Source organism: Oncorhynchus nerka, linkage group LG28 (genome assembly GCF_034236695.1).
Source record: "Oncorhynchus nerka isolate Pitt River linkage group LG28, Oner_Uvic_2.0, whole genome shotgun sequence".
Taxonomy (NCBI): domain Eukaryota; kingdom Metazoa; phylum Chordata; class Actinopteri; order Salmoniformes; family Salmonidae; genus Oncorhynchus; species Oncorhynchus nerka.
The window spans coordinates 19584372-19642855 of NC_088423.1; the positions used below are offsets into that span (position 1 = coordinate 19584372).

General features: G+C 42.7%; 2 protein-coding genes across 4 annotated transcripts in view; both read left to right on the forward strand.

Annotated features, from left to right (window-relative positions):
• The first annotated feature begins 1114 nt into the window (after window positions 1-1114).
• Window positions 1115-38380, forward strand: LOC115112967 (pre-mRNA splicing regulator USH1G-like). Of its 3 annotated transcripts, none has more exons than XM_029640085.2 (6): window positions 1115-1568; window positions 14070-14295; window positions 33875-34105; window positions 34341-34502; window positions 34736-35460; window positions 37210-38380. In XM_029640085.2, exons 1-5 carry the CDS (start codon window positions 1405-1407, stop codon window positions 35456-35458), a joined length of 1506 nt encoding a protein of 501 aa, XP_029495945.2. In that variant the 5' UTR covers window positions 1115-1404; the 3' UTR covers window positions 35459-35460; window positions 37210-38380. The 3 variants fall into 3 exon arrangements, with proteins under 3 accessions (XP_029495945.2, XP_029495946.2, XP_029495947.2); XM_029640087.2 differs by lacking the exon at window positions 1115-1568 and adding an exon at window positions 4820-5150; XM_029640086.2 differs by lacking the exon at window positions 37210-38380 and having other exon boundaries at window positions 34736-36532.
• Window positions 38381-40632: 2252 nt separating this feature from the next.
• Window positions 40633-58484, forward strand: part of LOC115112969 (fatty acid desaturase 6-like) — a 26567-nt gene continuing 8715 nt past the window's right edge. Inside the window, exons 1-5 of the mRNA XM_065012675.1 lie at window positions 40633-41197; window positions 46201-46367; window positions 47020-47200; window positions 55966-56153; window positions 56316-56495. Coding sequence (XP_064868747.1) covers window positions 40876-41197; window positions 46201-46367; window positions 47020-47200; window positions 55966-56153; window positions 56316-56495 — 1038 coding nt within the window. The 5' untranslated portion in view covers window positions 40633-40875. The remainder of the gene's footprint in view (window positions 41198-46200; window positions 46368-47019; window positions 47201-55965; window positions 56154-56315; window positions 56496-58484) is intronic.

Sequence of the window (58484 nt, forward strand, 5' to 3'; positions counted from 1 at the left end):
GTGGTACCTTCAGGCGTTTGGAAATTGCTCCCAAGGATGAACCAGACTTGTGGAGGTCTACAATTATTTTCTTGGCTGATTTCTTTTAATTTTCCCATGATGTCAAGCAAAGAGGCACTGAGTTTGAAGGTAGGCCTTGAAATACATACACAAGTACACCTCCAAATGACTCAAATTATGTCAATTAGCCTAACATAAGCTTCTAAAGGCATGCCATCATTTTCTGGAATTTTCCAAGCTGTTTAAAGGCACAGTCAACTTAGTGTATGTAAACTTCTGACCCACTGGAATTGCGATACAGTGAAAATTACTTGTGCCATGCACAAAGTAGATGTCCTAACTGACTTGCCAAAACTATAGTTTGTTAACAAGAAATTTGTGGAGTGGTTGAAAACTAGTTTTAATGACTCCAACCTAAGTGTATGTAAACTTCAGACTTCAACTGCACATCAAAATATATGTTGTTACAAATATAACATACCTTGAAGACCAATTTATCCTTAACTACAACAACATTCTCAGTAATGGGTACAGAAACGTTTTACTTGTAGCAAACGTTGTGGAAATTCATATTTGTGTCATTCTCAAAACTTTGGCCACGACTGTATGTGGTGGTTCTGGCTTGTATAGCGCACTGAGTGAACCCCCCCTTAAACACACTCATTCGCCCCGCCCGCACCAGGGGGCGCCCGTGCCGCCCCCGGCAAGATGCCGCCCTGTGCGGATGCATTTGTCGCCGTACCTAAAAATCTACCGATTTGTATTAGTCTATAAATAAATGTCTTATCCAAAATTCGTCATCTCTCCCATGTCTTATTCGACGAGTGTTTTTGAAAGTGTAGGGATAATAATTAAGGCATAGTTGTTCTGAAATGTTTATTGCTTTAATATAACACACATACATTAATGATTAATTTCGGTTGCCTATCCTGAAGTTAAGTTTGTTCAATAGAAAGTATTTGACCAGCCACAAAATTAAAAAAAGGTTGGGGGGGATTTTTGCCATAACATAGGCTCAGGGATTCGAACCTGCAATCTTTTGGATACTTGCCAAACTCAGACTGAGTTGAATATGTTTAATGAATAAATGCATTCACAATTAATTGTGCTCAGTAGGTTCAAACAAAAACAAATGGTTACAGTGAGATCTCGAGGATCTGCACAGGTCTAGGAGGCGACAACCCCTCCCTGTTTGACAACTGCTTAGTGTGTCCCTGGCAACCGCTCCGGCTTCTTTCTCTCCACAGTCCCCGGTAGTCACTACCTCCTTCCGGAGGGAAGCAACAACCGAAGACCCAATGACACCCCGCGCCTTTAGGTCAAACCTGCCCCTTCGGAGGGCAAGCTCTTCGCCTTGATGCCAAATAAGCGACCGTGAGCCAGGCTACCGGAGCCATAGGCACCATGAACGACAAGTACCACCGGGCGGCCCGGGATGGCTACCTGGACCTACTCAGAGAGGCCACTCGGAAGGAGCTGAATGCGCCTGATGAAGATGGAATGACACCGACTTTATGGGCTGCGTACCACGGCAACCTTGACGCGCTCCGGCTTATTGTGGGAAGAGGGTAAGTGTCGTTAAGTTTCCTAAGAAGCCTATAGCACAGACAATAGCTTCAATCGCAACTCAGCACCAAGGCAACTAACTTAACATTTTGCTCAGCTTTCCCCTTTGCAAATCGGGTCTACCTGTTGAACTATCAACAAACAGGTGTGGAGGTGTCACTGTCACATGGCAATCTGCATATCTCACTTCCTTCCATCTGAAAAGTCAGTAGACAGAGCCATATATAGTCTAGAGAGGTGACTAGTATGTATATATAAGATCTTATCTCTGATATACAGCTAATTTTACCTATAGGTGGTCATTGGAATCGAAACCACTATCCTGAAGTTGAGCTACAAAAGACTACTAAAACCTCCAGTCAGCTGGTTGAAGCCCTGATTACTGTCTAGGAACAAAATGTACATTCAAATGACTGTTCGTGCCAGCTCAGGATTTATGTAGGCTGGTTTCGCCTTCCTCACCCCATCCAACAGTGCTGTTGATGTAATGGACAGCTCTTTGCCTCCATTTTAACAGCCTAATTAAAGGCAAAGGTCACTGGCAGGAGGATGGCCTACCCAACATTCTCTCACATACCCATTCACAACCATGTGGCGTGAAGACTTATACATGCATGCACGCACACACGCAAGCACCTTCACAGACACACACTTGAAAAAAATATGTTGCTTCAATTTACAATTGTAAGGCAACTAGCTGCAATAAGATTGTGAGTTTGTTCAACATTTGGGCATATCTGATCCAACATACATTCTCAAGTGTAATTGTATGTTAACTCAGCTTAGAAGTTTAGCTTGACTGAATGTGCAATTCAACTTGAGATTGTATTCTACATTATTTCTGCCAGTGTTGATTTTTCGCTCTGTAAGAGTGGCATTAACACTTAGTGGAGTAAAATAACTAGTGATGCACCAATATTACATTTTTGGCCGATACCGATAACCAATGTTTTCCTTGCCCAAAAAATATTAGCGGCCTTTTAAGCATTCTAGTACAGTTAAATAGTTAACACACACACATGGATGCAGCGGTCTAAGGCACTGCATCTCAGCACAAGAGGCGTCACTACAGTCCCTGGTTCGAATCCAGGCTGTATCACATCCGGCCGTGATTGGGACTCCCATAGGGCGGCGCACAACTGGCCCAACGTGTTCCGGGTTTGGCCGGGGTAGGCCGTCATTGTAAATAAGAATTGTTTTTTAACTGACCTGCCTAGTTAAATAAAGGTTACACACACACCACACGGACCAAAAAGTTATTTTGTTGGCCTTTACGGATGTCCCCATTACCAGTAAAACATCATCAAAACATATTTCTTTCACTTACTTGCTGTACTGTTTCGATGTTCATTTGTTCAGTCGTTTCAGTCTCAACCAGGATTTCATCATACATGTCAAGCAGTGAAGTTTCAGCTCTGTCTGTCTGTGGCCTCTCTTCCTCAGTGCGCGCTGTCACTGTGTCCGTTTCCATCTTGTCCAGCTGCATATGTAACATTTCACGTAAACTGTTTCTTGTCTGGATTGAAGTAGTGGTCCTTGTACATAGCATCGGGCATGATGGAGACACAGTAAAGAGAGAATGCCACTGAATCGCTGGTTCACAGCCTGTGTCGGCAGTTTTGTTGAGCAAGTGTTTCAATGCATGACAGAGGGTATCACGTCTGCTGCAGGCGCAGTTGATGAGCTAATTTCTCGAGTCGGTTGTTCGAATGGAGATAGCTAGTGTTTCCAAGTTCCAAATGTGTTCTCTAATGCCATTGAAATGGCAGCAGCGGTATGAGAACCAGCACATTCATGTGCATGAAGTACGATTTTCCTCAGTACGAAATCCTTGACAACCCACTGTGCTGTCAGACTCAGCATGTTTATGGGGCTGATATCGCTTGTCCAAATGTCAGTTGTAAAGCTAATAGCAGTGACGCTATTACTGTGTAACACCGGTAGTGCAACATCTGAAAAATAGCTTACTTGGTAGTGTGTACTGGTGCTCGACCAGTCGGCGAAAGTCAACATCACCCAGGACAGAGAACAGTTGATTGTCAAGGGCAATGAATTCCATTATCTTGGTGTTAATGGATTTTGCCATTGAGTTGTCTAATATCGTCCGATTCCGATATCTTCACAGATATATTGTGCATCCCTAAAAATAACTCCCATTTGTTGGTGTTAATAACCAGAGTTATTGTTTTACACGGTTGAGGGTAAAACAGTCCCATCGAAACCACACTCATTATTATCATATTTCCCAGCGTACTCTACTGCAGGTTGATAAAAAAAGTTGTTAATATCTGTGTTTGTACATTGATTGATTGATTGATTAATCTTATGCTTCAAAGATCAAACATGCATTTTTCTGAACTAAGCCAATCAGTTAGTTAGATTTATTGCACCCGTTAACACTTTAAAAAAATATATATTTTATTTATTTAATTTCAATATATCAGGGGGTGCTGCAGCACCCTCGGTACCCCTAGTTCCCGCGGCTATAAGTAGTAGTAGTGAAGGGGTGGAGTGGAATCATATTCATTGATGGTAGCTTTGATTATGAGTTGAATTAATGTATCATGTTCTGTATCACAGGGCCTTCCTCCCTATGTAATACATCCAGTTGAATTACATATGAAAATCCTGTTTTCAATCAGATCAACTTTTGAAAGGGCCCACTCCTTTTACCATATTGTTCGCTAGCAGGCTACCATGGACTGTACTTGTGAGCTACAGTAGCAGAGTACTACAGCCAGATAACAGCTATACTCTTTGTTGCCCACAAAAAAAACACTAAGCATACATCACCTAATTAGGACCTACTGTATGTCACTGTACACCCTCAGTGGTCTATCAATTGTGCTTTCTGACTTTCAATGGGAAACAAGAGAGACTCAGGATTTAGGAGTAAGGCTAGATTATCATTCGATAAATCAGCTACTCTTTCAGCTACTGAAGCACCTTTGTGTACAGTATAGGTAAAAAGCCCTCTCTTTTGTTGAAGGTTTAAGTGCTGGACAAAGCAGGTTTGGATGGAAAGGGTATAGTATTTACTCCCTATTTAAGAGAGCCCTGTCCTATGACAACCCACTATGGTTGACACAGCACCCAGGAGAGCAGAAGAGATTAGGAGGAAGAGGATAGGGAGAGAGGGCAGAGGAGGAGGGTAGGGAGAGAGGGCAGAGGAGGAGGGTAGGTAGAGAGGGCAGAGGAGGAGGGTAGGGTCGAGACTCAAGGAATAGAGACGTGGAGGAGAGACAGTAGAGGAGGAGAGGGGGATGGTAGGGTCGAGACTTGAGGGATATGTCAAGACCTTAGTGACAGGTTTATAAGACATGGTGGTAATTAAGTGTGGAGAGAGCAGTAGAGGCTGATGTCTGAGAGAAGCTACAGTGGCAGAGGTGTAGCGTAGATATTAACAGCATAGATATTAGCTGAAGAGGAAAGGTCAGGGTGACAGATAGGACTAATTGGGCAGACTGGTCCTCTAACAACACTTCCAGGGGACTGATGCTACACCACAGGGCCAGGCTGGAGGTGGATGAGCTAAGGATGGACAGGACCAGAGCTGTGGTGAAGGTCAGAGGGCCTGCTAGAAGGTAAAAGCAGTTTGCTCTAATTGAACTATGCTGATCTGGTCCTACCTCTTTTCTGCATTTTACAGGCCTCTTTGTTTTCTTATCTAGAAGGTAAAAAGAAAAGAATGGGGCTGTACATGTAGGTCTGGGTGGTTTCCCAGATCCATATTGCTTAATCTTGGACTAATAAGCACTGAATGGAGATGCTCTGACTGTGTAACATATTTCATACAAGTTATGCTTTTTCTATTTGTGTATTATTATTTTTCGTTATACAATGGGTGGTCTAATCCTGAATGCTGATTGGTTAAAACTGCATTCCAGCCATGTCTATTCCACAGAGATTAGAGATTGAGCAAACAGATTTGGATATCAGAAGCTGTAGCCTATTTTCTAAACAATTATACATAAAACAAAAAAGTGACGAGGTTGTGTTTTAATTACGTAACAACCACCATTGTTTTGGTCTGTAACTGGGCCATAGGGTAGGGTTGGCTGACTGTTGGGTCAGATCCCTTGGTTGTCTTGTTGATAGTCAAGCACAATTGACCATGAGACGTAATCTGTAGGTGGAGAGTCAAAACATGACGATGCACATCGAATTTATAAATGCATGAAGGATCAAATGTGTTAGTAGGAGGTATCAGAATATTCACAATTAGTACAACAGATCAAATCAAATTTGATTTGATCTGTCTTACTAATTGTTTTACTAATTGATACTGTATTACATGACTGCCCAACCCTCTTCCTGGAGATCTACTGTCCTGTGGGTTTTCAGTCCAACCCTAATTTAACACACCTGATTCTACTAATTAGCTGCTTAACTAGCTGAATCAGAACTGCTAAATTAGTGTTGGGCTGAAAACCTACAGGACAGTAGATCTCCAGGAAGAGGGTTGGGCAGCCCTGCTGTATTGACTACCTTATGCCAGGATATGGGCCCATATGTAGATTTTCAGAGTAGTAATTCAGGAACAGTTTGGCCTTTCAGATCAGAATGAATACGATTATATGGACAGAGGGGGACCTGATCCAAGATCAGTTTTTACAGACATGTAGAGATTAGCAGCCAGAGGGGGCACATTTTGCAACATTCTGATAGAAATACAGGGCCTTTGGAAAGTATTCAGACCCCTTCACTTTTTCCACATTTTGTTACGTTACAGCCTTATTCTAAAAAGGATTAAAAAAAACATTTTGTTCAGCAATCTACACACAATACCCCATAATGACAAAGTGAAACAGGTTTTAAGAAATTTTTGGAAATGTATTTTTAAAACCCCCCAGAAATAACTTATTTACATGAGTATTCAAAGCCTTTGCTATGAGACTCGAAATTGAGCTCAGGTGCATCCTGTTTCCATTGACCATGCTTGAGATGTTTCTACAACTTGATTGGAGTCCACCTGTGGTAAATTCAATTGATTGGACATGATTTGGAAAGGCACACACCTGTCTATTTAAGGTCCCACAGTTGACAGTGCATGTCAGAGCAAAAACCGAGCCACGAGGTTGAAGGAATTGTCTGTAGAACTGAGACTGGATTGTGTCAAGGCACAGATCTGGGGAAGGGTACCAAAAAATGTCTGCGGAACTGAAGGTCCCCAAGAACACAGTGGCCTCCATCATTCTTAAATGGAAGAAGAACCAACAAGACTCTTCCTAGAGCTGTCCGCAGGGCCAAACTGAGCAATTGAGAAGGTCCTTGGTCAAGGAGGTGACTAAAAACTTGATGGTCATTCTGACAGAGCTCTATAGTTCCTCTGTGGAGATGGGAGAATCTTACAGAAGGACAACCATCTCTGCAGCTCTGCACCAATCAGGGCTTTATGGTAGAGTGGCCACTCCTCAGTAAAAGGCACATGACAGCCAGTTTGGAGTTTATCTCAGCTACTGCCTGTCACCAAGGGAGTACCCCAAGGCTCGATCCTAGGACCCATGCTCTTCTCAATTTACATCAACAACATCGCTCTCTCATCCATTTATATGCAGATGATCGAGTATTATACACAGCTGGCCCCTCCCTGGTTTTTGTGTTAAATGCTCTACAACAAAGCTTTCTTAGTGTCCAACAAGCTTTATCTACCCTTAACCTTGTCCTGAACACCTCCAAAGGTCATGTAGTTTGGTAAGAAGAATGCCCCTATCCCCACAGGTGTGATTACTAGGTGTAATTACTACAATTTCTTCAACAAATGATCAGGTCTTATCAAACATACATTAGTAATGGGAAGAAAACACACTCTTTGTTTAAGTATTAAAATACTCATTTTAGTAATACAATTGTAGGCAGAAGATGGTACAGAGTACAGTATAACAGTATATGATAGTTTCCCAAGTTCTACAAAATGTCTAAGACATCCTGTAACTCATATAGCCTCTCTCAGTCCTCCTTGTGTGAGTTTCCCTGGCAACAACATTTTAATAAATCTAACCTCCCTTGACAGCAGTAACCATCTTATCAGCAATTAAAGCTCAGAAGTGGGATCGACTGAAACTTGACCTTTCATCACAAGTATAGTCATAAAAATGTGAACGGGTATAAGCATCTTCTGACAGGTGGCTGGTTTCATCAAGTCTGTGGCAGCTTTGTGTTCTCAGAAAACCAGATAACCAAAGTGGGATCCAGACAGGAGGAGTTTGAACGTTAAACGCCTTCTGAGAGTGTCTGAAGGTCACAACACTCAAAAACAGTTTTTAACACACACACACACACACACACACACTCTCCTGAAGAGGAGACCTTACAGTTTATCATAACATCATTTATTAACCCTCTTCAACTACTTTGAGGGTTTAGAGCTTTTACATTTTTTAAATTTTATTTAAACTTTATTTAACTATGCAAGTCAATTAAACCAGTTATGCATTGGGGGCGCTATAAAAATTTTTGAATGAAAAACGTTCCCGTTTTAAACAAGATATTTTGTCACAAAAAGATGCTCGACTATGCATATAATTGACAGCTTTGGAAAGAAAACACTCTGACGTTTCCAAAACTGCAAAGATATTGTCTGTGAGTACCACAGAACTGATGTTACAGGCGAAACCCAGATAAAAATCCAACCAGGAGGTGCCGCATTTTTTGAAACCGCCTCATGCCAATGACTCCTTATATGGCTGTGAATGAGCTACGAATGAGCTTACGTTTTCCACATATTCCCCAAGGTGTCTACAGCATTGTGGCGTCTTTTTAGGCATTTCCATTGAAGAATGGCTGTAAGGGACCATATATAGCATGTGGTCACATGGTGACTCCCGCAGAAAATCTCGCGTAAAATACTGAGGTAGCCATTTTTCCAATCGCTTCTTATGAGAATGCAATTGCCTCGACGGATATATTATCGAATATATATGTTAAAAACACCTTGAGGATGGATCCTAAACAACGTTTGCCGTGTTTCTGTCGATATTATGGAGCAAATTTTGAAAAGGTTTGGCGTTATAGTTGCAGCATTTTCCGGTCGAATTCTCAGCCAAGCATGATGAAGAAACGGGAGCTATTTTGCCAACAAAAATAATCTTTTTGGAAAAAAGAAACATTTGCTATCTAACTTGGAGTCTCCTGAGTGAAAGCAACCGAAGTTCTTCAAAGGTAAATGATTTAATTTGGTTGCTTTTCTTATTTTCGTGAAATTGTTGCCTGCTGCCAGCAGAGCTAGCATAGCATTATGCCATGATAAACTTACACAAATGCTTGTCTAGCGTTGGCTGTAACGCATATTTTGAAAATCTGAGATGACAGTGTTGTTAACAAAAGGCTAAGCTTGTGTTTGAATATATTTATTTCATTTCATTTGCGATTTTCATGAATAGGAAAGGTTTCTAGGGGTATTTATGTCCGTTGCGTTATGCTAATGCATTTGAGGCTATGATTACGCTCCCGGATACGGGTTTGCTCGTCGCAAGAGGTTATTAAGAACAAATTCTTATTTGCAATGATGGCCTACACCGGCCAAACCCGGACGACACTGGGAAAATTGTGCGCCGCCCTATGGGACTCCCAATCACAGGCGGTTGTGATACAGCCTGGAGCTTGAGGTTGTCACCTCGTACAAGTACTTGGGAGTATGGCTAGACGGTACACTGCCCGTCTCTCAGCATATATCACAGCTGCAGGCTAAAGTTAAATCTAGACTTGGTTTCCTCTATCGTAATCGCTCCTCTTTCACCCCAGCTGCCAAACTAACCCTTGTTCAGATGACCATGCTAGAATACGGAGACATCATTTATAGATCGGCAGGTAATGGTGCTCTCGAGCGGTTAGATGTTCTTCACTATTCGGCCATCAGATTTGCCACCAATGCTCCTTATAGGACGCATCACTGCACTCTATACTCCTCTGTAAACTGGTCATCTTTATATCCGTTGCAAGACCCACTGGATGATGCTTATTTATAAAACCCTCTTAGCCCTCACTCCCCCCTATCTGAGATATCTACTGCAGCCCTCATCCTCCACATACAACATCCGTTCTGCCAGTCACTTTCTGTTAAAGGTCCCCAAAGCACACACATCCCTGGGTCGCTCCTCTTTTCAGTTCGCTGCAGCTAGCGACTGGAACGAGCTGCAACAAACACTCAAACTGGACAGTTTTATACCAATCTCTTCATTCAAAGACTCAATCATGGACACTTACTGACAGTTGTGGCTGCTTTGCATGATGTATTGTTGTCTCTACCTTCTTGCCCTTCGTGCTGTTGTCTGTGCCCAATAATGTTTGTACCATGTTTTGTGCTGCTACCATGTTGTTGTCATGTTGTGCTGCTACAGTACCATGCTGTGTTATCATGTGTTGCTGCCTTGCTAGATTGTTGTCTTAGGTCTCTCTTTATGTAGTGTTGTCTCTCTTGTCGTGATGTGTGTTTTGTCCTCTATTTACAGTTGAAGTCGGAAGTTTACATACACTTAGGTTAGAGTCATTAAAACTAGTTTTTCAACCTCTCCAAAATGTCTTGTTAACTAACTATAGTTTTGGCATGTCGGTTAGGGCATCTACTTTTTGCATGACACAAGTCATTTTCCAACAATTGTTTGCAGACTGATAATTTCACTTATTATTCACTGTATCACAGTTCCAGTGGGTCAGAAGTGTACATGCACTAAGTTGACTGTGCCTTTAAACAGCTAACAGCTAGGCTAATTGACATTATTTGAGTCAATTGGAGGTGTACCTGTGGATGTATTTCAAGGCCTACCTTCAAACTCAGTGTCTCTTTGCTTGACATTAAGGGAAAATCTAAAGAAATCGGCCAAGACCTCAGAATTGTTTTTGTAGACCTCCACAAGTCAGGTTCATCCTTGGGAGCAATTTCCAAATGCCTGAAGGTACCATGTTCATCTGTACAAACAATAGTCCGCAAGTATAAACACCATGGGACCACACAGTCGTCATACTGCTCAGGAAGGAGACGTGTTCTGTCTCCTAGAGATGAACGTACTTTGGTGCGAAAGGTGCAAATCAATCCCAGAACAACAGCAAGATGCTGGAGGAAAGGGGTACAAATGTATCTATATCCACAGTGAAACAAGTCCAATATCGACATAACCTGTTAGGCCGCTCAGCAAGGAAGAAGCTACTGCTCCAAAACCGCCATAAAAAACCCAGACTACGGTTTGCAATTGCACATGGGGACAAAGATTGTACTTTTTGGAGAAATGTCCTCTGGTCTGATGAAACAAAAACAGAACTGTTTGGCCATAATGACCATCGCCAGGAGGAAAAAAGGGGATGCTTGCAAGCCGAAGAACACCATCCCAACCGTGAAGCATGGGGGTGGCAGCATCATGTTGTGTGGCTGCTTTGCTGCAGGAGGGACTGGTGCACTTCACAAAATAGATGGCTTAATGAGGAAGGAAAATTATGGGGATATATTGTAGCAACATCTCAAGACATGTCAGGAAGTTAAAGCTTGGTCGCAAATGGGTCTTCCAAATGGAGAATGACCCCAAGCATACTTCCAAAGTTGTGGCAAAATGGCTTAAGGACAACAAAGTCAAGGTATTGGAGTGGCCATCACAAAGCCCTGACCTCAATCCTATAGGAAATTGGTGGGCAGAACTGAAAAAGTGTGTGCAAGCAAGGAGGCCTACAAACCTGACTTAGTTACACCAGCTCTGTCAGGAGAGGAGGAATGGGCCAAAATTCACCCAACTTATTGTTGGGAAGGTTGTGGCGGGCTACCTGAAATGTTTGACCCAAGTTAAACAATTTAAAGGCAATGCTACCGAATACTAATTGAGTGCATGTAAACTTCTGACCCACTGGGAATGTGATGAAATAAATAAAAGCTGAAAGCAATCATTCTCTCTACTATTATTCTGACATTTCACATTCTTAAAATAAAATGGTGATCCTAAGACGGAATTTTTACGAGGATTAAATGTCAGGAATTCTGAAAAACAGAGTTTAAATGTATTTGGTGTATGTAAACTTCAGACTTCAACTGTATATATATATACACATACACACACACACACACACACACACACACACACACACAACTCAGCAAATAAATAAACATCCTTTCACTGTCAACTGTGTTTATTTTTAGCAAACTTAACATAATTTGTAAGTCGCTCTGGATAAGAGCGTCTGCTAAATGACTTAAATGTAAATGTAAATATTTGTATGAACTTAACAAGATTCAACAACTGAGACAGACATAAACTGAACAAGTTCCACAGACATGTGACTAACATACATGGAATAATATGTCCCTGAAAAAAGGGGGGTCAAAATCAAAAGTAACAGTCAGTATCTGGTGTGGCCACCAGCTTTATTAAGTACTGCAGTGCATCTCCTCCTCATGGACTGCACCAGATTTGCCAGTTCTTGCTGTGAGTTGTTACCCCACTCTTCCACCAAGGCACCTTCAAGTTCACTGACATTTCTGGGGGGAATGGCCCTAGCCCTCCCCCTCCAATCCAACAGGTCCCAGATATGCTCAATGGGATTGAGATTTGGGATCTTCGCTGGACATGGCAGAACACCGACATTCCTGTCTTGCAGGAAATCAAGCAGTATGGCTGGTGGCATTGTCATGCTGGAAGGTCATGTCAGGATGAGCCTGCAGGAAGGGTACCACATGAGGGAGGAGGATGTCTTCCCTGTAACGCACAGTGTTGAGATTGCCTGCAATGACAACAAGCTCAGTCTGATGATGCTGTGACTCACCGGCCCAGACCATGACGGACCCTCCACCTCCACCAAATCGATCCCGCTCCAGAGTACAGGCCTCGGTGTAACGATCATTCCTTCGACGATAACCGCAAATCCTATCACCCCTGGTGAGACAAATCCGTGACTCGTCAGTGAAGAGCACTTTTTGCCAGTCCTGTCTGGTGTCTGGTGAGGACCTGCCTTACAACAGGCCTACAAGCCCTCAGTCCAGCATCTCAGCCTATTGCGGGCAGTTGTTGTTGCCGTCCTGTACCTGTCCCGCAGGTGTGATGTTCGGATGTACCGATCTGTGCAGTTGTTGTTACACGTGATCTGCCACAACTGTCCTTGCTGTCTCCCTGTAGCTCTGTCTTATGTGTCTCACAGTACAGACCTTGCAATTTATTGCCCTGGCCACATCTGCAGTCCTCATACCTCCTTGAAGCATGCCTAAGCAGCCACGTTCACGCAGATGAGCAGGGACCCTGGGCATCTTTCTTTTGGTGTTTTTCAGTCAGTAGAAAGGCCTCTTTAGTGTCCTAAGTTTTCATAACTGTGACCTTAATTGCCTACCGTCTGTAAGCTGTTAGTGTCCACAGGTTCATGTTGATGAATTGTTTATGGTTCATTGAACATGCATAGGAAACCGTGTTTATACCCTTTACTGCCCTGCATCACGCACTCCTGCCATCTATTACGCACACCTGCCTTCTCTCGTCACGCCCATCAGCGATACTGGACTCACCTGGACTCAGTCATCACCTGTTTATTTTCTCCCCTATATTTGTCAGTTCCCTTGCTCTGTTCCCTGCTGCTGCATTAATTGTTTTTTTGTCTGTATTACTCGTTTGCTGATGCTGTTTCTTTCTCCTTCCATGTCCGTTCTATATTAAGTGTTTGACTCCCCGTACCTGCTTCATCTCTCCAGCGTCATGCATGTGACACTTTACAATGAAGATCTGTGAAGTTATTTGGAGTTTTACTAATTATCTTTGAAAGACAGGATCTTGAAGAAGTTACGTTTCTTTTTTTGCTGAGTTTATATATTACATTTTTTAAAAACTAATTATCACAGCCCCTGTCCCTGCAGGAGGCCTTTTGGTAAGCCGTCATTGTAAATAAGAATTTGTTCTTAACTGACTTGCCTAGTTAATAAAATAAAAATATTTATTTTTTTAGAGTAGGGCTGTAAATGTGGAAAAAGTCAAGGGATCTGATTACTTTCCGAAGTCACTGTATGCTATGTAAAACAAACATGCCTCGCTGGCATGTAGAATAAGGAATCACGTTCGGCAACGTTTGGCATCTGGACATGGCACAGGTGTTGACCTTGTGGCTCTGTGTAGTCACAGCTTCTCTGGGTGTCTGTGAGAAAAAAGACTCTCGGTCCATGTGTTGAATAATACATGGTAACACCACTGTAATGTTTTACCTGCACCCAGTCAATTATTGATCACACCACAACGGGGGGAACACAGGAAGGGGAGGGACCCTGACCCGCAAAGCAGGAAGTGAAATATAATTATCTGTGCAAACCCTGTGTCACACACATAAGTACATACACTATGGCCCCGTTTCCTGGAATTAGGTTACACCTATTCGTAGAATTAAATGTTCTCCATAAACATGCAATAATTTGAGTACTTATTCTGTTGACAGCTGTTATTGATGGCCGATGCTGCAGTAGGAGTAAAAGGCCTAAGTATGTTTTATTGTGTACTCTGTAACATATGCTCTTAATCCCTCTGTTCCTTTTCCCTCTCTCCCTCTCCCAGAGGTGACCAGGACAAGTGTGATATCTGGGGGAACACTCCGCTCCACCTGGCCGCCGCCAACGGCCACCACAACTGCCTATCCTTCCTGGTGTCGTTCGGAGCCAACGTGTGGTGCCTGGACAATGACTACCACACGCCCCTCGACATGGCCGCCACCAAGAGCCACATGGACTGTGTCCGGTACCTGGACTCCATCGCCGCCAAGCAGTCGGCCCTCAACCCCAAGGTGAGGTGTCAGGACCAATGACAACACAGCAAATTCTTCAGTGTCAAAAAATAACTAAATAACACAGAATGTGTTGAGTCTATGGATCCATATAGACACCGAACAATGTTAAATTAAGACACTGCTTAGTGTAAAGCACTATTCTAATATTTCCCAGAGTGCGTCGCCTTTCCAGTAAGTTGTAGCATTACCACCCTTGACTGTATTTGTTAGTGACAGAGACATAGTTGTTGCATTCATCCATTCTCGGTACTGTGGACTTCACCAAGTGAGATCCTTAAATCTCTATCTCTCTCTCTCTCTCTCTCTCTCTCTCTCTCTCTCTCTCTCTCTCTCTCTATAATAGTGAAGATGTCAAAACTATGAAATAACACATATGGAATCATGTAGTAACCAAAAACGTGTTAAACAAATCAAAATATATTTACATTTTAGATTCTTCAAAGTACATTTACATTTACATTTAAGTCATTTAGCAGACGCTCTTATCCAGAGCGACTTACAAATTGGTGCATTCACCTTATGACATCGTAACCACCCTTTGCCTTGATGACAGCTTTGCACACTCTTGGCATTCTCTCAACCAGCTTCACCTGGAATGCTTTTCCAACAGTCTTGAAGGAGTTCCCACATATGCTGAGCACTTGTTGGCTGCTTTTCCTTCACTCTGCGGTCCAACTCATCCTAAACCATCTCAATTGGGTTGAGGTTGGATGATTGTGGAGGCCAGGTCATCTGATGCAGCACTCCATCACTCTCCTTCTTGGTCAAATAGCCCTTACACAGCCTGGATGTGTGTTGGGAATTCTAAATAAATCATTGACAGTGTCACCAGCAAAGCACCTCCACACCATCATATCTCCTCCTCCATACTTCACGGTGGGAACCACACTTGTGGAGATCATCTGTTCACCTACTCTGCGTCTCAAAACCCAAAATCTCAAATTTGAACTCAGCCCAAAGGACAGATTTCCAACGGTCTAATGTCCATTGCTTGTGTTTCTTGGCCCAAGCAAGTCTCTTCTTATTGGTGTCCTTTAGTAGTGGGGTCTTTGCAGCAATTTGACCATGAATGCCTGATTCATGCATCCTCCTCTGAACAGTTGATGTTGAGATGTATCTGTTACTTGAACTCTGTGAAGCATTTATTTGGGCTGTAATTTCTGAGGCTGGTAACTTTTTAATGAACTTATCCTCTGCAGCAGAGGTAACTCTGGGTCTTGATTTCCTATGGTGGTCCTCATGATAGCCAGTTTCATCATAATGCTTGATGGTTTTTGCTACTGATCTTGAAGAAACTTTCAAAGTTTTTGACATTTTCCCCATTGACTGACCTGCATGTCTTAAAGTAATGATGGACTGTCGTTTCTCTTTGCTTATTTGAGCTGTTCTTGGTATAATATGGACTTGGTCTTTTACCAAATAGGGCTATCTTCTGTATACCACCCCTACATTGTCACAACACAACTGACTGGCTCAAACGCATTAAGAAGGAAAGAAATTCCACAAATGAACTTTAACAAGGCATAATTGTTAATTGAAATGCATTCCAGTTGACTACCTCATGAAGCTGGTGGAGAGAATGCCATAATTCCATACGTACAGCATTTCATAAGGCCTTATTTTGAAGGCCTAGTTTTACCCTAATAGAGGGACCTGAAACTCATACATCATCACTTTGAATCAAACCACACCCATCATTATCATATTTCCCAGCATGTTCTATTGCAGATAGATTTTTAGAAAAATTGTTTATTTCATTATCTATGTTTGTTCATATACATTGATTAATCTTATGCTACACAAAGATAAATAATACTTTTTTTTTTAACTAATTCAATGTTAGTTAGATTTTTGGCTCTAGTTTAAATGTTTTGGTTGTCTCATCATAACCCTACCCTTGGTCGTCATTCTGAATGAAGGTTGAAGGTCAATAAAAAATTCCAACTGTTGGACATCAATTTCTTCTGTCTTATTCCAATAGAAATTACACTTTGAAAACCAACATAATGTGATTTACAGGCAAGGTTGCACATTTTTGGGGGGGCTTTTTCTGGAAATGGAAGCAGGAAATCTGAAATCCTTTTTCGGTTTTGGGAAACTTACTTCCAGGCCCGGTGTATGAACTGGGGTACAAGTATGCACTTATAACGGAAGGTAAACAGGATGACCTTACAGGGTACCACTTTTTTTTCTTTTTTTTTACCACTTTAGGAACAAATGTAAATGTTTTTTTCTGTGTATAATACAATGGCCTGAAACTCATGGTTTACATCTGGCCTGCAAGGTCATGTGTAATTCCTATTGGAATACAGCCAATGTGGGTATATTTCAAAAACTTTTATCTGCTGCTGCCACCACATCTATTTTCTGTGATTTACGTTCCATCTCTGCGGTACAGTTGATAACCATTGCTATGAACGCTAAGAAGCCAACCTTACTGAAGCATAAAGCACTCATAGGCCTCGGCCTACTCACAGGGATTCTCTCAGAACTCTTGAACCATCCTCTACTTTTGCCTCAGCATACGTCACCTTATGCACTACTCTGACTGTGGCCATTTCAACCTGCATTCTTGCACCAGACACTTCCGATTGCCAGCAACATGAGCACCCCTACAGGTAACACACACAACGGTATCCACCAAAACTACACAATTCTCTGTCCTTGTCCTCCTACACACTTCCCACATCTAGGAATCTCCCTCCTACACACTGCTTCTACCCCCAAGCCATAAGACTCCTGAACAGCTAATCAAATGGCTACCCAGACTATTTGCATTGCTCCCCCCTCTCTCTTTTTACGCTGCTGCTACTCTGTTTATTATCTATGCATAGTCACTTTAACTCTACTTACATGCACATATTACCTCAACTATCCTGTGCCCCCGCACATTGACTCTGTACCGGTGCCCTCTGTATATAGCCTTGCTACTGTTATTTTACTGCTGCTCATTAATTATTTTTTATTTTTATTTTTTACTTATCTATTTTTTACTTAGCACTTATTTTTCTTAAAACTGCATTGTTGGTTAAGGGCTTATAAGTAAGCATTTCACTGTAAGGTTGTATTCGGCACATCTGACTAATACAATTTGATTTGATGCAACATGACCATGAAGGACCAAACAAGCTTCAATGCCATACAACACTCCTTCCGTGGCCTCCAACTGCTCTTAAACGCTAGTAAAACCAAATGCATGCTTTTCAACCGTTCGCTGCCTGCACCCGCACGCCCGACTAGCATCACCACCCTGGATGGTTCCGACCTAGAATATGTGGACATCTATAAGTACCTAGGTGTCTAGACTGTAAACTCTCCTTCCAGACTCGTATCAAACATTTCCAATCCAAAATCAAATCTAGAATCGGCTTTCTATTTCGCAACAAAGCCTCCTTCACTCATGCCGCCAAACTTACCTTAGTAAAACTGACTATCCTACCGATCCTCGACTTCGGCGATGTCATCTACAAAATGGCTTCCAATACTCTACTCAGCAAACTGGATGCAGTTTATCACAGTGCCATCCGCTTTGTTACTAAAGCACCTTATACCACCCACCACCGAGACCTGTATGCTCTAGTCGGCTGGCCCTCGCTACATATTCGTCGCCAGACCCACTGGCTCCAGGTCATCTACAAGTCCATGCTAGGTAAAGCTCCGCCTTATCTCAGTTCACTGGTCACGATGGCAACACCCACCCGTAGCAAGCGCTCCAGCAGGTGTATCTCACTGATCATCCCTAAAGCCTACACCTCATTTGGCCGCCTTGCCTTTCAGTTCTCTGCTGCCTGTGACTGGAACGAATTGCAAAAATCGTTGAAGTTGGAGACTGTTATCTCCTTCACCAACTTTAAACATCTGCTATCTGAGCAGCTAACTGATCACTGCAGCTGTACATAGTCCATCGGTAAATAGCCCACCCAATTTACCTGCCTCATCCCCATACTGTTTTTATTTATTTACTTTTCTGCTCTTTTGCACACCAGTATCTCTACCTGCACATGACCATCTGATCATGTATCACTCCAGTGTTAACCTGCTAAATTGTAATTATTCGCCTACCTCCTCATGCCTTTTGCTCACAATGTATATAGACAATTTTTTATTTTGTTTCTTTTTTCTACTGTGTTATTGACTTGTTTATTGTTTACTCCATGTGTAACTCTGTGTTGCTGTCTGTTCACACTACTTTGCTTTATCTTGGCCAGGTCGCAGTTGTAAATGAGAACTTGTTCTCAACTAGCCTACCTGGTTAAATAAAGGTGAAAAAAAAAAAATAAATGTTGCACGTGAAACAACGCAGTAGATTTAGCACAAAAGCTCTAACAGGATAACTGATATATCCTTACATGACTTTGTAGGGTGGAGATTCTGACTCAAAAGGAATAACAGTAGGGAGCACATGATGCCGCGGAGCTGAGCAGACGTTGACAAACCGAGCTCTTCAAAGTTATTCTATTATTACCTAAATAACACCATTGAAACAATATTCTAACATCGGCTGATAAATGGTCAAGTACTTACCTTCCCAAAGAGCCATGGACCTCCGACCGAGAGGCAAGAAGGACGACCAAAACGTTGTTGATTCCCAAGATAACGATAACGCTACAGCTAGCAAGATTAGCATTAGCCCTCATAACTCAGACGACTGTTGCTCTCAGCCTCTTGCGAGACTGCCGACATGCTGGCTGCTCTCCCCCGGGAAATTCAGGATGGTAACAAAGGTCTTTCTATGAAAATTGACAAGAAATCAACTGAACTCCATTTTTCCATTGACGACCTGAAATCCTCCATGAATGATCTCATTGAGAACGACTGAGGCTGAGTTGCACATTAGCACAATTGAAGATACCATCGCTCGACATGACCAGGTTCTGATACAACTGCAGAAGGACAATGCCTACTTCAAAAACAAGGTAGATCAGATGGAGAACCAGAGCAGACGTAGTAATATCCGTGTGGTGGGATTGAAAGAGGACAGCGAGGGCCGTGACCCGGTCCGTTTCTTCACTCATTGGATCCCGGGATGTCCTAGGCATAATCAACCTCACCAAGCCGCTGGTAATCGAACACGCCCACAGAACATCAGCGCCGAAACCCCGGCCAGATGAGCCCCCTCGGGCCATTCTGATCAGGTTCCTCCGTTTCCAAGACCGAGAGAAGATACTGAAACTCGCAAGAGCCAAAGGGTACATCCCCATCGATGGCAAGAGGGTCAGCCTTTTCCCGGATATGAGCGCGGATCTCGCCAGACATCACAAGCAGTTCAGACCTGCCGCCAAAGCACTGAAGAAGAAGAACATCACCGGCTACCTCATCCACCCTGCGCGAATGAAAGTTCAGTACAAAGGCCGAAGCCATCTCTTCAACACACCGGGAGAAGTGTTCACTTTTCTCAAATAACTGAACCGCGTCTGAACCAGGGCGGTCTCTCTGGGGGATAAGATGCAACGTCTGAACCAGGGCGGTCTCTCTGGGGGATAAGATGCAACGTCTGAACCAGGACGGTCTCTCTGGGGGATAAGATTCAAAGTCTGAGCCAGGACGGTCTCTCTGGGGGATAAGATGCAACGTCTGAACCAGGACGGTCTCTCTGGGGGATAAGATGCAACGTCTGAACCAGGGCGGTCTCTCTGGGGGATAAGATGCAACGTCTGAACCAGGACGGTCTCTCTGGGGGATAAGATGCAACGTCTGAACCAGGACGGTCTCTCTGGGGGATAAGATGCAACGTCTGAACCAGGACGGTCTCTCTGGGGGATAAGATGCAACGTCTGAACCAGGGTGGTCTCTCTGGGGGATAAGATGCAGTTTGTTTGTTTTCTCTTATCCGGACTGAACTGCTGATATCTTCTTGGAATTTGGATCCTTTTCCCTGCTATCCGGTCGATATAATTGATTTGTACATTTTCAACTAACCATTTTTTCCCCGGGGGGAGTTCTATTACATTTACAGGAGAGTATATTTTGGTTTAGTCAAAATCCACTGGGCGAAGCAAATAAGTGGGCTTAGGCCCACTGCTTTCCCCCCCATTTATGTTTCTCTTCAGAAAAGAGACTCAAGCAGCCCTTACCGAGGGCAGTAAATATTCAGCCATAAATGTCTATTCACAACGTTTGTTTTCAACTTAGAGAGCTCGCAGGTTTAAGTTTACACCAAGGTTTAGCTAGTAAGAGCAAGATGGAAACCGAGCAGCAACGTATCTCTAAAAGTGTATTCGTGTTTGATTGTTGGGATTGTTGTTTTAGTCTGACAATCGGGGTGGGTGGGATTATTATAATTTTTTCTATGTTTATTGTTGTTTCCTTCCTAAAGAGACACAAAGGTCACTTCTGTTTTCAAACCAAAGTTGAAACATTTCCTGACTATTTACATGAGAGAGATTTCCATTCGGTTACATTTGAAACCCAACCTGTTTAATCCACTTAAATATGTTACACTCAACGTAAAAGGTCTTAACAGCCCGGTTAAAAGGAAAATAGTCTATACATACAACATTAAGAAATTAAAGGCTGACATTGTGTTTTTACAAGAAACACATCTACAGCCAGTGAACACAAGAAATTGAAGAGGGAATGGGCAGGACAAGTTTTTGCGTCCTCTTAACGCCAAAGCAAAAGGAACTGCAATTTTGATAAGTAGACACATCCCCTTTTGCGTCAAACAACACCATCTCTGATCCCTCAGGCAGGTTTGTTTTGGTGCAGGGGCATATGTTTTCAAAGTCCTGGACCTTATTGAATATTTATGCTCCTAACTTCGATGACCATATGTTTATTCAGAATGTCTTCCTTCAGGTCGCTCAAGCACCACCAGGATGGCTACTGGTTGGAGGAGATTTTAGATACAGTTCTTGATAGGTCCTCTAATAAACCCTCACTTCTTACCAAAGCCGGCAAGCTCACCATGTCATTCATGAAAGATCTCAATTTACTAGACATCTGGAGACAGTTGCACCCACAGGATAAGGACTTCTCTTTTTATTCACACCCACACAAGACACACACACGCATAGATACATTTTTTACTATCGACCCAACTGTTTCGTAGTGTGTTAGATATTGAGTATCTCCTCAGATTGCTTAGTGACCATTCTCCTCTGATATTATCAATCTCCATTCCTACCAAGGTAAATGGAGCATATAGTTGGAGACTAAATTCTACACTCCTAAAGCAACCTGAATTTTGTGCATTCATCAAAGAGCAGATCAATATTTTTTACTTTGACAAACAAACCCTCCGCTCCTGACAATTTCATTCTTTGGGACACATTGAAAGCCTATCTTTGGGGACAGATAATTTCCTATACTAAAGGGTTGAAGAGAAAACACGGTGCGGTACTGGGTGCCCTTGAATCTGAAATCTCAGAGCTAGAGAAAACCTACCAAAGAGGCCCGACTAAAGATCTATACAGGCGTATGGTAAATAAAAAACTGAAATATAATATTCTGAACACATATCAAGCTGAAAGGGCCATCACTAAATCAAAACAGTGTTATTACGAGCTTGGAGAGAAAGCTCACAAAGTATTGGCATGACAACTGAAAGCAGAGGAAAGTAAGAGGACAATTAAGGCTATAGAAACTCTTACTAATGACCCTACTGAAATACTTGTAAGAAATCCTATGAAGACCTCTACACTTCCCATTCAAGCGATGATTTATCAGAGATCGACTCCTTTCTCTCCTCTCTCAACCTCCCATGCCTGTCAGAGGAAGACAGAGAGCGCCTGAGTGAACGCTTCTCAGTTCCTGAATTGTTGGAGGCTATTAAATCCTTACCTTCTAATAAATCTCCTGGGGAGGATGGCTTCCCTCCAGAGTTCTATAAAGAATTTAGGGAGCTGTTGCTCCCCTGCCTTATGGAGGTACTTAAAAAAGCCAGGGAAGACAACTGCTTTCCAGAGTCTTTCTCTCAAGCAATGATTACTGTAATCCACAAGAAAGGGAAAAACCCGCTAAAGTGCGCCTCATATAGACCAATATCTATCCTTAACCTCTTGCCTCTACTTGGGACGCTTGCGTCCCAACTAGAGCTCTGGAAATGCAAATGCGCTACGCTAAATGCTAATAGTATTAGTTAAAACTCAAAAGTTCATTAAAATACACATGCAGGGTATCAAATTAAAGCTACACTCGTTGTGAATCCAGGCAACAAGTCAGATTTTTAAAATGCTTTTCGGCGACAGCATGAGAAGCTATTATCTGATAGCATGCACCAATACACTACAACAGAAAAGCACAGCAGGGGACGTAAACAAAATAATTAGCATTTCGGCGTTACACAAACCGCACAATAAAATAGAAAACAGTCATTACCTTTCACCATCTTCTTTGTTGGCACTCCTAGATGTCCCATAAACACTATTGGGTCTTTATTTAGATTAAATCGGGCCATATAAAGCCAAGATATCGTTATATGTAGACTGTGTGATAAACGAAAAAAACAGCGATTTCACAACGTAACGTCATTTTTAAAATTCAAAAAGTAGACGATAAACTTTCACAAAACACTTCGAAATACGTTTGTAATGCTACTTTAGGTATTAGTAAACGTTAATAAGCGATAAAAATCATCCGTAGGCGATGTAAATATCATTAGCTGTCGTCTTGGAAAAAATTTCAGGAGAGAGCTCTTCCGGAATGATCTGGGCGGAGACCGGAGGTAAGTCGTGCCCCTCTTTCGGTTCAACCAAGAATCAAAGATGATTCAATTCACAAGACTCTAGACAACATGGGGATGCTGTGGGAGTTGAATGCTCGGTCTTATCTAATTCGGCTCACTGTTAACAATTGCTGGAAGTGGCGCAAGGATATTTATTTCCATTTTCTGTGATCAGGTTTTCCTGCGCTTTCCGATGTAACGCACGTTATGTAATAGCCACAGTCGTGATTTAACCAGTTTTAAAAACGTCCGAGGGTTTCCTATCCACACATTCTAACCATATGAACGTACTATATTCCTGGCATGAGTAGCAGGGCGCTGAAATGTTGCGCGATTTTTAACAAAATGTTCAAAAAAGTAGAGGGTCGACTGAAGAGGTTAACACAGATTGTAAACTGGTCACCAAGATGCTATTTAAGAGACTGGAGTCATGTCTTCCCCTGTTGGTCAACCCAGATCAGACTGGCTTCATAATTAATAGATTGTCCTCCAATAATCTCAGAAGGTTCTTTGATATAATTCATCTTGCTAACAAAAACAAAATACCTAGTGTCTCAGTCTCCCTCTACGCTGAAAAGGCCTTTGATAGGGTTGAATGGCCGTACCTCTTTCGTGTCTTGGAAAAGTTTGGTTTAGGTATCGTGTTTGTACATTTGATAAAATCACTCTACAAATCTCCTAAAGCTAGGATTGCTACCAATGGGGTACTTCCTCCTCTTTCCCTTTCTATAGGGGGACCAGACAAGGTTGCCCAATTAGCCCCCACCTCTTTGCCCTTGCCATCGAACCGTTGGCCGAGGCTATTAGAATGTGCCCTGACATACATGGCTTTGAGGTGGGCCCCCATACCCATAAATTATCACTCTTTGCGGACGATCTTATCTTATTTCTAACAAACCCGGAACACTCCCTCTCTCACTTGCATGTCCTACTACAGTGTTATAGTTCTTTCTCTGGATATAAGGTCAATTTTGATAAAAGCGAAATCTTACCGTTGTCTGTCTTTGACCATCATACCATCAAGCACAAGTTTCCTTTTAGATGGTCGCCTATGGGCTTCACATATTTGGGCATAATGGTGGATGGTAATCTGAACAACCTCTATAAACTCAATCTTGCCAGTTTGTTGCAAAAGGTGGAGGGTGACCTTTGTAAATGGATGGACTCACCTCTCACTACTGGGTAGAATCAATGTAATTAAAATTAATGTCCTGCCCAGATTTCTATATTTGTTTCAATCTCTCCCAATCCCTGTTCCCGCAGCATTCTTATCCTCTCTCGACAAGCTGACCAGGCGGTTTATCTGGCACGGCAAAACCCCTAGGGTTGGCCTGGATAAACTGACCCTTCATTACGGTCAAGGGGCTTAAACCTCCCCAATTTTAGAATGTACTACTGGGCTGCACAGACTAGGTTTCTGGCTCAGAGGTTTGACAATGGTCCCTCTCCCTCATGGTTGAACATTGAAAAGCTTGAGGTAAATGATGACACTGGGGCAGAATTGTTTTACAAATGGGACAGAAAATCTATAAAAACCATCACAGACAACCCTTTAATTATACATTCTGTCCTGTCATGGTGCAAAATGCATGAGCTGTTCTGACGAGGGGGATTCCTTTCCCCTAAAAACCCTCTATGGAACAATAGATTGATCCCTATGTTTTTCCAGTAGTAACTTTAGACCATGGTCTGATAAGGGTACCACTCTTCTGGAACATTGTTATGAGGAGGGAGTTCTTATGTCTTTTGATCAGCTGAAACAGAAATACCACTTGCCTAATAGGGACTTCTTTAGCTACCTACAACTACGAAATGTTATTAGGGTGACTGTCAAGGGACAATGGAACCTACCTAAGATGTCACCTATTGAACAACTCTACCACTCAGACCAACCACTGTTCAAGACCATTTCCTGTGTTTACGATGCTCTTATGTCAGGACTAACACTGCCTGGGCTAGATAATCCCGACTTACATTTACATTTAAGTCATTTAGCAGACGCTCTTATCCAGAGCGACTTCCGACTTAGATGGAAAAAAGATCTGGGTATTGATCTTGATGAGGATCTATGGAGTGACCTATGCAGGGATGGTGTTACATCCACATTGAACTCCAGATACAGACTGATCCAGTTTAATTTCCTCCATCAGCTCTATATCACCCCATCTAGACTGCACAAGTTCAACCCAGATATCTCCTCCCTATGTTTTAGATGTGGCTCAGATGAAGGAACATTCTTCCATTCCACTTGGCAGTGTTCAAAACTACACGGTTTCTAGCAGGAGGTATGCAATACCATATCCTCAATTCACGGGGTTGCATTCCCTTTAGATCCGGAGGTCTGTCTACTGGGTAACTTTACTAACACTTTACTAACACCAATCTTAGGCAAAGCCATACTATAAAGCTAACATAAATATTGCTAGTGATTGCCAACCGTCAACTCCTTTCTCACCCACCCTGAAACCACAAATGGATCCACCAAAAGGCAAGGGTCCACTTTCTCCAAAATATCACTCCTACTGGACCAGATGTTTCATTATCATGTCCAAACTCGCCAGTCCTCACTCTCGTCGGGTTCAATCTCTGAGCTACTGGAGCGCGTAACTCTTTTTGCACTTGAAGCCAACCTTCCTCACCACACCGCCTACCTCTACATTCAGGTCCTTCTCGGCGGTCATCACTGTACCTGCCACCGCATTTAATTCAACCTCACTCTTGTCACATTCAATTTTCTTCTGTAGCTCTTCCAAAAGTTCTGTGTTATACTCCATTCCATATTCACTCACAACATATTCCACTTCCCTCCTTTTCTTTCATGTCCGCCATCCTCTCCTTCATCAGATTTTCCAGAAGCCTTATGCAATCCCCCACTCCATATACAGTGGGGCAAAAAAGTATTTAGTCAGCCATAAATTGTGCAAGTTCTCCCACTTAAAAGATGAGAGAGGCCTGTAATTTTCATCATAGGTACACTTCAACTATGACAGACAAAATTAGAAAAAAAGAATCCAGAAAATCACATTGTAGGATTTTTAATGAATTTATTTGCACAATTTTAAGTGGGATAACTTGCACAATTGGTGGCTGACTAAATACTTTTTTTGTCCCACTGTATATATATATATATTTTTTTTTGTCCACCTTTATTTAACCAAGTAGGTCAGTTGAGAACAAGTTCCCATTTACAACGGCGACCTGGCCAAGATAAAGCAAAGAAGTGTGAATAACAACAACAACACAGCAAGCTGAGATAAGGCGGAGCTTTACCTGGCACAGACTTATAGATGACCTGGAGCCAGTGGTTCTGGCGACAAATGTGAAGCGAGGACCAGCCGACGAGAGCATACAGGTCGCAGTGGTGGGTAGTATATGGGGCTTTGGTGACAAAATGGATGGCACTGTGATAGACTGCATCCAATTTGCTGAGTAGAGTGTTGGAGGCTATTTTGTAAATGACATCGCCGAAGTCAAGGATCAGTAGGATAGTCAGTTTTACGAGGATATGTTTGGCGGCATGAGTGAAGGATGCTTTGTTGTGAAATAGGAAGCCGATTCTACATTTAATTTTGGATTGGAGATGCTTAATATGAGTCTGGAAGGAGAGTTTACAATCTAGCCAGACACCTAGGTATTTGTAGTTGTCCGCATATTCTAAGTCAGAATCGTCCAGAGTAGTGATGCTAGTCGGGCGGGCGGGTGCGGGCAGTAATCGGTTGAAGAGCATGCATTTAGTTTTACTAGCGTTTAAGAGCAGTTGGAGGCCACGGAAGAAGTGTTGTATGGCATTGAAGCTCGTTTGGAGGTTTGTTAACACGGTGTCCAAAGACGGGCAAGATGTGTACAGAATGGTGTCGTCTGCATAGAGGTGGATCAAGGAATCACCCGCAGCAAGAGCGACATCATTTATATATACGGAGAAAAGGGTCTGCCCGAGAATTTAACCCTGTGGTACCCCATAGAGACTGCCAGAGGTCCAGACCACAGGCCCTCCGATTTCACACACTGAACTTTATCTGAGAAGTAGTTGGTGAACCAGTCATTTGAGAAACCAAGACTGTTGAGTCTGCCGATAAGAATGTGGTGATTGACATAGTCGAAAGCCTTGGCCAGGTCGATGAAGACGGCTGCACAGTACTGTCTTTTATTGTTTGCGGTTATGATATCGTTTAGTACCTTGAGCGTGGCTAAGGTGCACCCGTACTATACCCTGATGAAGACAGCTTGGCTGTCGAAACGTTGGTAATTACATTTTTGCATCTGAGCTCTTAGAGTGTGCGGCTCTCTTTTATTTTTAAGGTGCACCCGTGACCAGCTCGGAAACCGGATTGCACAGCAGAGAAGGTACGGTGGGATTCAAACTGGTCAGTGATCTGCTTGTTAACTTGTCTTTCAAAGACTTTGGTAAGGCAGGGCAGGATGGATATAGGTCTGTAACAGATTGGGTCTAGAGTGTCACCTCATTTGAAGAGACGGATGACCACGGCAGCTTTCCAATCTTTAGGAATCTCGCACGTTATGAAAGAGGTTGAACAGACTAGTAATAGGTTTTGCAACAATGGCAGCAGATAATTTGAGAAAGAGAGGGTCCAGATTGTCTAGCCCAGCTGAATAGTACGGGTCCAGGTTTGGCAGCTCTTTCAGAACTTCAGCTATTTGGATTTGGGTGAAGGAGAAGCTGGGGAGACTTGGGCAAGTAGCTGCGGGGGGTGCAGAGCTGTTGGCCGCGGTTGGGGTAGCCAGGAGGAAAGCATGGCCAGCCGTAGAGAAATGCTTATTGAAATTCTTGATTATTGTGGATTTATCGGTGGTGACAGTATTAACTAGCCTCAGTGCAGTGGGCAGGTGGGAGGAGGTGCTCTTCTTCTCCATCTAATTTACAGTGTACCAGAACTTTTTGGAGTTAGAGCTGCAGGATGTAAATTTCTGTTTGAAAAAGCTAGCCTTTGCTTTCCTAACTGACTGTGTATATTGGTGCTTGACTTCCCTGAAAGGTTGCATATCGCGGGGACTATTTGATGCTAGTGCAGTACGCCACAGGATGTTTTTGTGCTGGTCGAGGGCAGTCAGGTCTGAAGTGAACCAAGAGCTATATCTGTTCTTAGTTCTACATTTTTGAAAGGGGCATGCTTATTTAAGATGGTGAGGAAATTACTTTTAAAGAACAATCAGGCATCCTCTACTGACAGGATGAGGTGATATCCTTCCAGGATACCCAGGCCAGGTCGATTAGAAAGGCCTGTTCGCAGAAGTGTTTTAAGGAGCATTTGAGGGGTGGTCATTTGACCGCGGACCCATAATGGATGCAGGCAATGAGGCAGTGATCGCTGAGATCCTGATTGAAACCAGCAGAGGTGTATTTGGAGGGCAAGTTGGTCAGGATAATATCTATGAGGGTGTCCATGTTTACGGATTTAGGGTTGTACCTGGTGGGTTCCTTGATAATGTGTGAGATTGAGGGCATCTAGCTTAGATTGTAGGATGGCCGGGGTGTTAAGCATATCCCAGTTTTGGTCATCTAGCAGAAGGAACTCTGAAGATAGATGGCGGGCAATCATTTCACATATGGTGTCCAGGGCACAGGTGGGAGCTGAGGGCGGTCTTTAACAGGCGGCAACATTGAGAGACTTGTTTCTGGAGAGATACATTTTTTTAATTAGAAGCTTGAACTGTTTGGGCATAGACCTGGAAAGTATGACAGAACTTTGCATGCTATCTTCTGCAGTAGATTGCAACTCCTTCCCCTTTGGCAGTTCTATTTTGACAGAAAATTATGTAGTTAGGATGGATATCTCAGAGTTTTTGGTCGTCTTCCTAAGCCAGGATTCAGACACGGCAAGGACATCAGGGTTGGAGGAGTGTGCTAAAGCATTGAGTAAAACAAACTTAGGGAGGAGGCTTCTGATGTTAACTTCTTGCGTCGAGCCATCCCGGATCCGGGATCGTGACTACAGCCTCAAGCCCATTACCATAACGCAACGTTAACTATTCATGAAAATCGCAAATGAAATGAAATCAATATGCTAGCTCTCAAGCTTAGCCTTTTGTTAACAACACTGTCATCTCAGATTTTCAAAATATGCTTCTCAACCATAGCAAAACAAGCATTTGTGTAACAGTATTGATAGCTAGCGTAGCATTTAGCGTAGCATTTAGTGTTAGCATTCAGCAGGCAACATTTTCACAAAAACCAGAAAAGCATTCAAATAAAATCATTTACCTTTGAAGAACTTCGGATGTTTTCAGTGAGGAGACTCTCAGTTAGATAGCAAATGTTCAGTGTTTCCTGAAAGATTATTTGTTTAGGACAAACAGCTCCGTTTTCTGCGTCACGTTTAGCTACGAAAAAAACCTGTATCCAGGATTGTGTAAATCTATCCGCAAGCTCATTAGCATAACACAACGTTAACTATTCATGAAAATCGCAAATGAAATTAAATCAAAATGCTAGCTCTCAAGCTTAGCCTTTTGTTAACAACACTGTCATCTCAGATTTTCAAAAATATGCTTCTCAACCATAGCAAAACAAGCATTTGTGTAACAGTATTGATAGCTATTGATAGCTAGCGTAGCATTTAGCGTTAGCATTCAGCAGGCAACATTTTCACAAAAACCAGAAAAGCATTCAAATAAAATCATTTACCTTTGAAGAACTTCAGATGTTTTCAATGATGAGACTCTCAGTTAGATAGCAAATGTTCAGTTTTTCCTGAAAGATTATTTGTTTAGGACAAATCGCTCCATTTTCTGCGTCACGTTTAGCTACGAAAAAACCTGTATCCAGGATTGTGTAAATCTATCCGCAAGCTCATTAGCATAACGCAACGTTAACTATTCATGAAAATCGCAAATGAAATTAAATAAATCTATTTGCTCTCAAGCTTAGCCTTTTGTTAACAACACTGTCATCTCAGATTTTCAAAATATGCTTCTCAACCATAGCTAAACAAGCATTTGTGTAACAGTATTGATAGCCTAGCATAGGATTATGCCTGGCATTCAGCATGCAACATTTTCACAAAAACAAGAAAAGCATTCAAATAAAATCATTTACCTTTGAAGAACTTCAGATGTTTTCAATGAGGAGACTCTCAGTTAGATAGCAAATGTTCAGTTTTTACAAAAAGATTATTTGTGTTGACAAATCGCTCCATTTTCTTCATCACGTTTGGGTAAGAAAACCCCCGAAAATTAAGTCATTAAAACGCAAACTTTTTTCCAAATTAACTCCATAATATCGACAGAAACATGTCAAACGATGTTTAGAATCAATCCTCAAGGTGTTTTTTCACATATCTATCGATGATAAATCCTTCGTGGCAGTTGACTTTCTCTTCTGAAGAAATGGAACGCGCACGGACCTAGAGATTACGCAATAATTTCGACACAGGACACCGGGCGGACACCTGGTAAATGTAGTCTCTTATGGTCAATCTTCCAATGATATGCCTACAAATACGTCACAATGCTGCAGACACCTTGGAGAAACGACAGAAAGGGCAGGCTCATTCCTGGCGCATTCACAGCCATATAAGGAGACATTGGAACACAGCGCCTTCAGAATCTGGGGCATTTCCTGTATGAAACTTCATCTTGGTTTCGCCTGTAGCAATAGTTCTGGAGCACTCACAGATAATATCTGTTTTGGAAACGTCAGAGTTTTTTCTTTCCAAAGCTGTCAATTACATGCATAGTCGAGCATCTTTTCGTGACAAAATATCTTGTTTAAAACGGGAACGTTTTTTATCCAAAAATGAAAAGAGTGCCCCCTTATCTCGAAGAAGTTAACATGCATGAAACCAAGGCTTTTACGGTTACAGAAGTCAACAAATGAGAGCGCCTGGGGACACACAGGGCCTGGGTTAACCTCTACATCACCCAAGGAACAGAGGAGGAGTAGGATGAGGGTATGGCTAAAGGTTATCAAAACTGGTTGTCTAGTGCGTTGGGAACAGAGAATTAAAGGAGCAGATTTCTGGGCATGGTAGAATAGATTCAGGGAATACTATACAGACGGGTAGGGTGCGGGTACAGTGGAGGTAAACGCAGGCATTGAGTGACGATGAGAGAGGTTGCATCTCTGGAGGCACTAGTTATGCTAGGTGAGGTCATTGCATGTGTGGGAGGTGGGACAAAAGAGGTATCTGAGGCATGTTGAGTGGGGATAGGGGCTCCTCAGTAAAATAAAACAATGATAACTACCCTAAACAACAGTATACAAGGCATATTGACATTTGAGAGAGACATAAAGAGAGGCATAAAGCAATCACAGGTGTTGATTGGGAGAGCTAGCTAAGACAACAACGGGTAAGACAACAACAGCTAATCAGCTAAGACAACAACAGGTAAAATGGCGATGAATGGGCAGAGAGGGTCAGTTAACAGGGTCTGAGTTCGAGGCTGGGGCCGACAGATAAACTAAATAAACTAAATGGAGTACCGTGATTTAATGAACAGTCCAGCAGGCATCAGCTCTGTAGCCAGGTGATCATAGGGTCCAGTGAACAGCAATAGATGAAACAGGGAAGCCGTTAGGTAGTCGTCGTTACTACGCTAGCAAGCGGGAGACACGGCATACATAAAGATAGCAGGCCGGGGCTAGCAGAAGCGTCTTCACCGACGTCCGGCAAAGGCCGGATGAGGGCACAACGGCGGGACTCCGTGTCGACAAAGGGTCCAGGCCAATTGGCAAAATATATATTGTAGCTGGAGTAATTTTGTTTGCTAGCCGAGGGATGCACCTGGCTCGAGGCTAACTGGTGCTTGCTTTGGGACAAGGGTGTTAGCCACTATAGCCACTTGGTAGCAGCTAGCTAGCTGCGATGATCCGATGCAAAGGTCCAGAGCTTACGGCAGGAATCTGTTGGTGTAGTGTTTTCCAGTCGTGTTAGTGATGAGTCAGGGAGGCATCAGCTGTGTATCCGAGTGACCATAGGGTCAACTGAGCAGGCCGGGAGATGGGCCTGGCTCAAGGCTAGCTTTGGGGCTGGGCCACTCGGTAGCAGCTAGCTCGCTGCGATGATATGGAGTAATGGTCCAGAGCTACGGCAGGAATCTGGTGATGTAGTGGAGAAAAGCAGTCCAGTATGCTCAGGGTTGACATCGCGCTGTGCAGACTGGCGGGTAGTATCCAGGCTAAATGAGGCTGGTGTCTGAGCTAAAGGTAAAGGCCGCTAGCAGTGGCTAACAATGACTAAATAGCTAGTAGCTAATTAGCTGGTTAGCATCTGATGGCTAGCTTCCAATGGAGGTTATATCTATAAGGTCTAAAAAATCAATTTCACATTGGGTGAGTCGGGTTGCTGGATGGTATATTTCATTTCATAATGGAAAAAGAGATTTGAAATATATAAGTAACACACACAAACAAAAATACATTTACACGGGACAATTACAAACATGTCTGCACTGCTACGCCATCTTTGATTGCCATATATACACATAATACAGTTGAAGTCGGAAGTTTACATACACTTAGGTTGGAGTCATTAAAACTAGTTTTTCAACCACTCCACACATTTCTTGTTAATTTGTTGTTGGTGTCGAGAGAGTGCAAAAAATCCCAGAACAACAGCAAAGCACCTTGTGAAGATGCTGGAGGAAACAGGTACAAAAGTATCTATATCCACAGTAAAACGAGTCCTATATCAACATAACCTGAAAGGCCGTACAGCAAGGAAGAAGCCACAGCTCCAAAACCGCTATAAAAAAGCCAGACTACATTTTGCAACTGCACATGGGGACAAAGATCATACTCTTTGGAGAAATGTCCTCTGGTCTATTGAAACAAAAATAGAACTGTTTGTCATAATGACCATTGTTATGTTTGGAGAAAAAAGGGGAGGCTTGCAAGCCAAAGGACACCATCCCAACCATGAAGCATGGGGGTGGCAGCCTCATGTTGTGTGGGTGCTTTGCTGCAGGAGGGACTGGTGCACTTCACAAAATAGATGGCATCATGAGAGGAACATTATGTGGATATATTGAAGGTAAAGGTGTATGTAAACTTCTGACTTCAACTGTATGTTATTCCCTTCTTGTCACGCACTCTATTTTATAGACTAAGTTATGAGACTACCTAAACCATATAAACTGGAACAACTGTTTCAGTAATGGGTAAAATAAATCCACGTAACATATTGGATTAGTTTAGATTATTTTCTGGGTAATTTATATTTGAGTAGCATACGATCAATGAATTAATTAGCCAATCAATCAATGTACATGCAAAAACATAGACATTCAAAAAACAATTCTAAAAATATACCTGCAAAGGAGAATGCTGGGAAATATGATATTAAAGGGCGTGGTTTTTGTTGAAAGTGATGCTATGAGTTTCATTCCCCTGTATTAGGCAAAAACTAGGTCCTCAAAATAATGCCTTATGAAACACTTATGGTATTGTGTTCTAGATTTTTTATTTTATTACATTAACATATTAGCTTAGGATCTCACCTGGTGATGTCCATAAGACTAAAGGTAGATGAATGCAACAGTCATATCTCTGTCACTAACAAATACAGTCATGGGTGGTAACTTTACAATTTACTTGAAAGGCAATGCGCTCTGGGAAGTATTTGAATAAGGCTTTACACTAAGCAGTGTTAAACACTCTTACGGGGTCTATATGGATCCACAGACTCAACACTTTCAGTGTTGATTTAACATTGTTCATTTTGTTTATTTTTAACACTGGAGAATTAGCTGTGAAGGAACATATGCAGGAAGAGTCGTATTCCATCTTTAATTGAGACTACAAAATGCATATTTTGAATCAGTAGGTTGTTAAAAAACATATTATATTTAAATAGTTTTTAAAATTGTAGTCAATTCCACTGCCGCATGCAAACTGCTATGGTGGTATTTGTGGAATTTTAAATTGTGAATAAATAAATCTACCTTTCCTATAAGCTGGTGAGCAAGCTGAAAGACAGAGCATTCCGCATGGCGGAGAGGAGGATAAAGGACTGTGTGAAGATGCAGCAGAAACACCACCAGCGGATGGAGAGGAAGTTCCTGAAGGAGAGTGTAGCGTCGGATAATTCAGATGCCATGAGCTTCACTAGTTATAACAGCAGCAGCACGCTAAACCGCAAACTTCCTCAGTTCAACACCCTCACTTCCAATATGCCATACTCACAGGTCAAAAGCATTTCTTCCTTGTTACTTCACTGTCAATTTCTCATGAATGCATTTCCTATTATTTTGATAGTCAACGTCAGTTTGAGTAAATCATTTGATATTGTTTTTTGTTCCTGAGTACGCTCTGGAAATGTCAGCATTATTCAAATGTCTTGCTTTACATTTTGTAAATGATCTGTGTTAATGTCCTCTTCTGAGTCCACATTTCGATCTGTGCAATCCTCTCTCTCTATAGGCCACTCTTCACTCCACAGCCAAGGGTAGGACCAAGATTAAGAAGAAGCTAGAGAAGAAGAAACAGGTGGATGGCACCTTCAAGATCTACGAGGATGGGAGGAAGAGTGTACGCTCGCTGTCTGGCCTTCAGCTTGGCCAGGACGTCATGTTCCTCAAGCAGGTAAAATAAGTAGCTAGGTAGAGACACAACACCCAAAACAAAATACAATTTAGAAAAATAAACACTCTATGCTCCCAAACATTAAATGGGAGAAACCATTACATTTTCCACAGGCTTAGAGAGGAAACCTGGGTTCGCGCCATTAAAATTGTTCTCAACTAGCTTACCTGGTTAAATAAAGGTGAAATAGAAAAAATAAAATGGGTTCCTATTCATTAATGTTCCTTCAACAGGGCACCTATGCCAACTCCAAGGATCGCTCGCGTCTCAACATCCGGGACATGTTCCCTCACCACGGCAACAACCACGATTACCATGACGATGATCATGACGATTATGATGATGACCATGCGGACACCATCTCCCACATTTCCCATGCCATAAGCGACCCGGGCCTTCACGAGACAGCCTACTCTGAGATCAGCGCCGACTCAGGCCGCGACTCTTTGTTCACCCGGCCAGGTCTCAGAACCATGGTGTTCCGACGGAACTACGTATCCGGCGGTCTCTTCGGGATCGGAGCCCGGGACAAGGTTTTTGTGGCTGGCAGTGAACCCGTAGGCCGGGCCCCTAACGTTCGTCTTAGTGGCCACCTCCCACGTCGCCAGCCCAGCCTGGATGATGCAATAGAGATAGGCAGCATCGGCAGTGCCCTGAGCCTCCAGGAGAGGCACCTACAGGAGCTGCCCTGGGAGGAGGCTGATGTGGGTCTGGACGAGGAGCTGGAGCCTGAAAACGGCCCACTGGAGACGTTCCTGGCATCCCAGGGCCTGGGGGAGTTCATGCCCATCTTCAGGAAGGAGAAAATCGACCTGGAGGCCCTACTGCTCTGCTCGGACCAGGATCTGACCTCCATACACATCCCCCTGGGACCCAGGAAGAAGCTACTAGAGGTATGTAAGAGACGGTTGGACACCCTGGAGGAACCAGAGGGCATCGAGGACACTGATCTCTGAAGGTCAGTATTACTTCATGAATTCTATGACAGGCAAAGCACCTTACTTTGATAGCCTACACATGCATCAAACAATAGAGGGAATCAAGAACACTGAGCTTTGAAGGTCTGTACAGTAGATTCTTTAAAGGCCTAATGCCTTTTTTAAAATCTCAATATAAAATAATTTCTGGTTAAAAATGAAGTACCTTACTGTGATTGTTTTCAATCAAATGGTCAAAAAGAAAACAAATAGGTTCTTAGCAAGAGCAATTTCTCAAGCAAGAATTTTGTTGGGACTGTCTGTGAGTGGGAAGAGTAAGTCTGAAAACTAGCTAATTGGCAGAGAGGTTTAGAACTCTCTTTCTTATTGGTCTATTAGCGATGCCACCAGGCAAGCCTAAACTACATCCCACCAAAACAGGCTGACATTTCAAACAGCTCTTAAGGCGTCCCCATGCTTCCCAGCTGAAACCGTTCATGCATATATTATGACAACATTTTGTGACGATTTTGTTGGTTTTGTTCTACGGCAAGGTTTTTTGGGCTGTTTGTGCACACAAAACATTTTCAAGGCAAGCTGAAGTTTTGTAGCCGAAGTTTACACCCCTTCATCGGGATTGGTCAACAGTAGGGATTCTTCAATTAAGTGTTTGTTGTCATTCAATGAGAGACGACTCGTTTCCCTGCACATTTTTTCACTTGATGTATACTCAAACAGCTTAGTTAGATGGAACATTTAAAAAATCTCCTCTGCAAAAATGTCAAAATTAATGACAGATTTCTTGAGTTATCTTAGATTAATTCAGACTATTTTGAGGAAGTGTATACTGGTTATGGCATGTCAAGATAGACAAATAGTACTATTACTGCAATTTTCTCGTTTTTCAAGATATGGTATTTTAACTTCGCCTAGCCGAGTTCTGTGAAGAGCAAAACAAACCTAGTATGCGGACACCTTTACACCAAAAGGACATTTTCACAATTTCACAGTATTATTCCAACCTCATAGTGTGGATATATATATATATACAGTATATCACAAAAGTGAGTACAACCCTCACATTTTAGTAAATATTTGAGTATATCTTTTCATGGTGACAACATTGAAGAAATGACACTTAGCTACAATGTAAAGTAGTGAGTGTACAGCTTGTATAACAGCGTAAATTTGCTGTCCCCTCAAAATAACTCTTGGACATTTTCACTTAGGGGTGTACTCACTTTTGTTGCCAGCGGTTTAGACATTAATGGCTGTGTGTTGAGTTATTTTGAGGGGACAGCAAATGTACACGGTTATACAAGCTGTACACTCACTACTTTACATTGTAGCATAGTGTCATTTCTTCAGTGTTGTCACATGAAAAGATATACTCAAATATTTACTAAAATGTTAGGGATGTACTCACTTTTGTGATATACAACACATTATAATAATATAATATAGGCCACTTAGCAGACACTACAGACTGACAGTACAGCAAGTGAATTTATTTGATTCTATTTTTTACTCTTGGGTCAGTACTAGTAGAATTCCTACCTACGTGTGTGGATGTAGATGATGTAGATGAATGGGGCCATCTAGTGGAGAGCAGTAAAACTACACCACAGCATGGCAAAATTATATCATTTAGGACTTCAGCTCAAATCAAATTTTATTTGTCACATGCGCCGAATACTTACTATTGAAATAGGCATAAGCTATTATAGTAGAAATCTTCTATGATTTCTACTACGATTATATAATACTGTACATGTTTTCTTTTGTTTCAGTCACAGAGCAAAGATCCTTTACTGTCATTCAAGATGACACAGGAGACCTAGACTTGGCAGTGAATGTGGTCCTGCTCTGTCTGGATCAGTTCTAGTTATGAGATGGTGTTATGATCCACAGAGCCTGGTTCTGATGCCTGTATACCCAGGGACGTTGCTCCCTGCCTGGGGACATAGAGAAGATTACACTGGGTCTGATAGAGTCCCCAGTGTTCTGGTGCTGTGCATGAGAGGACATCTTTAGTCACATGGCCAAATGGTCTGGTAGGGCCACAGATGCCATGGGACTGTGCCCACACACATGCTATCACTGGCACACAACCTTGTGATTAGGAATTATTCTCTCCACTCACTGATGCTCTCACGTTGCCCATATGTAATGTTGTATTCCATTTGCAAGTGAACATTTCATAATGTTTTGTCTGTATATTTGTGCAAACGTGTAATGTTATTTATTATTTATAGAACATGTTTAATTTATTGTTTATTACAGACGTTAATGTACAGTTTTGTTACTTTACTGTGTATAATAATGGTACTACAGTTAGCTAAGACGCTAGGATGCCCATGCCCAGACTACAATGTCTTAAAAGGCACCCTATTCCCAATACAGTGTCCTTAAAAACAGAAACGTGTGTATTTCCCAAATGGCACCCTATTACCTACATAGTGCACTACTTTTGACCAGGGTCCATATGGTTCTGGTCAAAAGTAGTGCACTATGTAGGGAATAGGGTGCCATTTGAGACATTGCCACATTTCTGTTTTTAAGGAGAGTTTGTGTTTTTAATGAATATACTGGAACATGGTTCCGTGAGATTATCCGTCAGTCAGTCTGTCTGTGTCTTCATCCCAAAAGTACCCTATCCCTTATGTTGTGCACTTATTTTGACCAGTGCCCTTAGGGTTCCCTATGCACTATATAGTGAACAGGGTGCTATTTGGAATGCATTCTGTCTGTGCTAAGGTAACTGTTATCTGGGGTTTGCTGAGGGGCTCCAACCCCGGGGTATAGTGTTTCACAAGAGGACTGCCTGTGGACTGATGTGTATGACTGTGCATGAATGTGTTTGAATGTAACTTCAATGATTATGTATGAATACAAACTTTGGGAAACAAAATAAGTCATGTTTGGATGTACTCTCACACATAAGTTATAATAAAACCTTTATTACAATTAATGAAAGTTACTTTTTTGACACTGATTGTTAATATCTTGGTAATTGCAACTACAACTGCAACGATGGTTCAGCTGGATAGGTCTTCCCTGCTGTTTCTGTCACTAGAGTTACATTGTGATAACATGACTGACAGCTCCTGTTAGGAATAGAACAACACAGAGTTGATGTAGACTAGAGGGACGAATGAAGGTCTGTCTTCAAGGAGAGCGGTTCAATTGTTGTGAAGAAGGCTTCAGGGCGCCCAAGAAAGTCCAGCAAGCGCCAGGACCGTCTCCTAAAGTTGATTCAGCTGAGGGATTGGGGTACCACCAGTGCAGAGCTTGCTCAGGAATGCCAGCAGGCAGGTGCGAGTGCATCTGCATGCACAGTGAGGCGAAGACTTTTGGAGGATGGCCTGGTGTCAAGAAGGGCAGCAAGGAAGCTACTTCTACAGGAAAAACAACAGGGACAGTCTGACAGGCTGATATTCTGCAAAAGGTACAGGGATTGGACTGCTGAGGACTGGGGTAAAGTCATTTTCTCTGATGAATCCCCTTTCCGATTGTTTGAAGAAGACAAGGTGAGCCCTACCATCAGTCCTGTGTCATGCTAACAGAGACCATTCATGTGTGGGGTTGCTTCTCAGCCAAGGGAGTGGGCTCTCTCACAATTTTGCCTAAGAACACAGCCATGAATAAAGAATGGTACCAACACATCCTCCGAGAGCAACTTCTCCACAGTTTGGTGACGAACAATGCCTTTTCCAGCATGATGGAGCACCTTGCCATAAGGCAAAAGTGATAACTAAGTGGCTCGGGGAACAAAACATCAATATTTTGGGTTCAATATTTTGGGTCAGGAAACTCTCCAGACCTTAATCACATTGAAAACTTGTGGTCAATCCTCAAGAGGAGGGTGGACAAACAAAACTCCACAAATTCTGACAAACTCCAAGCATTGATTATGCAAGAATGGGCTGCCATCAGTCAGGATGTGGCCCAGAAGTTAATTGACAGCATGCCAGGGCGGATTGCAGAGGTCTTGAAAAAGAAGGGTCAACACTGCAAATATTAACTCTGCATCTACTTCATGAAATTGTCAATAAAAGCCTTTGACACTTATGAAATGCTTGTAATTATACTTCAGTACTCCATAGTAACATCTGACAAAAATATCTAAAGACACTGAAGCAGCAAACTTTGTGGAAATTAATATTTGTGTCATTCTCAAAACCTTTGGCCACGACTGTAGTCTAGAGGGACGTATTAAGGTCTGTCTGATAGACCGCTGCACCACTCGGGAGCACTAGGCTAAGACACTGCTTGAGTGTCTTAGACCAGTCAGTGCTTGAGGTGTCACTACAGACACCCTGGTTCGAATCCAAGCTGTATCACAACTGGCTGTGATTGGGAGTCCCATAGGGCAGCGCACAATTGGTCCAGTGTCATCTGGGTTTGGCTGGTGTAGGCCGTCATTGTAAATAAGAATTAGTTTTTAACTGACTTGCCTAGTTAAATAAATAAAAATGTCCCCTGGGTAGACAAATGAAGGTCTGTCTGATAGCCTTGTGCTCCTATGTCCCCTAGGTCATGTTTTATTAGAGTGAAAACATTTTAAAATGGGGAGGTCATACCTGTCCAATTAGAAAACCGATAATTTACTTTTCCGTTACAAAAAGTTTTGCTGGTGGGCCCAATTGAACACTACCCTGCAACACTGCTGAACAGTTGTAGTGGTAGTCCAGTCCACACAAGATACCTCCAGTCCTCCTATTTCGCCTACATCATTAAGAGCACTGCAGCCAACATGGCACCTGGCCCGCTCAAAACTCTGGCCAACAGCCCATTAAAACACTTGTCTACTCCTTTCTTTCTTTCTTTCTTTCTTTCTTTCTTTCTTTCTTTCTTTCTTTCTTTCTTTCTTTCTTTCTTTCTTTCTTTCTTTCTTTCTTTCTTTCTTTCTTTCTTTCTTTCTTTCTTTCTTTCTTTCTTTCTTTCTTTCTTTCTTTCTTTCTTAACTTACCCACAAACTTCTATTTAGTGTGTATCTCTCCCTTAGCAACAAGAAATAACTGACACAGTGAGTACTAAGCTGTTGCTGCAAATCCTCTCCTGACTTAGACCCCCTTTCCCCGCACTCCTCCTTCCCCCACTCCTCCTTTCCCAGGACCTCTGCCAAGGTTACAACAGCGATGGGAGAAGTGAGGGGAAACAAGGACAGCAGGGGAGGGACATGAGGTATGCATGAGAGGCTCCGTTGAGAGAGAGACAGATCAGCAGAATTGCTTCTCCAGCTGAGCAACTGGATAAAACTGCCAATAAAACTTTGCACCCTGCCATGCTAACATCAGTCCAGACCCTTTGTGTTCAGGGTACAATGTGCAGGCTGATTTCCTCAGAGTCTGGACGCTGCCTATGAGTCTGTCCGTACAGCCGCTGGACACACCGAGCAGTCACTTTTATTTTAGTTTGTTGTCGGTCAGGAGGGAGGCACAAAAGGAGCTGACATGCAGAATGTACCAAAGGAGTGGAGGGAAGAACAGAGCGTGGGAAGAGGAAGAGACAAAGATGTTAAACCGTGGGAGGGTAGAGAGGCCTTGTTCCAAAAGAACACCGGTAACTCCAAACAGGACATGTCCACAGGGAAAGAGAAGAAGAATGGAGAGATGATGAATGGAGGGGGAAAGGGGATGGAGGGGACGGATAAAGAGTCGCTGATGATGGAGCTGACCCGTCTGGTTCAGAAGACAGTGAAGGAGAGTAGTTGGTGGGAGCGGAGAGGCATCGACATCACTATCCTGGCCCTCTCCTTTCTCCTGCTACCCCCAGGTAATCTATACACCCGTCTTACACACTTCATACACCCATATCACACACTTCATAAACCCACCTCACACACTTCATACACCCATATCATACACTTCATAAACCCGCATCACACACTTCATAAACTCGTCTCACACACACACTTCATAAACTCGTCTCACACACTTCATACACCCGTCTCACACACTTCATACACGTTTCACACACCTTATAGTCCTTATCAAGGCCAACATATGGTATTCTATTACATGTTTATATAGTGTAGGTTTACCACATTCAGTTCATCCTACCTCCAGGTAAGAGATCTACCTGCACACCACAATACATACACCTGTCTCACACTTTATAGTGGTCCTCTGTAGCTCAGATGGTAGAGCTTGGCGCTGGCAACGCCAGAATCATGGGTTTCAATTGTCGCTGAGGCCGCCCATTTGAAAAATATATGCATGACTAAGTCGCTTTTGATAAAAGTGTCTGCTAAATGGCATAATAGTATTATATTATGTTGTTTTAAAGGTAGGTAATACAGTATATGTTATTATATGTTTATAAAATGAGGTTAACACATTCAGTTCACCCTACCCCCAGGTAAGACACCTGTCTAACAACGGCAAAATTGGTTGAAATTAAGTATTTTCAACCAGTTTCTCTCACTGGGTATTAGCCTGGTTAAACCAGTCTTTCTCACTGGTATTAGCCTGGTTAAACCAGTATTTCTCACTGGGTATTAGCCTGGTTAAACCAGTATTTCTCACTGGGTATTAGCCTGGTTAAACCAGTTTTTCTCACTGGGTATTAGCCTGGTTAAACCAGTTTTTCTCACTGGGTATTAGCCTGGTTAAACCAGTTTTTCTCACTTGGTATTAGCCTGGTTAAACCAGTTTTTCTCACTGGCTATTAGCCTGGTTAAACCAGTTTTTCTCACTGGCTATTAGCCTGGTTAAACCAGTTTTTCTCACTGGCTATTAGCCTGGTTAAACCAGTTTTTCTCACTGGCTATTAGCCTGGTTAAACCAGTTTTTCTCACTGGCTATTAGCCTGGTTAAACCAGTTTTTCTCACTGGCTATTAGCCTGGTTAAACCAGTTTTTCTCACTGGCTATTAGCCTGGTTAAACCAGTTTTCTCACTGGCTATTAGCCTGGTTAAACCAGTTTTTCTCACTGGCTATTAGCCTGGTTAAACCAGTTTTTCTCACTGGCTATTAGCCTGGTTAAACCAGTTTTTCTCACTGGCTATTAGCCTGGTTAAACCAGTTTTTCTCACTGGCTATTAGCCTGGTTAAACCAGTTTTTCTCACTGGCTATTAGCCTGATTAAACCAGTTTTTCTCACTGGCTATTAGCCTGGTTAAACCAGTTTTTCTCACTGGGGATTAGCCTTGTTAAACCAGTCTTTCCCACTTGGTATTAGCCTGGTTAAACCAGTCTTTCTCACTTGGTATTAGCCTGGTTAAACCAGTTTCTCACTGGCTATTAGCCTGGTTAAACCAGATTGAACGATGGGATCAATAATGAGAGCAGGATTCAGTCTGAAGAATATGTTTGTATAGCTTTACCACATAATGTGTAACATGCAGATTTGTTCTAAATACACAGGACATTATGTTATTAATCCATTGTGCCAGTATTAGATCTTGAGCACTAACCTGGAACTTGATGTTGAGAAAGGGACAGAGCAGAAATATACATGTTCTAATGTATAAGTAGACCAGTACATGGCCTCAATTAAATACTGATTTCAACAAGGCTGCACACACACCACACACATGCTTGATGTCTGATACTTCCTTGTCCTATCTGAGTCTGTGACCTCTTTCTAGGTCAGTGTGACTGGTATGTCATCAGAGGCTATGCTTAATTTGGCAGCTTGTTAACACACCCATCAAGGTTCATTGTTTGATTATATTTGGAAATCAAAGTCTTTAGATTCTAAATGCTGTTATATTTACGATTAGAAAATTGCTTTACATGCTCTCCAATACCTATTTCAGATTGTTTTATTGAACCTTTATTCATCCAGGAGGTCCCATTGAGGTCAGACTACCTATTTAACAATAGAGACCTGGACAAGAGGGCAGATCAATAAAAACACTTAGCTCAAAACACAAAGATCAGCCAGTAAAGGGCCACATTTCTGTTTCTGCTATTTACAATGGCACGTAGCATTTTAGTAGCACTCTTCTCTGTGCTACTAATTCTCTGTCAACACTGGACAGTCCAATACTGCCCTGGGGGTGTATTACTGTCAACATGGTGTATTACTGACCTTGTGACTTATCGCCTCCCAATGATGCTCTTCGAAATAGGAGGTGGGGAAAAGTGGAACATTAGCGCCAGACAGATTTTGCCATGTTAGGAATAGATTGGCAATATCACCTAACCAAAGATCCCCCGCTCCAAGAGAGGCATAGTCCAGGTGAAGCCCATTGAGGTTGCATGCATTTGTCATGTATTCCAGAGTGCATGCATGAAGCTACTGCAAATAATATATAGTTGTATCATTTTAGTGTAAGTCACTTTGTAGTCTTCTAGGTCCATTATTTAGATATTGTTCCTAGTTCTTTCTCATGTTGGCATGACAACTTTGCAGGAGCAACCTATACCTGTGATGATAACCTGTACCCCTCCCTCACAACATGTACCCCCTCCCATCCCAACACCTCCCAAGTAGCGATCCAGTTACCCTCCATCTGAGCATCTCCTTTCAGTGCTGTAACCCACACCTTGTACCGCAGTAGGGAGGCGGCCTGGCATTGTCGAGCTCCCAGATAACAGACTGTTTGTTGACTGTGTTCTGGGGAGGGAGGGAGGTCATCCAACACTGTGAACACAGCCATAAAACCTACCAGCTCTCACAGTCTCACGTCAGAATTAGATGTTCATCCATGTTCCTCAAAGGTCAAATTTCGAATTTGTTCCAAACGTCAAATTTCAAAGTGTTTAAGGTTAAGTTTAGGCATTAACTCTGTTAAACTTTTGTTATTGACCAAATACTTATTTTCCACCATAATTTGCAAATAAATTCATTAAAAAATCCTACAATGTGATTTTCTGGATTTTTCCCCCTGAAAAGTACAGGCCTCTCTCATCTTTTTAAGTGGGAGAACTTGCACAATTGGTGGCTGACTAAATACTTTTTTGCCCCACTGTATGGGGCTTTGGTGACAAAACAGATGGCACTGTGATAGACTGCATCCAATTTGCTGAGTAGAGTGTTGGAGGCTATTTTGTAAATGACGTCGCCGAAGTCGAGGATTGGTAGGATGGTCAGTTTTACGAGGGTATGTTTTTCAGCATGAGTGAAGGATGCTTTGTTTTGTGAAATAGGAAGCCGATTCTAGATTTAATTTTGGATTGGAGATGCTTAATGTGAGTCTGGAAGGAGAGTTTACTGGACGGACGGGCAGGTGTGGACAGCGATCGGTTGAAGAGCATGCATTTAGTTTACCTGAATTGAAGAGCAGTTGGAGGCCACGGAAGGAGAGTTGAATGGCATTGAAGCTCGTCTGGAGGTGAGTTAACACAGTGTCCAAAGAAGGGCCAGAAGTATACAAAATGGTGACATCAGCTTAGAGGTGGATCAGAGAATCACCAGCAGCAAGAGCGACATCATTGATGTATACAGAGAAAATAGTCGGCCCGAGAATTGAACCCTGTGGTACCCCCATAGAGACTGCCAGAGGTCCGGACAACAGGCCCTCCGATTTGACACACTGAACACTGTCTAGGAAGTAGTTGGTGAACCAGGCGAGGCAGTCATTTGAGAAACCAAGGTTTCACATAAGAATGTGGTGATTGACAGAGTCGAAAGCCTTGACCAGGTCGATGAATACAGCTGCAAAGTATTGTCTCTTGTCGATGGCGGTTATGATATCGTTTAGGACCTTGAGCGTGGCTGAGGTGCACCCATGACCAGCTCTGAAACCAGATTGCATAGCGGAGAAGGTACGGATTCGAAATGGTCAGTGACCTGTTTGTTAACTTGGCTTTCGAAGACCTTAGAAAGGCAGAGTAGGATAGATATAGGACTGTAGCAGTTTGGGTCTAGAGTGTCTCCCCCTTTGAAGACGAGGATGACCAGGGCAGCTTTACAATCTTTGGGTATCTCAGATGATACGAAAGAGTTTGAACAGGCTAGTAATAGTAGTAATATGGGCTTGCAACATTTTCAGAGGATAATTTTAGAAAGAGAGGGTCCAGATTGTCTAGCCCGACTGATTTGTAGGGGTCCAGATTTTGCAGCTCTTTCAGAACATCAGCTATCTGGATTTGGGTGATGCCGAAACAGGGGAGGCTTGGGGGGGTGCAGGGCTGTTGACCCAGGTAGGGGTAGCCAGGTGGAAAGCATGGCCAGCCGTAGAAAAATGCTTATTGAAATTCTCAAGTATCATGGATTTATCGGTGGTGACAGTGTTTCCTAGCCCCAGTCAGTGGGCAGCTGGGAGGAGGTACTCTTATTCTCCATTAATTTTACAGTGTCCCAGAACTTTTTGGAGTTTGTGCTACAGGATGCAAATTGTTGTGTGAAAAAGCTAGCTTTCCTAACTGCCTGTGTATATTGGTTCCTAACTTCCTTGAAAAGTTGCAGATGTCAGTCATCTGGCCAAGCAAGGTCCACCACAGGAGAAAGATCAGGAACATCCACTTGCTTGACTGCAGAACAGAATGTTCAAGTAACCTGTTCTAGAATGTGTTTCAAATGGCAGGTGTAGATTAGAGTGGAACATTGTCTATTGTTTGGCAAGACAATAACCATAGGAGTTGGCAAGACCGCACAAACAGATCTGGGACCAGGCAAATGCTAACATATTTATGCTAACATGTGTAGTCTACAGATCTAAGCTACTTTCCATATTGTGGAATATTTGCATTTAGAACAACATGTAAACTTGCTATCCTTTGTTTGACTCCTATTCCCTCCCCTTGCCCTTATCCCTCTCTCCTTGTTTCCTCAACCCCATCTCCCCCTCTCCTTAACCCCATCTCCCCTCTCCCTCTCTCCTCCAGCATTCCTGCTGCTTGGTTCGTCCCAGGCCCTGGTGTTTGTCCTGGGCATGGTGCTGATGGGCGTGTCCCATGCTGTCATCACCATCAAGGGCACCCATCTGGCAAGTCACGGATCGCTGAGCGAGTCCCCTACCTGGGCCAATGTCTGGGCTGTGTTTTTCATAGAGGTAAGAGAGAGATTGAGAGAGTGGATTGGGAGGGACGGAGAGAGAGAGAGAACTTCCTGTTAGCCAAAGCTTCATCAATGAATTCAGCCACAATAGCCAAATCAAGCTGGGTTTAATCTCTCTTGAATTTGGGTTACTTTTGTTCATTGACCCGACATTTTATCCTTTCACCAGACATTATATTACAGATGAGGGAGGCAGGTAGCCTAGCGTTTAGGAGCGCTGGGCCAGAAACAAAATGGTCGCTGGATTGATTCCCCTTGACAACCACATGAAAAATCTGTCAATATGCACCTGAGCTAGGCACTTAACTCCAATTGCCCCTGTAAATCGCTCTGGATAAGAGTGTCTACTAAAATGTAATAACATAACTGCTGGACTTTGTCCTTAATTTGGCCTGTTTTTTCAAGCTAGTCATTCAGCTATCAGTCACTCACGCAGTCACTCACATGTCAAGTATCTATGTTCATGACACGCTTGTCTGGATATCGATCCCCATGTCTGTGCCATTCTCTTCCATAGTGCTCTATGAAAATATAAACATGTTTGTCTTTGCATTTTCTAGTGTTGTTTCATCACACATCTTGATCACAAGTCTGTCTGTCTGTCTGTCTGTCTGTCTGTCTGTCTGTCTGTCTGTCTGTCTGTACAGGTGTGTGGGTCTTTCACAGCAAGGGCAGGTGTAACAAGCCACATTAAGATGCACCATGCCCACACCAACGTGATCGGCCTGGGTGACTCCAGCACCTGGAAGATACCCTACCTGCCCCGGGGTGTATACCTGTTCATTGCCCCCCTGGCTGTACCTGTTATCACTCCTCTGGTGGCACTAGGTGAGGCACAGCCAGGGTCTGTGTGTATGTTTTTCCAGGGGTAGTGTCTACCTGTTCACTATCTAAGATACATAATGCCCTGTCTCTGTTATGTTGCTGTTGTTTTGAAACAGGAACATGTTGATACAGTGCTTTCGGAAAGTATTCAGACCCCTTGACGTTTTCCAAATTTGTTTCAGGTTATCAATCTACAAACAATATCCTATAATGACAAAGCATTTTTTTTTGCTAATTTATAAAATAATTAAAACATAAATGTCACATAACTATTCAGACCCTTACTCAGTACTTTGTCGAAGCTCCTTTGGCAGCGATTACAGTTTTGAGTCTTATTAGGTATGACGCTACAAGCTTGGCACACCTGTATTTGTTACACCTGCCCTTGCTGTTTCTCTCCAGAGATGTGCGTTCGTTCGGGTTCAAGCCTAGGCTCTGACTGGGTCAATCAAGGACATTCATAGACTTGTCCGGAAACCACTCCTGCGTTGTCTTGGCTGCGTACTTAGGGTTGTTGTCCTGTTGGAAGGTGAACCATGGCCCAGTCTGAGGTCTTGAGCACTCTGGAGCACGTTTTCATCAAGGATCCCTCTGTACTTTGCTCCATTCATCTTTGCCTCAATCCTGACCAGTCGCCCAGTCTCTGCCGCTGAAAAACACCCCCACAGCATGATGCTTCCACCAACATGCTTCACCGTAGGGATGGTGCCAGGTTTCCTCCAGACGTTACGCATGGCATTCAGGCCAAAGAGTTCAATCTAGGTTTCATCAGACCAGAGAATCTTGTTTCTCATGGTCTGAGAGTATTTAGTTGCATTTTAGCAAACTCCATGCGGGCTGTCATGTGGCTTTTACTGAGGAGTGGTTTCATTCTGGTTACTTTACCATAAAGGCCTGATTGGTGGAGTGCTGCAGAGTTGATTGTCCTTCTGGAAGGTTCTCCCATCTCCACAGAGGAACTCCTCCCTGACCACCTCCCTGACCAAGGCCCTTCTCCCCAGATTGCTCAGTTTGGCAGGGCGGCCAGCTCAATGAAGAGTCTTGGTGGTTCCAAACTTCTTCCATTTATAAATGATGGAGGCCACTGTGTTCTTGGGGACCTTCGATGCTACAGACGTTTTTTGGTACCCTTTCCCAGATCTGTGCCTCGACACAAGCCTGTCTCAGAGCTCTACGGACAATTCCTTCGACCTCATGACTTCGTTTTTGCTCCGACATTCACTGTCAACTGTGGGACATTATATAGACAGGTGTGTGCCTTTCCAAATCATGTCCAATAAACTGAATTTACCACAGGTGGACTACAATCAAGTCGTAGAAACATCTCAGGGATGATCAATAGAAACAGGATGCACCTGAGTTCAATTCCGAGTCTCATAGCGAAGGGTCTGAATAATTACGTAAATAAGGTCTTCTTTTGTTTTTAATACATTTGCAAAAGTTTCTAAAAACCTGTTTTCGCTTTGTCATTATGGAGTATTGTGTGTAGATTGCTGAGGATTTTTTTGATTTAATCATTTTTGAATAAAGCTGTAATGTAACAAAATGTGGAAAAAGTCAAGGGGTCTAAATACTTTCTGAAGGTACTGTATACAGTACATGTGTTTGAGTTAGCTAATCATGTGTACATGGCTGACAAAATAACGTGGTTGTTGTTCAGACGTATGGCACCTTCTAATTTGGATTGATATCTTCACTCCAAGCTGTGATGGTGTAACTGTCTGTCTGTATCTGTTCCTCTTTCTTTCTCTCTCTTGTTTCTGTATGTGTTTTTGTTTCTCTGTCTCTGTCCCTGTCCATAACTGTATCTTACTGCACTGTAAAAAATTACTCTCAGGATCATCTTTAAAAATACTTCCATAAGTATTTTTATACTTCCAATAATTAGTTAGGTTTCTCAATTGAAAAAAAAAAGACATTTGTTGAAAGCAAATATATGATTCAACGTCAAATGTTATATTTGATTATTAACAAACCTACGGGTAAATTACAAAACAAATGAAACATTTATGTTGGAACACCAACATAAAGTGTTTTAATAGGGCATTGGGCCACCACGAACCAGACCAGCTTCTATATTCCTTAGCATACTGTAGATTCTACAAGACTCTTTTTATTGTAGGGATGCAGCACTATTCTTCCACATAGAAATCATTTGGTGTTTTGTTGATGGTGTTGGAAAAATGCTGTCTCCAGAATCTCCCATAAGTAGTGATGTTACGTTTTATACTGGAGCTCCGAGGCCTACATCGAAATCGCTGCTACATATTGAACTGCCATCCTCTCAGTCCAGGGGCACAATGTATTTTATGGTTGGATCAGAATCGCCATTATAATCATTGGCCAGTACGGAAAATTACAGTTGAAGTCGGAAGTTTACATACACCTTAGCCAAATAGGTTTAAACTCAGTTTTTCACAATTCCTGACATTTAATCCTAGTATAGATTCCCTGTCTTAGGTCAGTTAGGATCACCACTTTATTTTAAGAATGTGAAATGTCAGAATAATAGTAGAGAGAATGATTTTTTCCAGCATTTCTTTCTTTCATCACATTCCCAGTGGGTCAGAGGTTTACATACACTCAATTAGTATTTGGTAGCATTTCCTTTACATTGCTTAACTTGGGTCAAATGTTTCTGGTAACCTTCTACAACTTTCCCACAATAAGTTGGATGAATTTTGCCCATTCCTCCTGACAGAGCTGGTGTAACTGAGTCAGGTTTGTAGGCCTCCTTGCTCACACAAGCTTTTTCAGTTCTGCCCACACATTTTCTATAGGATTGAGGACAGGGCTTTAACTTGACTTTGTTGTCCTTAAGCCATTTTGCCACAACTTTGGAAGTATGATTGGGGTCATTGTTCATTTGGAAGACTCATTTGCGACCAAGATTTAACTTCCTGACTGATGTCTTGAGATGTTGCTTCAATATATCCCCATAATTTTCCTCCTCATGATGCCATCTTTTTTGTGAAGTGCACCAGTCCCTCCTGCAGCAAAGCACCCACGCAACATGATGCTGCCAGCCCCGTGCTTCACGGTTGGGATGGTGTTTTTCGGCTTGCAAGCCTCCCCATTTTTCCTCCAAAATGTCATACTCTTTATGACCAGACCTTATCAGATAGATGGCCTACACATCCAGAGACAAAGGGGTGCTGTTTTTCTTTCTCCGGTATGATACATTCAGAGATGAAATAAAAAATATATTTTTTTTTTATTGGTCAATTTTTTGAAGAAGCCTGGCTTCGCTTGGCATCCATGAATACATGCTGCTGCACAGAATGTGCTACAACTGCCTCTGCAATGCATTGCTGCAAGGCAAACGCAGCATTCCATTGGAAATGAATGTACTTCTGATGTACCATAATGCAATGACGCTGTGTGTGATTGAGGTGTAAGCAGTTTTTCACCCAATTAGTTTGGTATTGGTTTTGGTAGAAGATAAAAAGGCTACCCTGCGCAGGTGCTCCTGCGTGTGCAACGTCATCTATAATAACTTTGCTGTTCTAAATTATTTTGACCAGCAGGTGCCTCTAGTGTACAACATGTTGATCAAGGCCTGCAGTAATGAACCAATGTCAGACACAATTGGCAGGAAACACTCAATGCTTCAGGAAGCTTAATTTCCCCATAACTACTTGTCAGTGTTCAATTGGGTTGAGATCTGGTGACTGAGATGCCCATGGCATATGGCTTACATCGTTTCCATGCTCATCAAAACATTCAGTGACCATTCGTGTCCTGTCATCCTGTCATCTGGGCGGCAGGGTAGCCTAGTGGTTAGAGCGTTGGACTAGTAGCCGAAAGGTTGCAAGTTCAAATCACTGAGCTGACAAGGTACAAATCTGTCGTTCTGCCCCACTGTTCCTAGGCCGTCATTAAGAACAAATTCTTGTTTTGAACTGACTTGCCTAGTTAAATAAAGGTTAAAAATAAAACAAAGTCCTATGAGGGCTTAGCTATGGAAGCAAAATGAATGGCCAAAATAATGGTGTGTCCAGCATTTTTATACATGACCCTAAGCATGATTGTATGTTTATTGCTTAATTCATTCAAGAACCAAAACTTTGTGGAAGCATCTGCATTCAATATACTTTGTATTCCTCATTTACTCAAGTGTTCATTATTTTGTCAGTTACCTGTATACTTCAAGTTGCAACCCATATTTCTTTCAACACTCAACTTACTTTTCCCCTTTGGTTAAACCTAATAAAGAACATATACCCTGAGTGTACAAAACATTAGGAACACCTTTGTAATATGGAGTTGCACCCCGATCTTTTGCCCTCAGAACAGCCTCAATTCGTCTGGGCATGGACTCAAGGTGTTGAAAGCATTTCACAGGGATGCTCACGCTTGTTGACTCCAATGCTTCCCACTGTTGTGTCAAGATGGCTGGATGTCCTTTCGGTGGTGAACCATTCTTGATACATACGGGGAACTGTTGAGCATGAAAAACCCAACAGTGTTGCAGTTTTTGACACAAACCGGTGTATCCCGTTCAAAGGCACTTAAATCTTTTGTCTTGCCATTCACCCTCTGATGGCACACATACACAATCCATGTCTCAATTGTCTCAAGGCTCAAAAATCCTTCTGAACGTGGAGGAGAGATTGACTTCATCAAATCAAATCAAAGTTTATCTGTCACGTGCGCCGAATACAACCGGTATAGATCTTACAGTGAAATGCTTGCTTACAGGCTCTAGCCAACAGTGCAAAAAAGGTATTATGTGAACAATAGGTAAGTAAAGAAATAAAAACAACAGTTAAAAGACAGTGAAAAATAACAGTAGCGAGGCTATATACAGTAGCGAGGCTATAACAGTAGCGAGGCTACATACAGGCACTGGTTAGACAGGCTGATTGAGGTAGTATGTACATGTAGATATGATTAAAATGACTATGCATATATGATAAACAGAGAGTAGCAGTAGCGTAAAAGAGGGGTTGGCGGATGGTGGGTGGCGGGACACCATACAGATAGCCTGGTTAGCCAATGTGCGGGAGCTCTGGTTGGTCGGGCTAATTGAGGTAGTATGTACATGACTGTATAGTTAACGTGACTATGCATATATGATAAACAGAGAGTAGCAGCAGCGTAAAATGGGGGTTGGGGGGGTGGCACACAATGCAAACAGTCCGGGTAGCCATTTGATTACCTGTTCAGGAGTCTTATGGCTTGGGGGTAAAAACTGTTGAGAAGCCTTTTTGTCTTAGACTTGGCACTCTGGTACTGCTTGCCATGCGGTAGTAGAGAGAACAGTCTATGACTGGGGTGGCTGGGGTCTTTGACAATTTTTAAGGCCTTCCTCTGACACCGCCTGGTGTAGAGGTCCTGGATGCCAGGCAGCTTAGCCCCAGTGATGTACTGGGCTGTACGCACTACCCTCTGTAGTGCCTTGCGGTCGGAGTTGGAGCAATTGCCGCACCAGGCAGTGATGCAACCAGTCAGGATGCTCTCAATGTTGCAGCTGTAGAACCTTTTGAGGATCTGAGGACCCATGCCAAATCTTTTTAGTTTCCTGATGGGGAAAAGGCTTTGTCGTGCCCTCTTCATGACTGTCTTGGTGTGTTGGGACCATTCTAGTTTGTTGGTGATGTGGACACCAAGGAACTTGAAGCTCTCAACCTGCTCCATTATAGCCCCGTCGATGAGAATGGGGATGTGCTCGGTCCTCCTTTTCCTGTATTGCACAATCGTCTCCTTAGTCTTGGTTACGTTGAGGGATAGGTTGTTGTTCTGGCACCACCCGGCCCGGTCTCTGACCTCCTCTCTATAGGCTGACTCGGGATCGGTGATCAGGCCTACCACTATTGTGTCATCTGCAAACTGAATGATTGTGTTGGAGTCGTGCCTGGCCATGCAGTCGTGGGTGAACAAGGAGTACAGGAGGGGACTGAGCATGCACCCCTGGGGGGCTCCAGTGTTGAGGATCAGAGTGACAGATGTGTTGCTACCTTCCTTCACCACCTGGGGGCGGCCCGTCAGGAAGTCCAGGATCCAGTAACAGAGGGAGGTGTTTAGTCCCAGGATCCTTAGCTAGTGATGATCTAAGGACCTGCCCTCCAAGACACCTAAACCACCCGATGTCACAGGAAGGCATAAAAGATAATCAAGGACAACAACCACCGGAGCCACTGCCTGTTCACCCCGCTATCATCAAGAAGGAGAGGTCAGTACAGGTGCATCAAAGCTGGGACCGAGAGACTGAAAACCAGCTTCTATCTCAAGGTCATTAGACTGTTAACAGCTATCACTAACATTGAGTGGCATCTGCCAACATACTGACTCAAATCTCTAGCCACTTTAATAATTAAAAATTGGATGTAATAAATGTATCACTAGTTACTTTAAACAATGTCACTTTATATAATGTTTACATACCCTACATTACTCATCTCATATGTATATACTGTACTCTGTACCATCTACTGCATCTTGCCTATGCCGTTCGGCCATCGCTCATCCATATATTTATATGTACATATTCTTATTCATTCCTTTACACTTGTGTGTATAAGGCAGTTGTTGTGAAACTGTTAGATTACTTGTTAGATATTACCGCATGGTCAGAACAAGAAGCACAAGCATTTCACTACACTCGCATTAACATCTGCTTACCATTTGTATGTGACCAATAACATTTTATTTTATTTGAGCTTTGAGGGTACTATGGTGTTGAACGCTGAGCTGTAGTCAATAAATAGCATTCTCATATAAGTGTTTATTTTGTCCAGGTGGGAAAGGGCAGTGTGGAGTGCAATTGCATCAGATTGCATCAGATTACATCATCTGTGGATCTGTTTGGGCGGTATGCAAATTGGAGTGGGTCTAAGGTTTCTGGAATAATGGTGTTGATGTGAGCCATTACCAGCCTTTCAAAGCACTTCATGGCTACGGACGTGAGTGCTACGGGTCTGTAGTCATTTAGGCAGGTTGCCTTCGTGTTGGGCACAGGGACTATGGTGGTCTGCTTGAAACATGTTGGTATTACAGACTCAATCAGGGACATGTTGAAAATGTCAGTGAAGACACCTGCCAGTTGGTCAGCACATGCCCAGAGCACATGCCCTGGTAATCCATCTGGCCCCGCAGCCTTGTGAATGTTGACCTATTTAAAGGTCTTACTCACATTGGCTATGGAGAGCGTGATCACACAGTTGTCCGGAACAGCTGATACTCTCATGAATGCCTCAGTTTAGCTTGAGCATAGAAGTGATTTAGTGAGCATAGAAGTGATTTAGCTCGTCTGGTAGGCTCGTGTCACTAGGCAGCTCGCGGCTGTGCTTCCCTTTGTAGTCTGTAATAGTTTGCAAGCCCTGCCACGTAAGACGAGCGTCGGAGCCAGTGTAGTCCTGTATTGACCCTTTGCCTGTTTGATGGTTGGTCGGGGGGCATAGCAGGATATTTCATAAGCTTCCGGGTTAGAATCCCACACCTTGAATGTGGCAGCTCTACCCTTTAGCTCAGTGTGAATGTTGCCTTTAATCCATGGCTTCTGGTTCGGGTATGTACGTACACTCACAGTGGGGACGACGTCCTCGATGCATTTATTGATAAAGCCAGTGACTGATGTGGTGTACTCCTCAATGCCATCGGAAGAATCCCGGAACATGTTTCAGTCTGTGATAGCAAAACAGTCCTGTAGTTTAGCATCGGCTTCATCTGACCATTTTTTTTATAGTCACTGGTGCTTCCTGCTTTAATGTTTGCTTGTAAGCAGGAATTAGGAGGATATAATTGTGTTCGGATTTACCAAATGAAGGGAGAGCTTTGTACGGGTCTGTGTGTGGAGTACAGGTGATCTAGATTTTTTTTCTTTCTGGTTGCACATTTAACATGTTGATGGAAATGAGGTAGAACTGATTTAAGTTTCCCTGTATTAAAGTCTTCGGCCACTAGGACATGCCACAAGAGGTCTCTTCACAGTCCCCAAGTCCAGAACAGATTATGGGAGGCACACAGTACTACATAGAGCCATGACTACATGGAGCTCTATTCCACATCAAGTAACTGACGCAAGCAGTAAAATTAGATTTAAAAAACAGATAAAACACACCTTATGGAACAGCGGGGACTGTGAAGCAACACAAACAATGGCACAGACATACGCGCACACACACACACACACACACACACACACACACACACACACACACACACACACTAGATATGTGGTAGTGGTGGAGGCGCCTGAGGGCACACAGTGAGTTGTGAAATCTGTGAATGTATTGTAATGTTTTTAAATTTGTAGAAACTTAATATTGTTTGACCCCAGGAAGAGTAGCTGCTGTTTTGGCAGTAGCTAATGGGGATCCATAATAAATACAAATACAAAATCTACACTGATTGAAGTGTATTTAACAAGTGACATCAATAAGGGACCATATATTCCACCTAGATTCACCTGGTCCATCTATGTCATGGAAAAGAGCAGGTGTTCTTAATGTTTTGTACACAGTGTACATGCAACCCTTTTTTTCATGTTGTACCAAGTAGATTTTTCTTCACTTAGGAATTACCTATCCCAAATGTCTTCAATTGGATTATACAAACAATTAAATACATGGAATGGCATCAAACACCGGGAGACCATGGGTTTAATGTATTTGATACATTCCACTAATACCGCTACAGTCTTTACCATGAGCTCGTCCTCCCCGATTAAGGTGCCACACACACCTCCTGTGGTGTGTTGTAACTGACTGTGTCTGTCCCCGACTGTGACTGTATCTAACGGAGTTGTCTGTGTCCCTCTGTTATAGGTCAGCTGAAAGAGCACTCAATGGGCCAGACCCTGAGGACAGTCCTGATGGTGTTCCTGGGGTTGTACGCTCAGTACTGGCTGTTGATCCATGTCTCTGGGTTCCAGTGTCTTTACAGCACCCTCCTCTGTATGCTGCTCTGCAGGGCTATGTTCTCCGTGCCCTACATACACGTTAACATCTTCCAAGTGAGAAAGCATATACACACACACACATTGTAAAAGTGTCCAGGGCAGCAAAATCATGCCAACAGTTTCTCTCTGGGTATCTTTCCGTTCAGTCAATCAGCGGGGGCTCACACACACACCCTCACACCTTTCCATTAAACCGTTCTCTCCTGTTCTGTACAGCACATCGGCCTGCCTATGTTCTCCCCGACCCGTCGGCCCAAGAGGATTTACCAGATGACCCACGGGGTTCTGAACCTTCCTCGGAACCCCCTGCTGGACTGGATCTTCGGACACTCCCTCATCAACTGTCACGTGGAACACCACCTGTTCCCCTTCCTCTCCGACAACATGTGTCTCAAGGTACAATGCAGACAACATGTATCTCAAGGTACAATGCAGACAACATGTATCTCAAGGTACAATGCAGACAACATGTATCTCAAGGTACAATGCAGACAACATGTATCTCAAGGTACAATGCAGACAACATGTATCTCAAGGTACAATGCAGACAACATGTATCTCAAGGTACAATGCAGACAACATGTATCTCAAGGTACAACGCAGACAACATGTATCTCAAGGTACAACGCAGACAACATGTATCTCAAGGTACAACGCAGACAACATGTATCTCAAGGTACAACGCAGACAACATGTATCTCAAGGTACAACGTGTCTTAAGGTACAATACAGACCACCAGGGTTGGGGTTAATTACAATTATATTTCTAATTCCAAATTAAATTCTAGAATTCAAGCAGGAAGTGGAAAATTTTATTGGAATTGCAGCAATCTACTTTTTTTTGGGGGGATTTAATTAGAATTTAGACTTCTTAATTTCTTCATTTGATTTAAAATTGTACATTTGAATTGAACAAGAATCATCCTTGGAATGGAATTGGAATTTAGACTGAATATTTATTGAATTGGAATTGAAGAAGAAAACCATCATTGGAATGTAATTGAAATTGATTTGGAATTTAGACTGAATTTTAATTGGAAAATAAAAACATCCCCGGAGTGGAATTTTAAATTTAGAATTGTAAAACTGGAATTGTGTTGTAATTGTTCAAATTCCAGTTACTGGAGGTGATGCATTAAAATTGAATGCAAACTTTGTTTTCAATCGATCAAGTAATTATAATTGTATACGCACATTACTAATATATACATAATATCTATATAATTATATCAATTTTTTTTATGTTTACCAATGAGGAGTTGACATGCAATATATTTCTGGTTAGGTTATTTTGATCCATTTAAAGGGATAATTCACCCTAATTACATATTGGTTTCCTTACACTTAAGCAGTCTATGAACTATGACATTGTAATTTTGTAATTTGGGTGAGCTTAAAGGTGAATAATGGAAAATGTAAAAAATGTGGAGAAGGGAGCAATTTGGGGCATTCCTGCATGTAGAAACCCCACTTGATACTTCCATTGGTCAGTATTTAAGCTAGGACAGGCGGGAGGGGCGCTTCAGTACAGTAGGTGGCGTTAGGGGAGGGGGGTTCATAAAGGACCCAATGGGATGCTCGGGGGGGGGCGTTCTTGCAGATGAAGGAAAGCCCACATGCAGGAACGCCCCGAATTGCAGGCTGCAGTTGCACACTATTGAAAATGTGTCTGTGTTCCTAAACTCCTCTGACTCAGTGTTGGACTGTCTGTCAAAGTGCGCACCTCTCTCACAGGGAGAGTGAGGTAGAGCGAGAGGTAGAGCGAGAGGGAGAGCTACGTCACAGAGTTATACAATCCCCCACTCACTGTAGTGCTAGATAGAACTTTGTGGAATAACACAAATGTACGACATAAATATAAACGTTCTGTCACAGCGGAAATACTATACTGAGTTACAGTTCATAAGGAAATCAGTCAATTGAAATAAATACATTAGGCCTTAGTCTATGGATTTCCATGGCTGGGAATACAGATACCTTAAAAAAATAAGTAGGGACCTGGATCAGAAAAAAAACAGTATCTGGTGTGACCAGCATTTGCCTCATGCAGTGCGACACACCTCCTTCACATACAGTTTATCAGTCTGTTGGGTATGGCCTTTGGAATGTTGTCCCACTCCTCTTCAATGGCTGTCAGAAGTTGCTGGATGTTGGCGGGAACTAGAACACGCTGTCAAACATGTCAATCCAGAGCATTCCAAACAAGCTCAATGGGTGACATGTCTGGTGAGTATGCAGGGCATGCTCACCAGACATGTCAGCTTCCAGGATTTGTGTACAGATCCTTGCGACATGGTGCCGTGCATTATCATGCTTAAACATGAGGGGTTGGCAGTGGATGAATGGTACGACAATGGGCCTCAGGATCTCGTCATGTTATTTCTG

What these genes read in the sequence shown, in the direction of transcription:
- LOC115112967 (XM_029640085.2), top strand. Translation starts at nt 1,405, where the DNA reads ATGAACGACAAGTACCACCGGGCGGCCCGGGATGGCTACCTGGACCTA. An exon ending in CGGCTTATTGTGGGAAGAGG is followed by an intron (nt 1,569 to 14,069) that starts GTAAGTGTCGTT and finishes TCCCTCTCCCAG; the next exon opens with AGGTGACCAGGACAAGTGTG. An exon ending in CCAATATGCCATACTCACAG is followed by an intron (nt 34,106 to 34,340) that starts GTCAAAAGCATT and finishes CTCTCTCTATAG; the next exon opens with GCCACTCTTCACTCCACAGC.